At 45.2% G+C, this 62,064-nt stretch overlaps 2 protein-coding genes across 2 annotated transcripts; both read right to left on the bottom strand.

The window, feature by feature from the left end:
• Positions 1-8,841: 8,841 nt before the first annotated feature.
• LOC144488316 (alpha-2-HS-glycoprotein-like) lies at positions 8,842-25,505 on the bottom strand. The gene is made up of 7 exons (XM_078206366.1): positions 25,134-25,505; positions 21,094-21,204; positions 17,071-17,158; positions 16,766-16,932; positions 14,281-14,391; positions 9,887-9,973; positions 8,842-9,329 (listed from the first exon to the last, which is right to left on the bottom strand). The coding sequence occupies exons 1-7, from the start codon at positions 25,398-25,400 to the stop codon at positions 9,036-9,038; spliced, it is 1,125 nt and encodes a 374-aa protein (XP_078062492.1). The 5' UTR covers positions 25,401-25,505; the 3' UTR covers positions 8,842-9,035.
• A 6,810-nt stretch (positions 25,506-32,315) lies between these two features.
• Positions 32,316-58,646, bottom strand: LOC144488334 (alpha-2-HS-glycoprotein-like). The gene is made up of 7 exons (XM_078206387.1): positions 58,314-58,646; positions 54,265-54,375; positions 52,632-52,719; positions 47,395-47,561; positions 40,105-40,200; positions 37,050-37,136; positions 32,316-33,005 (listed from the first exon to the last, which is right to left on the bottom strand). Exons 1-7 carry the CDS (start codon positions 58,515-58,517, stop codon positions 32,628-32,630), a joined length of 1,131 nt encoding a protein of 376 aa, XP_078062513.1. The 5' UTR covers positions 58,518-58,646; the 3' UTR covers positions 32,316-32,627.
• Positions 58,647-62,064: the final 3,418 nt, after the last annotated feature.

The following is a 62,064-nucleotide window of genomic DNA, read 5'->3' as shown; positions in this document are numbered from 1 at the left end:
TTACATCCAACTTTCAGTGGTAATTGTGGAGCATCTAAATACGGTTATTGCCTAAGCATTTACGCACAATTTATCCGTTTGCATGTCTTGATTTTAATTGGATAGTGCGATTTAAGCCATTTAATGAAATATTACACTTAATCATGCAAATGAAACAATTTAACTGGGTGTAAGCTACTCGACCATTGCTCACAACTTAGATTTTCCACAAGAGATCCCAGTTCCTCCAACAGAAAAGTTGGTGAGAGGGGAGGCACGGGTGGCACCGTGGTTAGCACTGCTGCCTCACAGCGCCAGGGACCTGGGTTTGATTCCCGGCTTGGGTCACTGTCTATGTGGAGTTTGCATGTTCTCCCCATGTCTGCGTGGGTTTCCTCCGGGTGCTCCAGTTTCCTCCTACAGTCTGAAAGACATGCTGGTTCGGTACATTGACCCGAACAGGTGCCGGAATGTGGCGACTAGGGGAACTTCACAGTAACTTCATTGCAGTGTTAATGTAAGGCTTCTTGTGACTAATAAATAAACAAACTTTAAAGGAAGGCAGTCAGATTTTGTACTTTTTGGGTTGCAGAAACAATCCGCTTGTGGGGGAAGATGGAATGATTTAGTTTTGATGGCAGAGTGTTGCCCAGATGCAGAAGAGCTGCAGAAGTCACTTAAAGATGCCTTTACACTGCAGTTACCACACTGAGACACAAAGGTATGATTTGGATCTCAGCAGAACAGTACCATGTTTATACTGCGTGACTGATACTTGAATGGTTTGAAAGAAGAGAACAGAAATGATGACATCCATGCACAGCATTCCTTTCCCAAATGTTAAATGTGAAATATTTAGACACTTTATACAGCAACAAAAGTGTTGTTCTGGCAAGGAGCATGTGCAATGCAACAGGAAACACAAGGGTAGACCTCGACTTTGTGCAATAATGTAAAAGTCTGTGGAAGTCAGCTGCCCATTTTACATCTTCCCTGATTTTTATTTCCACTATTTCTGTCCTATCTTGGGAAAACTAAAGCCACTGTTCTCAGACACTGCTAGCCACCAATTCAAAGCCTATTCCATAGCAACAGTCTGAGATTAAGCCAATCTGTTTGCAACCTTCATATCATGTTTGATTCTGAGATGATCTTCCAACCTCATTCTTGGACCTTCACTAAGATCCCATATTTTCACCTCCGTAACATCTTCTGATTTTGCCCTGTCTCAACTCATCTGCTGATGAAACATTTATTCATATCTTAGTTAGCTCTAGAATTGATTTCTCCAATGTACTCTTGGCAGGTCTAACACCCTCCACAAACTTGAAGTCACCCAAAGCACTGCCGTCTGTGTCTTATTTTGCAGCTTGATGCGCGATAAATCACACGGGAGGCTGGATGTACCCGGGAAATAAAGGCTTTTATTACCAACAATAATGGAGCTACTATATACAATATACAATCCCAGACTAAAGGGTCACCAGGCAGAGCAGTGACCTTTATACCTCTCCCGGAAGGCGGAGCCAACTGGAGTGTACCATAGGACTATATTACCAGGTAGAACAGCCCAACCCTAACCCCAACAGTAACATATCTACAGACTCATAGTGCTGGCCAGACCATGGCTCAGCACTCCTGGTGGTAACCAACAATGGTTCACCACACAGCTGTCCCGTTTCTTTATCATCCTTGTGCTCACTGACCTACCTTGGCTCCCATTCAAACAACATCTTGATTTTAAAGTTCATATCCTGCTTTTCAAAACCCTCAATGGCCTTGCCCCTCCCAATTGCCGCAATCTCTTCCACCTCCATAACCCTTTGAGATATCTGTGCGCCTCTAATTCTGGCCTCTAGCGCATCCTCGATTTGAGTCACTTCATCATGAGTGGCTGCGCCTTCTGCTGCCTAGGCCCTAAACTCTGGACTTGCCTTCCCTCACCTCTTTGCCTCTCTATCTCGCTTTCCTCATTTAAAACACTCCTTAAAACCTACCTCTTGACCAAGCTTTCAGTCATCTGACCGGCTTAGTGTCTTACTTGGTTTTATAATGCTACTGTGAAGCATCTTGGGACATTTCATTATGTTTACAAGGCTGTATGAATGTGAGGTACTGTTGTTGTTAATAGTTCAGGTGATGAAGGAGCTCAGTAACATGGACAGTTGGAGGAGTTTATGTTCTCTCCAGAGATGGGAAGGTTGAGAGGAGATTTGATGCAGGTGTTCAAATTATGAATGATCTGGACAGAGTAGATCATACTGAGGAACTGTTTCCTTTGGTGAAAGGTTGATGAAAGAACCAATGCGACATGAGGAAAATATATTTTATGCAGCAAGTAATTAGGATGTGGAAAGCATTGCCTGAGAAGGTGGTGAAGGCAGAGCCAATCATGGTTTTCAAAAGTGATTGGATAGTGGTTAGCACTGCTGCCTCACAGCGCCAGGGACCTGGGTTCGATTCCCGCCTTGAGTCACTGTCTGTATGGAGTCTGCACGATCTCCCTGTGTCTGCGTGGGCTTTCTTCAGGTGCTCCGGTTTCCTCCCACAGTCCAAAGATGTGCGGGTTAGGTTGATTGGCCATGCTAAATTGCTCCTTAGTGTCCCAAGATGTGTAGGTCAAGGGAATTAGCGGGGTAAATATATGGGGTCTCGAGGATGGGGCCTTGGTAAGATGCTCTATTTGCAAGTTGGGGCAGGCTTGATGGGCCAAATGCCCTCCTTCTGCACTGTATGTATTCTCTGAATCTATGATAAGCACCTTAAAGGAAACCTACAGGGCTACAGGAAGCAGGCAGGTGACTGTGACCAGGTGAGCTTCTCTTGCAGAGAACCATCATGGGCTCAATAGACTAAGTCGTATCCCTTGTGCTCGAATCATTCTATAATTCTAGCTTTTTATTCTAGATTTAATTCATTAAATTTAATCTTGCCATGGTGGGATCTGAACACTTTGTTTCTGTGTTATTGGTCTAAGCCTCTGGATTACTAGTCCAGCTACGCAATCACAATGCTACTGTACCTGTACTTTATCTATACTTTACCATGTCAAAATCCAGATGTGAAACGGAATAGCAGCTGAGAAAGAAATGGGGTTATGATTCAGGATCTAACAGTCAAATTGTTGTTGATGAAATTTTATTTATAATCTTATTAATCTGAAAAATTAATGCCTCCATGTCAAAAAGACAAGCAAATGGGGGGAAAGCTAACTTCTGTATTTTTTTAAGCAAATTTCATCTTCTTTTCCTTCAAATTTGCTGACACCCTGCTCTTAACCTGGACTGTCAGTTCCAGGCCAGGTCTGAGACATATCCATTATCCATTATGGTCAATATTGGCTTTAGATACTGATGGTTGCTGACCTGATATTTTGCACGATGGAACAACATAGATAACTTTGTCAATATTTTAAAACACTTTTGCCCCCAAACACAGCGCACAGAGTTCTGTTAATGTTTGATTGATGAATGAAGAAGTATTTTTTGCATCATCGTCATCATTTAAGTGCTGTGCCAAGTGGCTTGGGAGACCATGGTGGGTCTTCCAAATTTCCTGATCATAGCAACAGTGGATGGTTTCATTGTTGGAGTTCTTGTTCATAGTCATAGGTTGGAATTCTCCAACTTCACCCGTGGCCTGGATTCTCCGGTCCCACTGCTGTGAATGGTAGCAGTGGCGGGGAAAACAAGATTGGAGAATCCCGGCCACAGTCATAGAATCATAGAGTCCCTACAATGCAGAAAGAGGCCAGTCAGCCCACTGGTGGCCTATCCCCGTAACCCCATGTATTTGCCCCCTGCTAATCTCCCTGACACCAAGGGACAATTGAGTATAGCAAATCCACCTAACCCGCACTCTTTGGAGACTTTGAGTCATAGGGTGGAATTTTCTGGCCGCCCTCACACCAAGACCAGAAAATCCCACCCGAGGTCAACGGACCTCTGCATGGCCGATGTCCCACCCGCTACAATTTATGTGGCGGGTGGGATGGGAATATTCCACCCATAGAGTTTTTCAGCACAAAATGAGACCCTTCGGCCCATTGTTAAACTGGCCCTTAATGTTGTGCATCTCCATCTTTTACTGTTAGCCTCTTGTTCTTCCTCCATTAATTTTCTGGTGGTGATTAAGCATTCCAACCATTCTGCATGGATAACATGTCTGAAGAGCTCCCTTTGTCTTCATTTGATATTATTTAAAAATACTTTTATTATCAAATAATTTATTATTTATTACAAAGATTGGAGGTGTAGTGGACAGTGAGGAAGGTTTTCAAAGCTTGCCGAGGGATTTGGACCAACTAGAAAAATGGGCTGAAAAATGGCAAATGGAATTTAACGCAGACAAGTGTGAGATATTGCACTTTGGAAGGACAAACCAAAGTAGAACGTACAGGGTAAATGGTAGGACTCTGAAGAGTGCAGTTGAACAGAGGGATCTGGGAATACAGGTACAGAATTCCCTAAAAGTGACGTCACAGGTGGATAGGGTCGTAAAGAGTGCCTTTGGTACATTGGCCTTTATAAATCGGAGTATCGAGTATAAAAGTTGGAGTGTTATGGTAAGGTTATATAAGGCATTGGTGAGGCCGAATTTGGAGTATTGTGTACAGTTTTGGTCACCTAGTTACAGGAAGGATGTAAATAAGGTTGAAAGAGTGCAGAGAAGGTTCACAAGGATGTTGCCGGGACTTGAGAAGCTGAGTTACAGAGAGAGATTGAATAGGTTGGGACTTTATTCCCTGGAGCGTAGAAGATTGAGGGGAGATTTGATAGAGGTGTATAAGATTTTGATGGGTATAGATAGAGTGAATGCAAGCAGGCTTTTTCCAATGAGGCTAGGGGAGAAAAAAACCAGAGGGCATGGGTTAAGGGTGAAAGGAGAAAAGTTTAAAGGGAATATTAGGGGGGGCTTCTTCACGCAGAGAGTGGTGGGAGTGTGGAATGAGCTGCCGGATAAAGTGGTAAATGACTTGTCAGCTCGACTGTTCCACAGACCTTATTCACCTTTTAAGCCCACGCATGCTGACTCTAAGCCATCCCAAAAGAGTACCCGGGACTTTTAACATTTAAGAAAAACTTGGACGGGTTCATGGATGAGAGGGGTGTGGAGGAATATGGTCCAAGTGCAGGTCAGTGGGACTAGGCAAAAAATGGTTTGGCACAGACAAGAAGGGCCAAAAGGCCTGTTTCTGAGCTGTAATTTTCTATGGTTCTATGGTTCTATCTCTAGAATTGACTAATCCGATCCACTTTTGGCTGGTCTAACATAATCTACCTTCTGCAAATTTCCTAAAGTCTGCTGTCCATGACTCACAGCAAATCCCATTATCTTATCATCTCTGTGCTCACTGGTCTACCTTAGCCACAGTCTGTTATGGGGGTCTTCATAAAGTTGTTTCTTGAAGTCCATAGAACATCTGTAGACTTTAGTCAGCTCTTCAAAATGTTCAATCAGATTAATCGGGCATGACCTATCCATTCCAAATCCATGCTGAAATTTTTCCCGGTGTTCAGTCATCCTGGCCCAAATTTTCATGAGATGAAGAGCTCTGCGCCTTAACCAGGATGGTGGTGGGAACCCCCAGTCTGGAAGTCTTGCCCCAATATCCGATACCCATAATTCTTGCCAGAGGGGAATGCTGGTGAATGGACAGGACGCATTTCACAGACCCGTCCATATTCATGGAAGCAGTGGCACATTTTAAAGTACAGCTGCCTTCACTCAAAAGCAATTTTTCTCACCCAACTTTCTGAAACATAACTCATGGACTTCATGAACTTGAGGAAAAAGGTCTAAACTTACTAGAATTCTTTAGAGCGGTCAGGTTCCCTTCTGGAGCATTCGGGTACTCTTTTGGGATGGCTTAGAGTCAGCATGCGTGGGCTTAAAAGGTGAATAAGGTCTGTGGGACAGTCGAGCTGACAAGTCATTTAAATCCCATGCTCTTTAAATTTTGAAAAGACAACAACTTGCTATATCTGTCAGCTGAAAACATTAGTTCTTACAATGTCAATAAATGTTTGTTAACATAAGCTTGAGGACTATCTTTACAGCATTAGTACTTCTCCCACAACCTATCATTATCACAGTAAGAAGTCTGTAAGTTAACCATTTGATTGATAGCTCCAACTGATTATAAACGGATGACCAATTTTGATATTGGGCTATGAATACAAATATTTCTTTTTATAAAAAATTAAGTATTGAAGGGATTTAGATTTATTTAAATGGATTTTACTTGTGCTTTTAGTATAGCAATGTCTGTAATAGATACTTCAAACTTTATTTTATTTCATCTCAGCACGGTTCCTGAGGTCAGAGTCTGGTGAATACTGGATGAGTTGGCATAGAGGTACAGAAGAAAAGGTGGTGTGTTGGAGCAGGAGGTGGCTTGAGTTAGTATTAAGTTGGCATGGAGGCTATAAAGGGCCGTGAGAATGAGTGGGACTCATGAGTTGGCATATAGGGTATGAGGGGCTATGTAGGGGTGGGTAAGGGTATGAAGTGGTAATGAGTTGCCATTTTGTGGCAAGGGGAATGTGTGATGAATGAGGGGGTGCAAAAGGTGAGATGTAGGGGACCTTACTGCTTTTATTATAACCGAGGGACTTCTGTTAAACAGCCGACCCTGACCCTCAGTGGCCCACCTGACTGCCTTTTCACTATTTCTAGGAATGACAGGTCTTACTCTAGTTAGCACCCACTCTCTCAGAATGAAAATCCAACCATTCAGGGAAGTTACTCTTGAGATGTGTTTAGAGAGTCAGGAAATTTCCCAACTCCGTGCATTTGGTTCAGGAGCAAAAACTGGTGTCAGTATAATTACTTATAGACTACCAAACAACAGATGTTCGGGTAACTGGTCTATAATCGCCCAATCCCCCTCTGCCACCTTTATTAAATAGCAGAGTGACCAATCTCAAGGAAAAGTTTCCCAAATTGAGAGAACTTTGGAAGAGTTTTGGAAGGACTGTGGAAGTGAAGTACTGCCAATGGATAAGGCCATATGAGAAACTGGATTTTATGGCCAAGCATGGAAGTTGAACTGTAATGGTGAATCTAGATAAGATAACAGGGTGAGTACGATGTGTAGCTTTGCATTCCACATTGCAGGAAGGAGATTGAGCCAATAGGGAGGGTACATTGCAAATGCATTGGGATATTTATGAGGAAATACAAAGAAAGACTTGGAAATTATGGGCAGCCATCATTCAAATAGAAAAAAATTCTTGATTGGTTTGATAGCGAGGCTTTAAATTATCATTGGGTAGATAAGCACAGATTGTTACCACATGTGAACCATCTAAAAACAAGGAGACATGGAAATAAGGGCTAGGATGTTTGGCCCCTAATGGGATGAGCATGGAGGCATTCCACTTTGCCAGCACCATCCCACTCTTGGGTTAATTTCCCCAGCGATGGCACGAGAGGTGGCAGGATCGCCACCTGTTTGTAGCAGGTGACCAACTTATAGGACTTAATAGCCACTTACGGTCGATTGTCAGAGGCCAAATTTTCTTGTCATCCCCCCACACCACTGCACAACATCCCTCCCCTCCATCCTAGCCCACCCCTCTGCCCACCACTCCCAATACTCTAAGGCATCAGGCCTCCCAATGGCAGACCAGGATGCTAATGTTTGTACCAGGCTTTGAGCCTGGCTAAAGCTGCAGCCATAGGCTGCCCTGTGGAGGGCCTTGATCACACACCACAATGGCAGCCTGGCTGCTAAGGACATCTTCACTTATTATTTTACAAGGTTGGCGAGGAGGCACTTCCAGCTTGATCTCTTGCTTACCTGAACAGCAGGCGACATCTTCATGAGAGCTCGCCTACTGCCCTTAATTGGATGGAGAGCCTGCTTCTGGCTACTAATTGGCAATGGGTTGGGGGGCGGGGGGGGGGGGGGGGCGGGGGGGGCAATGCTCGGCTCCTGACAAAAACCTCAAAATGCTGCCCTAAATTTCATAAGGTTTGTGTAGCACACTGGATTTTAAGAAAGGATATGTACAGATTGAGGAGCAAAATTAGCACCCCAAGGTTAAAGCTTTGTCATAGAACCACAGAAATGGAACGGTGCAGAAGATGGCCATTTGGCCCATCCCATCTGTGATGGCTCTCCAAACGGGCATTATGACTTGGTGTCATTCACCAGCCTTTTCCCCTGCACATTGTTTCTATTCAGATAATCATCCAATGCTCTCTGAAATGTCTCAATTGAACCTGCCACCACCACACTTCCAGGCAGTGGCATTCCAGACCCAAACCACTCTTCGCGTTTTAAAGTTTTTTTCTCGCAACACATTTGTTTCTTTTGCAAATCACTTTAAATCTGTACCCTCTCAATCTTGATCCTTTTACGAGCAGATATACAGTTTCTCTCTGTCTACTCTGTCCAGCCCCCTCACAATTTTGAACATCTCTATCAAATCCCCTCTTAGCCTTCTTCTCTCCAAGGAGAATAATCCCAGCATGTTCAATCTCTCCTCAGAACCGAAGTTTCTCACCCCGAGGAACCATTCTTGGAAAACCTCTTCAGCACTCTCTCCAATGTGTTCATTGATGCTTTAGGATGCTCTGATGTGGCAACATATTTTGGCAACAAGAAAATAGCTGAGGCACAAGGAATACACTCTGCATTTGTAATCTAAAAGCTAAGGTGTTTTCATTTTGCACTGAATGGAATGGAACACAAAAGTGCAAGAACAACCTGATAGTCCTTTAGTACAGAGAGCCTGAGAATGAGGGTAAATTGAATGATGGAAATAATCTATCTGAAAGGATTATAACAAGAGTGGGGATATTGGATAACATTATAACTGAATCTGGGAATGGAGTACATTTGAAATAATGAAATTATTGGAGACTGTTGTTTTATTTTGAATACACATAATTTCTGGTCTTTTTGGAATGTGGGATCCCAAAGAGGCAATTTTCACTTTCAGGTCTGTGCCTTTTATTGTCAGTTTTAATTACTTACTAATTTTCAAAATACAGGATGGGTATTCTGTCTGCTGCCAATCTCTTGCTGGATTTATTTCAGAGACAGTTCAGATTCGACGAACCATTCCTCCAAAGTGCCTGGCCCTCCCTGGGCACATATTTCGAGGCACTGGCAGCACTGGGAAGTTAGTCCCACCGCCTGTGCCAATAACGAAACCCAGAGCGCCCCGCACTTCCTCCGAGGATTCGATTCTCCTGGGGGTTCCACCTTGAGGATTCAGCTGTTTAACGCGACGCAAAGGTTTGGTTTGTCTCTTATTTCGTTGTCCTTGTCCTTTCCTGTTGCCGTGTCTTTGCTTGATAGCACCTGCACCCGCAATTTTAGCTGAACTGACCGCCACCTTTAACAATACAAAGATTATGTCAGCTGTATCATAGAGTTCCTACAAATCTAACCACACAACTTAAAGACTGTCACTGACTTGAATCAATATTCAGCCGAGAGCTTTGGCGTTAACAATGCGGCAGAACAAAATGGGAATAGTCTTTTGCAGAGATTGCTCTCGTGGTGGGTTGAAGTTAGCCTTTGGCAGCAGGGGTCCCACCCACTGGTTGGAGAACATGTGGGAGTCCCACGTTTCCTACACTGGGGAAGGCCCGATTAACTGGCCAATGTCGTGCCTTCGCTGGGAATCCGGAACTCGGGGACAGATATCCCGTCCAACAAGAGCTCCCTCTGGCAAAATGCCCAGGAAGAGATCTTGGATTATGGTGGGACACAGGCCATGAGTGATTGATGGCAGAATGGGGGACATGGTGAGGGGTTCACTTGCTGGAAGGGTGGGGCATTCACTGTCATTTTGACAGCGCATCCATGGAAATTCAATCCCAAAATCTTTGACAACCACTTTGAGATCCATGTTATGAATGTTAATCTGATTCCTCAGTGATTGGTTACCTTTGGTCCGTAAAGCTCACAATTCACTTCAACTTCTTCTTTCCCAGAAATGGGTTTATAGACTGACGCGGTGCAGAAGCCCTTGCTCTACAAAAGAAGCAAAGGCAACAGGAAACACTAAGCAAACAAAAGACAGCAAAGTCCTCTTAAAGCGATTATCTAATTTAAATGTCTTCATTCGGGTTATACATCTAGAAATTAAATACAGAGAACAGAATGTATTCTTCCACAATCCTACGCTGGAAATTGAGCAGAATTTTTCTTTTATTCGTTTACGGGATGTGGGCATTGCTGGTTAGGGCTGCATCTGTTGCCCATCCCTAGTTATCCTTGGGAAGGTGGTGGTGAGCTGCTTTCTTAAACCACTGCAGTCCCTGAGGTGTAGGTACACCCACAGTGCTGTTAAGGAGGGAGTTCCAGGATTTTGACCCAGTGACAGTGAAGGAACAGCAATATATTTCCATGTCAGGATAGTGAGTGACTAGGAGGGGAATCTCCAGGTGGTGGTGTTACCACTTATCAGTTGCTCTTGTCCTTCTAGAAGAGAGCAGTCATGGGTTTGGAAACTGCTGACTAAGGAACCTTGGTGAGTTCCTGCAGTGCATCTTGTGGATTGATGGAAGAGGTACCAACATCAAGCAGACTGCTTTGTCCTGGATGGTGTCAAGCTTCTGAGTGTTGCTGGAGCTGCACTCATCCACGCAAGTGGAGAGTATTCCATAACACTTCTGACTTGTGTCTTGTAGATGATGGACAGGCTTTGGGAAGTCAGGAAGTGAATTACTCACTACAGGATTCCTAGTTTCTAACCCCCTCTTGTAGCCACAGTATTTCTGGCTAGTCCAGTTCAGCTGCTGGTCAATGGTAACCCCCAGGAGGTTGATAGAAGGGAATTCAGCAATGGTAATACCATTGAATGTCAAGGAGCGATGGTTAGATCCTCTCTTGGAGATGATCATTGACTGGCACTTGTATGGTGTAAATGTTACTTGCTACTTGTCAGCCCAAGTCTGGATATTGTCCAGCTCTTGCTGCCTTTGGACATGGACTACTTCAGTATCTGAGGAATCACGAATAATGCTGAACAATTTACAGTCATCAACGAACATCCCCACTTCTGACCCTATGATGGAAGGATGAAGTAGCTGAAGATGGTTGGGCAGAGGACACTACCCTGAGGAACTACTTCAGTGATGTCCTGGAACTAAGATGATTGAGCTCCAACCACAACAATCATCTTCCATTGTGCCAGGTATGAGTCCAACCAGCAAGGATTACCCCCCTGAATTGCATTGAATTCAGTTTTGCTAGGGCTCCTTGATGCCACACTTAGTCAAATGCTGCCTTGATGTCAAGGGCTGTCACTCTCACTTCACCTCTGGATTTCAGCTCTTTTGTCCATGTTTGAACCAAGGGTGTAATGAAGTCAGGAGCTGAGTGACCCTGGTGGAACCCAAATTAAGCCTCCATGAGTAGGTTATTGCTGAGTGAGTGTCGCTTGTAGCACTGTAGATGACCCCTTCCATCACTTTACTGATGATCGAGAGCAGACTGATGGGGAGGTAATTGGCCGGGTTAGATTTGTCCTGTTTCTTGTGTAAAGGACATAGTCAGTGTTGTAGCTGTACAGGAATGGCTTGGCTAGGGGTATGGTAAGTTCTTTACCACAGTTATTAGTGCGAGTGCTGGATAATTGTCTGGGCCCACAGCCTTTGCATTTTCCAGTGCCTTCAGCCATTTCTTTATATCACGTGGAGTGAATCGACTTGGCTGAAGACTGACATCTGATGTGCTGGCCTCTGGCATCATTGAGGATGGGGATATGTGTGGAGCCTCTTCTTGCGGTGAGTTGTTTAATTATCCACAATCATCCATGGATGGATGTAACTGCATTCTTAGATCTGATCATAGAAACATTTAAAATACATAAAATAGGAGCAGGAGTTGGCCATTCGGCCCTTCAAGCCTGTAGCACCATTCATTATGATCATGGTTGATCTTCTAATTCAATTGCCTGATCCCACCGTACCCCCATATCTTTGGATCCCCTTCACCTCAAGTGCGATATCTAACTCCTTCTTGAAAATATTCAATGATTTGACTTCAACTGCTTTCTGTTGTAGCGAATACCCAGAGGCTTACCACTCTCTGGGTGAAGAAATTTCTCCTCATCTCAGTCCTAAAAGGTTTACCCCATATCCTTAGACTATGACCCCTGGTTCTGGACACCCACACCATCAGGAACTGGTCGACAGACAAGAAACAAAGAGTAGAAATAAATGGGTCTTTTTTCTGAATGGCAGGCAGCGACTAGTGGGGTATCACATGGATCAGTGCTAGAACACCAGCTATTCACAATGTATGTTAATAATCAAGATGAAGGAACTACGATATCTCCAAATTTGCAGATAACACAAACTATGGCAGGAGGGTGAGCTGTGAGGAGGATGCAGAGTTGCTTCAATGTGTTTTAGACAAGTTGAGTGTGTGGGCAAATGCATGGCAGATGCAGCATAATGTGGATAAATGTGAGGTTATCCACTTTGGTGGCAAAAATAGGAAGGCAGATTATTATCTGAATGGCCATAAATTAAGAGAGAGGAATGTGCAACAAGACCTGGGTGTCCTCATATAACAGTCACTGAAGGTAAGCATGCAAGTGCAGCAGGCAGTATGAGGATTCGAGTACAGGAGCAGGAATATCTTGCTGCAATTCTACAGGGCCTTGGTGAGACCACACCTGATATACTGTGTCCAGTTTTGGTCTCCTTATCTGGGGAAGGATGTTCTTGCTATAGAGAGAGTGCAGTGAAGCTTTATCAGGTTTTTGAAGGGGTAACCAAGAAGGTAGATGAGGGCAGTGCAGTTGATGTTGTCTACATGGACTTTAGCAAAGCCTTTGACAAGGTACCAGATGGTAGGTTGTTGCATAAGGTTAAATCTCACGAGATCCAGGGTGAGGTAACTAAATGGATACAAAATTGGCTTGATGACAGAAGACAGAGGATGGTTGTAGAGGGTTGTTTTTCAAACTGGAGGCCTGTGATCAATGGTGTGATTCAGGGATCGGTGCTGGGTCCACTGTTATTTGTCATTTATATTAATGATTTGGATGAAAATATAGGAGGCATGTTAGTAAGTTTGCAGGTGACATCAAGATTGGTGGCATAGTGGACAGCGAAGAAGGTTATCTCAGATTGCAATGGGATCTTGATCAATTGGGCCAGTAGGCTGATGAATGACAGATGGTGTTTAATTTAGATAAATGTGAGATTGGTAGATTGAACCAGGGCAGGACTTACTCAGTTAATGGTAGAGTGTTGGGGAGAGTTATAGAACAAAGAGATCTGGGGGTACATGTTCATAGTTCCTTGAAAGTGGAGTCACAGGTGGACAGAGTGGTGAAGAAGGCGTTCAGCACGCTTGGTTTCATTGGTCAGAATATCGAATACAGGAGTTGGGACGTCTTGTTGAAGTTATACAAGACATTGGTAGGGCCACACTTGGAATACTGTGTACAGTTCTGGTCACTCTATTATAGAAAGGATATTATTAAACTAGAAAGAGTGCAGAAAAGATTTACTAAGATGCTACCGAGATTTGATGTTTTGAGTTATAAGGAGCGGCTGGATAAATTGGATTTTTTTTCTCTGGAGCGTAGAAGGCTGAGGGGTGATCTTATAGAGGTCTATAAAATAATGAGGGGCATAGATCAGCTAGATAGTCAATATATTTTCCCAAAGGTAGGGGAGTCTAAAACTAGAGGGCATAGGTTTAAGGTGAGAGGGGAGAAATACAAAAGTTTCCAGAGGGGCAATTTTTTCACACAGAGGATGATGAGTGTCTGGAACAAACTGCCAGAGGTAGTAGTAGAGGTGGGTACAATTTTGTCTTTTAAAAAGCATTTAGACAGTTACATGGGTCAGATGGGTATAGAGGGATATGGGCCAAATGTGGGCAATTGGGACTAGCTTTGGGGTTTTAAAAAAAGGGCAGCGTGGACAAGTTGGGTCGCCAGAGAGTTGGTTTCCATGCTGTAAACCTCTATGATTCTATGAATCCTGGAATGGTGGGACTGACGTATGAGGAGAGATTGAATCAGTTAGGATTATATTCCTTGGAGTTTAGAAGAATGAGAGGGGATCTCATAGAAACCTATGAAGTTCTAAGAGGACTGGACTGTGTAGGTATAGGAAGAATGCTTCCGATTGTGGGGGAGTCCAGAACCAGGGGTCAGAGGCTAAGGATAAGGATATGAACATTGCCCTGGGTCTCTGGATCGCTAGTCCAGTGACAATACTTATATCATCGTGTCGTCACCCCCCTGTTCTGGCAGAATGTACAATGATATAAGTATGTATTGGGCCAGGAGGCTGTTTTGCAACAATACTTACACCAGAAGCAAATTCCCCTCTATCCCTTGGGCAATTTTGAAGGTTGGAAGCTTTTGTACATGCAGTTTCTCGGATTGCAAATTCAACAAATACTTTCTTCCCCGCCAAAGCCTGAAATAAAACCACATAAAAATGTATTTTAGCAGCAAATAACCTACCAGAATAATTGCAGTAGATGATTATCAACCTTTTCATATAAGATATTTGTAATTGTAAAAGAAATATATATTTGTAATTTGTGGAATGTTTAAATGCATGTACCAGTTTGTACTTTTCCGTAAGTTGTATATAAGACCGTAAAAAATAGGAGCAGGAGTAGGCCACTTGACCCCTCGAGCCTGCTCTGCTATTCAGTAAGATCATAAGACCATAAGATATAGGAGCAGAATTAGGCCACTCGGCCCATCGAATCTGCTCTGCCATTCAATCATGGCTGATATTTTTCTCATCCCCATTCTATAAGATCATAGTTAATCCGACATTCCTAGTTCTACCTTTGTTTAATTGCTTAAGGCACAGTTCTTGCCTTGAAGCACGTAGGGTTGTATTAGGTTTGATCTTGAACTTTGCCTCCAGTCCAGTCATAGATTATAAAGTACTCTCGAACACCTTCCTGTACTTCTCCAGAAGTTTATGGACCATGTTCTTGCTGTTAACCAATTGGATAACTGCTCCCCAGTTGAGTTTGATTTTGTTTAACCATGTCAAAGATATAGAGGTTAGGTGGATGAGCCATGCTAAATTGCCCCTTAGAGCCCCCAGATGTTTGGTTAGGAGGATTAGAAGGGTAAATACTTAGGGTCATTGGGATAGGGCCTGTTTAAGGTCCTCTGTCAGAGAGTTGGTGCAGATGGGCTGAATGGCCTCCACTGTAAAGATTTTATAATTCTATGATCTTCCAAAGAGTGCAGGAAAATTTCTCTTTACTATGTGCCAGGCTATTCTCTTGATTTTTTTAATTCATTCATGGGACATGGACGTCATTGGCTGGCCAGCATTTATTGCTCTTCCCTAGATGCCCTTGAGAGTCAACCATATTGTTGAGGCTCTGAAGTCACATGTAGGCCAGACCGGGTAAGGATGGCAGATTTCCTTCCTTAAGGGACATTAGTGAACCAGATGGGTTTTTCTGACAATCGACAATGGTTTCATGGTCATCAGTAGATTCTTAATTCCAGTTAATTTTCATCAAATTCAAATTCCATCAGCTGCTGTGGTGGGATTTGAACCGGGTCCCGAGGCGCCTTTATGGCGCAGCCTTTGCTTGCCATTGCTGATTGACAATTAACTTCTACTTGGATTGTGATATATCCCTTCAGTGGAACTACCTTCTCAATATAAGTTTACAGAATTAGATTTGAAGGTTTTAGAGGTATGTTTTTAAGCCTCTGATGGTATGTGATTCCTGAGAGAAGTGATACAGCAGCCCTCATGTCTACTTCTATCTTTACTTCTTGTCCGTCTAACTTTGGATAAACCCAGAACCTTTGGGTATCCCCTTTCATGAATAGGACACTAGTTTAAGTTTTTTGAACTTTTCTAGTCCAGTATCACCCTAGGAAATTTTGTCCTCATCAGCTATTTTGTAGATCTTTTTAGATCTTGACGTGGTCTTGCACTTGCACATCTTAGGAGTTTGAGAAATCTGCCATGTCCAATAAACCTTAGTTGTGAGTTCTTTCTTGCCACAGCTTCTACATTTATTTTCTCTGCTCCAACATTCATGTGGAGAGTGCCCCACCTGAGCACACCTATGGCATCCCCGTGCATTTTAATAGATTTCTTCCTCTCCATTTCCATCTTTTGTATTTGGCTCCAGCTCCAATTTGGGAAGGTTTTTTCACGGCCAAGCTGTGAGCTGCTGAATTTCCTTCCTCCTTCACAGTATAAAACAAAGTTGAGAATCTGGTCAATTTTGGCTTTAAAATCAATCTCGTCACCAGTTTTTCCTTGTTGTGTATGTGTAATTGTTTCTGACTGATTTGACAATAAGGATAAAGTATTTCTGATGTGCCATACTGTGTGTTACTTAAACAAACCATTGTAGCTTTATTCACTGAAAATCCCCTTGTGGCTGAAGTCCAACATGGAAGCGAGATGCCTCTGGTGATATCACAACATGTCCTGGTGGCACAGTGGTTAGCACTGCTGCCTCTAGGGACCCAGGTTCTATTCTGGCCCCTATTCTGTGTGGAGTTCCCACATTCTCCCCGTGTCTGCGTGTGTTTCCTCCGGGTGCTCCAGTCTCCTCCCACAGTCTAAAAGACGTGCTGGTTAGATGCATGAGCCATGCTAAATTCACCCTCAGTGTACCCGAACAGACGCTGGAGTGCGGTGACGAGAGGATTTTCACAGTAATTTCATTGCGGTATTAATGTAAGCCAACTTGTGACACTAACAAATAAACTAAATCACACAGAGATGCATTGCTTTACAATACTTAACAGTTGAGTTCTACTAAAAACAAAATGCCTACGATCTTTACCTGAGAGGCAGCTCTTGTTATCTTCTGGACTGCAAAATAGTTTGTTCTGCTGCTATTTCTGTTGTATTTTTGTAGTGCCCTCATGACGGATTGATTGACGTCAGTGTGGTTTATTGGTATGCGATGTGGACAACTTGGGCATCGATTCAAAACCATGTCATCCGAATCTTCAAATAAGACAGAAAAAGTGAGTTATCTTCTTATTGAGCCTGCCCGTACCGAGCAGTCACACCTTTGTGACTGAATACAATTGCCAACTCTATCCAGTGTACAATAAAGATCCCATTCCCAGAAATCTATCCTACCTGGTGATATCAAACACCGATACTTTTGGACCTGGAGGCGTTGTGTTGTTGGGTCAATTTGTAACTGGGCTTTACAGTCACCAGAAATCTAATTGAATGCAAAGAAATATCCCTTGTTAGTTATTTACGGTTTGTCACCTCCATAGCACATTTTCTCAAAATAGAAGAAGAATGAGGGGCCATTGTACAGTGACAGGGTGTGATAAAAGTTCTGCTTCTCCTTTATGTTTTGTAAAAATTACCGGCCTCCAACCAACATACAGCTGACAATTGGCTGTAGCAGGTTGCCTCTTATTCATATCAAATTTTCATCTTACCCAATTCATCAAGGATTAGACATTTTGCCGATTTTTTTAACTTAATTTTAGGATTGGAATAAGACAAACAATCAGTTTCATGATCTCAGACAGACAAATATAATTTCTTGTGTAATCCCTGATTATAAAGAGGAAAATCAATTGGAGTTCTAGCTCATGAGCATTATTCATGATGTGGAGATGCCAGTGTTGGACTGGGGTGGACAAGATGAGAGGTCACACGACGCTAGGTTATACTCCAACAGGTTTATTTGGAATCACAAGCTTTTGAAGCACTGCTCCTCCACCTGACGAAGGAGCAGCGCTCCAAAAAGCTTGTGATTTCAAATAAACCTGTTGGACAATAAGCTGGTGTCGTGCGACCTCTCATAGCCATAGAGTTATAGAGGTTTACAGCATGGAAACAGGCCCTTCGGCCCAACTTGTCCATGACGCCCCTTATTTTAACCCCTAAGCTATTCCCAATTGCCCGCATTGGCCCATATCCCTCTATACCCATCTTACCCATGTAACTATTTAAATGCTTTTTAAAAGACAAAATTGTACCCGCATCTCCTACTACTTCTGGCAGCTTGTTCAGACACTCACCACCCTCTCAGTGAAAAAATTGCCCCTCTGGACCCTTTTGTATCTCTTCCCTCTCACCTTAAATCTATGCCCTCTAATTTTAGATTCCCCTACCTTTGGGAAAAGATATTGGCTATCTTGCTGATCTATGTCCCTCATTATTTTATAGACCTCTATAAGATCACCCCTAAGTCTCCTACACTCCAGAGAAAAAAGTCCCAGCCTATCAAGCCTCTCCTTATAACTATCAAGTCCCAGTAGCATCCTAGTAAATGTTTTCTGCACTCTTTCTAGTTTAATAATATCCTTTCTATAATAGAGTGACCAGAACTGTACACAGTATTCCAAGTGTGGCCTTACCAATGTCTTGTACAACTTCAACAAGACGTCCCAACTCCTGTATTCAATGTTCTGACCAATGAAACCAAGCATGCCGAATGCCTTCTTCACCACTCTGTCCACCTGTGACTCCACTTTCAAGGAGCTATGAACCTGTACCGCTAGATCTCTTTGTTCTATAACTCTCCCCAATGCCCTACCATTAACTGAGTAAGTCCTGCCCTGGTTCGATCGACCAAAATGCATCACCTCACATTTGTCTAAATTAAGCTCCATCTGCCATTCGTCAGCCCACTGGTCCTATTGATCAAGATTCCATTGCAATCCTAGATAACCTTCTTCACTGTCCACTATGCCATCAATATTGGTGTCACCTGCGAACTTACTAACCATACCCACTAAATTCTCATCCAAATCATTAATATAAATGACAAATAACAGTGGACCCAGCACCGATCCCTGAGGCACACAGCTCGTCACAGGCCTCCAGTTTGAAAAACAACCCTCTACAACCATCCTCTGTCTTCTGTCATCAAGCCAATTTTGTATCCATTTGGCTATCTCACCCTGGAGCTCGTGAGATTTAATGATCTCATCCGATCGTTATTCAGTGTACTGTATTGAGCATCAAGTTAAAAAACAGAGGATCAGAATGAGACGTGCTGCCTCAGTCAAACAGTTAGTCAACATCCACTGTCACAATGCACATGTGGCTAATAACCATCTGATTAAGGTGCTGGAGAATGATTGATATTAGTGAGATCATCCTTCAGTAAAGTGTCAATTCCTAAAAGAAAAATTGGGGAGAAAATTGATGAGAAACCCCCCATCCCCCTCTTCTATACTACCAGTTGTTCACTGGTATGAAGATTCACTAGGAACATAAAAGGATGCAAGAAATGATTACTAATTGTATTAGACTTTAGGCTTTTTTAATGATTGGAAAATACACTGAATTTGGTCAATATTTGGTCCATTTGGTCCATTGGTCCAATAATTTGGTCCATTTGTCATTTTTCAGCTGGGCTGAAAAATGGCAAATGGAGTTTAACCCTGATAAATGTGAGGTGATTCATTTTGGTAGGACTAATTTAAATGTGGATTACAGGGTCAAAGGTAGGGTTCTGAAGACTGTGGAGGAACAGAGAGATCTTGGGGTCCATATCCACAGATCTCTAAAGGTTGCCACTCAAGTGGATAGAGCTGTGAAGAAGGCCTATAGAGTGTTAGCTTTTATTAACAGGGCGTTGGAGTTTAAGAACCGTGGGGTTATGCTGCAACTGTACAGGACCTTGGTGAGACCACATTTGGAATATTGTGTGCAGTTCTGGTCACCTCACTATAAGAAGGATCTGGAAGTGCTGGAAGGACTGCAGAGGAGATTTACCAGGATGCTGCCTGGTTTGGAGGGTAGGTCTTATGAGGAAAGGTTGAGGGAGCTAGGGCTGTTCTCTCTGGAGCGGAGGAGGCTGAGGGGAGACTTAATAGAGGTTTATAAAATGATGAAGGGGATAGATAGAGTGAACGTTCAAAGACTATTTCCTCGGGTGGATGGAGCTATTACAAGGGGGCATAACTATAGGGTTCATGGTGGGAGATATAGGAAGGATATCAGAGGTAGGTTCTTTACGCAGAGAGTGGTTGGGGTGTGGAATGGACTGCCTGCAGTGATAGTGGAGTCAGACACTTTGGGAACATTTAAGCGGTTATTGGATAGGCACATGGAGTACACCAGGATGATAGGGAGTGGGATAGCTTGATCTTGGTTTCAGATAAAGCTCGGCACAACATCGTGGGCCGAAGGGCCTGTTCTGTCCTGTACTGTTCTATTTTCTATGTTCTAATATTTTGGGGCACATAGCCTGAGGAACTACTTTGCAGAAGAGCAGGTGAGTAATCTCTAGTGTCCTGGCCATATGTATCCCTTGATCAACATCAAAAAAAATCTGATTGCTGTTTGGGGAGCTTACAACATGCAACGTTATAATGTTTTCGACATCATAACAATGACCATACTTCAAGTATATAGGCTGTAAAGTGTTTTGGGATGTCCTGTGATTATGAAAGGTGTATACATCTCTAAGTAATTCTTTCACACCCAGGAATCAAATAATGGGAATGGCTAATGTACTTCACTGAGACTGAGGCCAGTACACTTCTAATGATTCAGTTTAGACGATGTTCACTATGCCTTTGTGTTGAATGAACTTACCTGTTGGGTTGAGAAATCAATGTTACATCAATCTTCCTCAGACACCACAACAGTGCAGGTAATGAGTGAGCAAGTGACAATATTGGAGTGGATGTTGATTCTGTTGTCTACCAAGATTAGACAGGGTGGATTCAGAAAGAATGTTCCTGATGGTGGGGGAGTGCAGAACTAGGGGTCATAGTTTGAAGATAAGGGTTTTAGGATTGAGGTGAAGAGAAATTTCTTCACCCAGAGGGTGGTGAATGTGTGGAATTCACTACCAGAGAAAGTAGTTGAAGCCAAAACATTGTGTGATTTCAAGAATAAATTAGATATAGCTCTTGGGGCTAAAGGGCTCAAAGGCATATGGGAGGAATTGGGTTCAGGATATTGAATTTGATGACTGACCATGATCAAAATGTATGGCATAGCAGGGTCGAAGGGCCAAATGGCCCACTCCTGCTTCTAGTTTCTATGTTTCTATGTTATGTAAGTCCTTTTGTAGGGATAGATGCAGAATTGTACCTCCATATACGTTACCAAGGGAAGAAAAGTGCCTTTAAATGTGAATTTTTCAGCCAATGTAAAACATTCAAAAGAGAGTCTTACAGCTTCGGGACCTGATCGTATTCCACATTCTGCCGCAGGTTTTGGATTCAGTGAGTGGCATCTGGTCTCCAATACCTCAAACTCTAAATTAACAGAGGACGCACCTTGTTTCTGAAAGAAAAAAATAGATTAATCACTAAACAAAAACAGTCTGGTCACACCTGAGGGACCATTAATAAATGGACAATATCAAAGCCCTTTGAAATCAAATTGAAACTCCCAAAAAATAGAAGTTAAGTGAGCAAGCAAAAAATTGGCAGGGTATAATGTTGGAAAATGTGAGGGTTTTGGGAGGAAGAATATAGAAGCAGAATATTATTTAGATGGAGAGAGACTGCAGAATGCTGCAGTGCAAAGGGATTTGGAACTCCTCATTCACAAATCACTAAACGTTAGCCTGCAGGTACAGCAAGCAATTAGGAAGGCAAATGGAATGTCGGCCTTCATTGCAAGGGGGATGGAATATAAAAGTTGGGAAGTTTTGTTATAACTGTACAGGGCACCGCTGGGAGAACATCTGGAGCACTGTGTACATGGGCGGCACGGTGGCACAGTGGTTAGCACTGCTGCCTCACAGTGCCAGGGTCTCAGGTTCAATTCCTGGCTTGGGTCACTGTCTGTGCAAAGTCCGCATGTTGTCTGCGTGGGTTTCCTCTGGGTGATCCTGTTTCTTCCCACAGTCCAAAAGACGTACTGGTTAGGTGCCTTGGCCATGCTAAATTCTCCCTCAGTGTAACCGAACAGGCACCGGAGTGTGGCAACTAGGGGATTTTCACAGTAACTTCAATGCAGTGTTAATGTAAGCCTACATGTGACACTAATAAATAAACTTTAAACTTTTGGTTTCTTTAATTAAGGAGGGATACACTTACATTGGAAGAAGTTCAGAGAAAGTTCACTAGGCTAGTTCCTGGGATGAAGGGATTGATGTTAGGAAAGGTTCAGCAGGTTGGGACTCATTGCAGTTTAGAAGAATGAGAGGTAATCTTTGCTGAAGTATAAAAAAATCTGAGGGGGCTTGAGAGGTTAGATACTGAGAGGATATTTCCCCTAATGGGGGAATCTAAAACTAGGGGGCACAGTTTGTGAAGAAGGGGTTTCTCATTTAAAATGGAGATCAGGCAGAGTTTATTTTCTCTCAGGGTGGTTAGAGTTTGGAATTCTCTTCCACAGAGGGCAGTGGAAGCTGGGTAATTGAATATATTCCAAGCTGGATTAGGCAGGTTTTTGACCTGGAAGGGGATCAGACATTTTGGACAGGATTTTCCAGCCGTGCTACCCCAAGAAGGGTAAATCCTGCCCAAGGTCAATGGACCTTTGCCTGGTCCATGTCCCACCCACTACAGAATGGTCAGGACGGAAAAATTCCATCCTTTGGTTGGAATGCAGGAGAGTGGAGATAAGGCCAGTCGGATCAGCCACAATTTTATTGATAGCAGAGAAGGACTGATGGGCCAAACGGCCTACACCTCTTTCTATTTCTCCTGATCTTAAGTGTTACGCTGCAATTGAATTCCTGACTGCATCTGTTCTATTTTTATAGCACATTTACATAAAGGTAGCATTGTCAGTATATACATGTCAGCCAGTATGGTATCAGCCTCACCGCAAATGTTGCCCAGCAAACAATGGACTGATGTCTCAATTACCCAGCTTCCACTGCCCTCTGTGGAAGAGAATTCCAAACTCTAACCACCCTGAGAGAAAATAAACTCTGCCTGATCTCCATTTTAAATGAGAAACCCCTTCTTTACAAACTGTGCCCCCTAGTTTTAGATTCCCCCATTAGGGGAAATATCCTCTCAGTATCTAACCTCTCAAGCCCCCTCAGATTTTTTTATACTTCAGCAAAGATTACCTCTCATTCTTCTAAACTGCAATGAGTCCCAACCTGCTGAACCTTTCCTAACATCAATCCCTTCATCCCAGGAACTAGCCTAGATGGGATTCAACCCCCCCTCCCCCCCCACCCCAACCCCCCAATGCAGCGTGTTTCGCAGGAGCGGAGGCAGCCCTCCATTGGCCAGCGGCAGGATCCTCCAGTCCCGCTGCTGTCAACAGGGTTTCCTGTTGTTCGCACCTTCGCTGTGATGGGGGGTTGACGTCAGCAGGACTGGAAGATTCCGCTGGCCGGGACAGCTGGAACATGATAGTATATCACAGCAATTGCTTCCCATAGGAAAAGTCAAGCATGAAAAAATTGCTGCTATGAAGAAGTTCCTGCTTTATGCCCACTTTCTCCTTTATAATTTGATAACTGAACTTAATTTCATGACCATAATGATAAATAATCTTGAACTCTGATGACTGCACAGAGGGGAATTTAACTGTAAATGTCCTGTAGAGACTGGACATACAGAACCACAATATTATTAGAGTGCAGAAGAGACCATTTGACCCATCATGACTGCACCAGCTCTCCAAACGAGCATTGTGACTCAGTGCCATTCCTCTGTCTGTACCCCGTACCCCTGCGCATTGTTTCTGTCCAAATAATCATCAAATTCCCTCTTGAATGCCTCAATTGAACCTGCCTCCACCGCACTTTCAGACAGTGCGTTCCAGACCTGAACCACTCGCTGTGTGATAAAGTTTTCTTCCCCACATCACATTTGCTTCTTTGCAAATCACTTTAAATCTGTGCCCTCTTGATCTTGATCCTTTTATGAGTGGGAACAGTTTCTTCCTATCTGTTGTGTCCAGTCCCCTCCAGATTTTGAACATTTCTATAAAATCTCCTCTTTGCCTTCTTCTCTCCAAGGAGAACAGTCCCAACATCTCCAATAAATGTAGTTCTTCATTTTTGGAATCATTCTTGTACCTTTTTTGCACTCTCCATTCCATTCACATTCTTCCAATAGTGTGTCGCCCAGAACTGTACACAACACTCCAGCTGCGGTCTAACTATTGTCTTGTATAATTTCAGTATAAGCTCTACGCCCTTGTATTGTCTGCCCCTCTTAGTAAAGCCCAGAATACTGTGTGCTTTATTAAAGTTTAAAATTTATTTATTGGTGTCACAAGTAGGCGTATATTAACATAAGAACATAAGAAATAGGAGCAGGAGTAGGCCATCTAGCCCCTCGAGCCTGCCCCGCCATTCAACAAGATCATGGCTGATCTGAAGCGAATCAGTTCCACTTACCCGCCTGCTCCCCATATCCCTTAATTCCCTTATCGATCAGAAATCTATCTACCCGTGATTTAAACATATTCAACGAGGAAGCCTCCACCACTTCAATGAGCAGAGAATTCCAAAGATTCACTCTCCTCTGAGAGAAGAAGTTCCCCCTCAACTCTGTTCTGAACCGGCCCCCGCTTATTTTGAGGCTGTGCCCTCTAGTTCTGGTTTCCCTTCTAAGTGGAATATTAACACTGCAATGAAGTTACTGTGAAAGTCCCCTAGTCGTCACATTCCGGCACCTGTTCAGGTATATTGAGGGAGAACTTAGCATGGCCAATGCACCTAACCAGCACGTCTTTCAGACTGTGGGAGGGAACCGAAGCACCCAGAGGAAACCCACGCAGTCACAGGGAGAACGTGCAGACTCAGCACAGACAATGACCCAAGCCAGGAATCGAATCCGGGTCCCTGGCGCTGTGAGGCAGCAGTGCTGTTGTACCCTGCCACCATTAACTGCTCTCTCCAACTGTCCTGCCACTTTCAATGATCTATGCACATAGACCCCCCAGGTCCCTCTGCTCCTGCACCCCCTCAAAAATTGTACTCCTTATTTTCTACTGCCTCTCCATGTTCTTCCCACCAAAATGCATCACCTCACACTTCATCTCACAGCAGGTCTGCCAGTATTTGTAAAGTGAAAAGGCAGGTGACATTTTCGAATGGACTCTTTGTCAGACCTGGTAAAAATGTCATTCACTGGGGCTACCTCAATGTTGCAGTACTGTAAACAGCCAAACACGGGATCATTTAAATCCTGCTGTACATAATGTTAGTTTTCAAAGTTCTTTGTTTCTCTTCCAACTCTGGTTCCATGGCAAATTAAATAATTTCAGTTTTACATCCCTTTTGTACTCACCCCTCTGTCTTCCTGAGCATTTTCGATTTTGTTCAGCACGTACTTATATCCTCCTGGCTGATCGGCATTGATGTGTTCCACAGCTCGTTCTGCTGCATTTACCACCCGCGGCTCCCTGCAGGAAAGGGCTCGGTAAGGGGCTGCAAGTGAGGGCTGGAAGAGCTGAGTGCTGACTACCAGAACAACCAACAGCTTCATACTGTCTGAGAGCTGCAATAAAGGGATTGGGCTGTGTTTGAGAGACAACACAAATGGTATCTTGAACATTGGGAAGCTCACACCAGCAGTGGGAAAGGGGTCTTCACTGCAACAGGGGAGATGCCATTTGTTCAGTTTCTTGTCTAAATGCTGTTTGATTTCAGACCACACGTTTGACCATGGGAAAAATAAACATGTCAAAGCAAAGATAAAAATTGATGAAATCAAAGAGAAATCAATGACACAGCAACTTCTAAAACAAAGTTCATTTGAATCACACATACAGTAGTGCAGTACTGTAGTTAGTACTGCAGTTAGTACTGTTGTTAGTACTGTTGTTAATATTGCAGTTAGTACTGCAGTTAGTACTGTTGTTAGTACTGTTGTTAATATTGCAGTTAGTACTGTTGTTAGTACTGTTGTTAATATTGCAGTTAGTACTGCAGTTAGTACTGTTGTTAGTACTGTTGTTAATATTGCAGTTAGTACTGTAGTTAGTACTGCAGTTAGTGCTGTGGTTAATACTGTAACTAGAGCTGTAATTAGTTCTGTAGTTAGTACTGTAGTTAGTACTGCAGTTAGTACTGTAATTAGTACTGAAGTTAGTAAAGTAGTTAGTACTGTTGTTAGTACTGCGGGTAGTACTGTAGTTAGTTCTGCAGTTAGTACTGAAGTTAGTACTGAAGTTAGTACTGTGGTTAGTACTGTAGCTAGTACTACAGTTAGTACTGTAATTAGTACTGAAGTTAGTACTGTAGTTAGTACTGTAGTTAGTACTGCGGTTAGTACAGGTCTGGGATGCGCTCTCATGACATTCAAAGAAAGCACTACCAGGGCATTCTGCACTGAGGAGTTTTGATATCGACTTTGTGTCCTGGCAGAAGCTCACTCAGCACCCGGAACAAGCAAATAAAAACAGTATCGCCTCCTTTGAAAGCAAGCACATATCAGAGGCAGAGAGAAAACACAAGGGGGGCATTTTCCCATCCCACCCTCCACGGGAATCGTAGCAGGCAGGACACGGATCATGCAAAGGTCTGTTCACCTCGGGTGGGATTTTCCGGTTTTGGGGGGAATGCATCTGGAAAATCCCACCCTACGAGAGGGATTCCAAGGCAGTAACTCATCCAAAATTTGGAAATCTGTGGTATCCTGTTCTATTTGCAGTAGAATCTTCTGGGCCAAGATTAGCCTTTACAGTCACCTACCTACCCACCAGAACCCTACCAAACACAGATGAAAATGATCATGTTCGACTCAAGGGACAAACAGGAAAAGAAGCAGTACAAGTATTAGTACCAATTATTGAGGAGCTTACCAGCTTAACAAGAGTGTAGATCAATTAAAACCGCTGCAAATATTAAAAAACTACAATAAAAAATAGATAAAATGAATAAAGAAATGCTGAGAATGTGTGAGAATTTGATGTAATTATCAGATAAGGCTTTGTGTTAACATTAGAGATTAGTTAGAACAATGGAAGCAGCAACGAGCAGACATGTTGGCTACATCCCATGTGAGATATGTGTATCAGGTATTAACCAGAACAATGGAAGCAGCCAAGCAGTCACTATCCGTGATTGTCTTGATCGTCCTGTTCCTTTTGTAAGATGACGTCCACATTATTAGAACTAAAATTAGTAGAACTAAAAGCTGACAGGTCCATAAGACCATAAGACATAGGAACAGAATTAGCCACTCGGCCCATCGAGTCTGCTCCGCCATTCAATCATGGCTGATATTTTTCTCATCCCCATTCTCCTGCCTTTTCCCCATAACCCCTGATCCCCTTATTAATCAAGAACCTACCTCTGTCTTAAAGACACTCAATAGTCCTCAGGTCCTGATGGACTTCATCATAGAATCTTAAAAGAAGTGGCAGCTGAGATAGGAGATGCATTGGTTTTAATTTTCCAAAGTTCCCTATATTCTGGAAAGGTCCCATCAGATTGGAAAATAGCAAACGTAACTCCCCCATTCAAGAAAGAAGGGAGATAGCAAACAAGAAACTACAGATGAGTTAGATTAGCATCTGCCATTGGGAAATTGCTGGAGTTATTAACGAGGTTGTAGCGCAGAAAATCTCATTACAATCAGGCACAGTCAACATGGTTCAGCTAAAGAGAAATCAAGTTTTACTAATTTATTGACGTTCTTTGGGAGAGTAACAAGAAACATGAATAAAACTGAACCTGTGAACGTATTGTACTTAGATTTCCGGAAGGCACTTGACAATGGGATGGCACAGTGGTTAGCACTGCTGCCTCACAGCACCAGGGATCCGGGATCAATTCCAGCCTCAGGTGACTGTCTGGGTGGAATTTGCATATTCTTCCCATGTCTGCATGGGCTTCCTCCGGGTGCTCTGGTTTCCTCCCACAGTCCAAAGATGTGCAGGTTAGGTTGATTGACCATGCTAAACTCCCCATTCATGTCAGGGTAAATACATGGGGTTACAGGGATAGGGCCTGGGTGGGATTGTTGTTGGTGCAGGCTCAATTGAGCCTGGAATCCCTCCTGTAGGCATTGTCGGGATTCTATGACAAGGTGCCACATCAAACGTTACGACACAAAATAAAAGCTCATGGTGTCGTGGTAACATATCAGGAAACAGAGAGTAGACATAAATGGGTAATTTTCTGGATGGCAAGATGTGATGAATGGAATGCCATAAGGCTCATTCTGGGGCCTCAAGTATTTATAATTTGTATCAATTGGATGAATGGACTGAACGTATGGTTACTAAATTTACTGATGAGACAAAGATAGGTAAGAAACTGAGTTTCAAAGGGGACATAGACAGGTTAAAGTGAATGGACAAAAAATTGGCAGATGGAGTATAATGTGGGAAAATATGAACTTGTTCACTTTGGCAAGAAGAATAAAAAGCAGAATATTACTTAAATAAGGAGGGATTACAGAACAAGCTGCCAGAGGTAGTAGTAGAGGCGGGTACAATTTTGTCTTTTAAAAAGCATCTAAACACTTACATGGGTATGCTGGGTATAGAGGGATCTGGGCCAAATGCGGGCAATTGGGAGTAGCTTAGGGGTTTAAAAAAAAAGGGCGGCATGGACAAATTGGGCCGAAGGGCCTGTTTCCATACTGTAAACCTCTATGAATCTATGACTCTATAACCCTGAGGTACAGAGGGATCTGGGTGTCCTGGTATATGAATCACAAAAGGTTAGTGTGCAGATACCGCAAGTGATTGGGAAGGCAAATGGAATGTTGTCATTTATTGCAAAGGGATTGGAATATAGAAGAAGGAAGTTTTGCTGCAGTTGTACAGTGTGTTGATGAGACCACACCTTGAGTACTGTGTACAGTTTTAATCTCCTTATTTAAGAAAGGATCGAAATGGGTTAGAAGCAGTTCAGAAAACACTCGACTGATATAAAAGCAAAATACTGCAGACGCTGGAAATCTGAAATAAAAACAGAATGTGCTGGAAAATCTCAGCAAGACAGACTTGCTGAGTCTTTCCAACATTTTCTGCTTCTAGTTGACTTGACTGATCCCTGGGATAGGGTTTGTAATAATTCCAGTTTACCACTTAGGTAAATAACAACTGTAATGTTTACTATACATAGCTATAATGCAGAGGCTTGCAGCCTCACGGCTGTGATTCAGCTTCCAAAAAGGTGCTGGAACAGAACCCCAAGCTCACCGGGGTGATACCTCACACTGATCCCCAATTAGCTCACTGAGTCATAGAATAGAATGCCTACAGTGCAGAAGGAGGCCATTCAGTCCATCAAGCCTGTAATGACAACAATCCCACCCAAGCCCTTTCCCCGTCACCCCACATATTTACTCTGCTAGTCCCCTGACACTAAGGGGCAATTTAACACGGCCAATCCACCAAACCTGCACATCTTTGGAGTCATGTGACCCTTACTCTGTAGATGGGTCCTTAAAGGGACAATCACCACATCCCTCCCCGCTAAGTCCTTTTATACAAATGTCAATACTCAATTTACACAGTCCAAGATAATTAAACATTTAATACATGAATTTAGTCAATTATAAATTAAATTTTTCGAATCCTTGTGGAGGGGCGTAGCTCCTCTTTCTGGGGCACTTCCACAGGATTGTTGTCATCTGAAACCACAATGACAGGTTCCTCTTCAGGCACAGGCAGTTCGGTTTCTGTTGGACATTTCCATGGAGATGTCGGCTGTGCCTGTCAGAAGATGAGCAGGTACTTCATTGCTTGGATAATCAACAACATTCCTAGATGGCAATATAGCTCCTGATGGCAGTACTGGCTGCTGGGGCAACTCACCCTCTCTCAAATGGTCTACGGACAATCCTTCCTTCTACGTCCACTTGATCAGACAGGGGTTCAGTTTAGGATACAAGAACTCCAGGGACCCAATTCGACCCACACCCAAAATTCCTCACACAAACAGCTTCATCCACTGAAAACAACTGTATTGACTTGCCTGGATCATGGTTTGTCATCTGACTGCTATGGCTGGCCGCTACCCTCCTGGCAAATTTGGAAGCACAAAGCACACAGCTCAGTCTTGTTCTGAGATGACGGTTCATTAACAACTCTTCTAGTGGGACTCCCATTGTTACACCTGCAGAGGTCCAAAGGCCCAGCAGGAATCATGAGATTCTGGTCTCCAGGGTCCTTCCTGACTGCTCTTTCATGCCACCCAAAGTCTAACCCAGCAAGGTATAGAAAGGACAGGAGTGGAAGGAAAGAAAAGCGAGGGCATGAAAATATACTAACAAGGCCAAAGCAGAGGTAAAATGTGTCTCTGTTATGCTTTGGCGATTTGGGATTGTGTTCATAGGAAGTACTGCCAGGGGACCCCAAGGGTACTCGCTTCCCCAGGGATGAACTGCAATGTCAGAGTGGGGGTGAGGATGATGTGGTTGGTGGCTGTAAAGATAACTGCAACCCTGAATGTCTTTGGGTGGTATTTTACCATTTTTAGTCTAAGTGCTGGGCATGTGGGGCACTGCGGGGCACTGGGAGTGTTCCAGGTCCATTTTTTGGGTGTGTTTTTAGGCCCCGCCCCCATACGCACTCTGGCTGCAAAATTCGAGAGAGCCTGGTGCTCGATGCAGAAACCTGTGGGTGGGGCTTAACATGCCCGAAAGCCTACAGAGGGAGGTTGTGCATGTGCGCAGACATCTAATGCTGCACATTCGCATTAGCAGTAGCAGAGGTCTGACAGAAAAGAGAGAGCCCCGCCCCCACTGGCACCTCCCCATTAGCCCCACTATCCCACTGGCACTTCCCTCATCAGCCCCACCCCAACAGGCCCCATCCCCACTGGCCCCTCCCCCATTAGCCCCTGGAACTGCCTGGTGGGCATTGCCCAGGTGCCCGATGAGCATTACCCAGGTGCGAAACTGGCATTGTCCAGGTAACAGGATGGCACTGCCAGTCTGGCAGTGCCCAAGTGGTACCCCTACTCTCAGCCTCCCCGGGGGGCCTCCAGTTCCACCAGCACTTGTAAAATGGCGCCAGTCGCGAAAACCGGCGCTAACCGCTTTACAACTGCGTCGCACCCGAAAGAGGGGGCAACACAATGGTAAAATTCTGGCCTTTATGTCAGGATTCTTCCAAGTTAGAGCAGGCAACATATGTAAAATCTGCCAGTTTGTCATCCACTGGTGCATCAGTAATGTGGCATGGGTTCTTTATGCCAAAAGAGGGAAGTTCAATAGATCCTCTCTGAGTAGGTTGTATGTGCAGGTGGCGCACACCTGCCACCCCCACCACGGACCTCTCCAAAGAAAGCCCTATGACCCCAGCATTGTCTAGGGGGCACTGTCAGGGTACTGCCCAAGCATGACCTTCTCCCCCCTGGGGGCTATATGACAGGAACCCCATTATGTCAATGGTGGGAGAGCAGGGACAATCAAACGGGGAAATCGCACCAGCTTAAAGCCAGTTTAGGACAACCCCTCAATTCCACCCCCCCGCCTTCCAGCTTACCCGCCCACCCAAAACGGGGGCAGAAAATCTTGACCCAGGACAGTGGGTACTCACCAGCATCATCTAATGAACTGAATGTCAACTGCACTTTCAGTGAGTGGTAACGTTTGAGATGACAGAGTACTGACTCTCAGCACTGAGGTGTGGTACCTGCAAAGCCACATGTATGGAGTCGATGCCACCCTACACTCTTTCCTGGCAAAGCCACCTGGAAACCGTGGCAGGGGGTCGCTGTCAGTGAGACCAGACTGTCCCATCGGCAGGAATTGCCAGTAAAATCCAACCCACTTGTGAGAGGTGGCAGTGGGGGAAGAGTTCCTTCCTGCTTTTGGACACATGTCAGCTATGCTTATTTAAGAGAGTGCATTAGCTGGAACGGCGAGGGGAAAAACGTGATGCTCTGGTATTAAATCAGCATTGCACACTGAGTGGTGTCAGGCTCCAAAGAAGGTCCACAATGGACTCGAAATGTTGGCCCTGATTTTACCGGCAGGGGGTCACAGAATGGCATTCTCCATTGGCCTCGGGCGCGATCTTACGAGCCTCGGGCGGGCGTGCCGGTAAAATTGCGGCCGTTAACTCCATTTCTCTCTCCACAGATGCTGCCGGACCTGCTGAGGTTTTCCAGCATTTCCTGTTTTTATTTCAGGATTTGCCAACCCTGCATAACTCTGGCACAAACTCCTAACCCCTCACCAAGATGGTGTTGAAGAACAACAGGGGGGCTCTTCCACCTGTCCTGATCACTATTTATACATTAACCAGCGTCAATGAAACTCAGATCCTGGCCATTGTCATTCTGCTGTTTCTGGGATTTTTCTGTGTGCAAACTGATTGCCTCGTTTCTTGTATCCTTCCCACAGTGACTCCACTTTTAAAGTATTGGATTGGCTGAAAAGCTTGGAACATCCTGAAGTCGTGAAATGAATGAATGCAAGCCTTTCTTTCTGTCTTTACACATATTCATCAGAATAATGGGGTCTTTGCTTAGCAACACTGAATAAAAGAACATTCCTGCCTGTGTGTGCTAATTCCAAACACATTTTATTGCACATAAAGAGTAGCAGTGTCACACTACAACAATACAGGATTTACAAAATCACACTGGCTCGGTGTCTCCTTCTAACAAGTTGCTGTTACATTAGGACACTTTCTTCAACCGTGCAATTCCCATGTACATTTTACAATTACAATTTATTACTGCAAGTCTCCCGAAGGGAGGGAACACGGGAAATTTTGCATTGCATGTTCCTTGTTCTGATGTGATTAACCATCTGTAAAAAAATTGCACCATGTTGTAAGGAATGGTTTCACCTTATCTTTGGAACGACAGCTCACTGATCATCAGGATATTTGTGTTTCATTGGGCAGGTTGCTGCATCTGCAGGTAGGTCAGGAAAGTGGATAACCTGTTTCCCAGCGGTGGAAATGATTTCTTCAGAGGATTCCGAAGAGTCCTCTACAGATCGTTTGCGTTTAGGAGTAGTGTTAGAATCTTCTACGTCTGGAGTACCGGTTTCGGTGTCTGGTGCCTCAGAGGGGGCACTGTGGTCTTCTGTTCCTGCAGCATCAGCTTCAGCTATTGCCACGGGCGTGGCACCTTCTTCCAATTCTACTACCACTGTTGGTGCGGCACCTCCTTCTCCTTCTGGTGCCGCCGCATGTTCCTCTTCCCCAACTGGTGCCACATCAGGTCCAGAACCCTGTACTACCTGCAATGCCACAACATTTACATCATATCGTAACTTTCAATTATTTATTCTCACCACCCGTACTTCCTCTATTTGCAGACGAAGGAACTGAGAAACTTAGCAATTCGTGTTTTTGAAATGTTGACCTGATTTTTGTGATCATCCTTCAGTTCATGTAAGAAATGTTTGAATATATGTAATCTACATTCGAGTTTATTTTTTCTTGCATTAGAATGGTGTCCTTAGCAATGTATTAAAGTTTAGAGTTTATGGTTTATTAGTGTCACAAGTAGGCTGACATTAACATTACATTAGCAATGAAGTTACTGTGAAAATCCCCTAGTCGCCACACTCCAGCGCCTGTTCGGGGACACTGAGGGAGAATTTAGCATGGCCAATGCACCTCACCAGCATGTCTTTCAGACTGTGGGAGGAAAACGGAGGACATTTCCAGAGAACTGTTTTCATGTTGCACTATGCTACTGCCAACTGATAAACATGTAGGGATAACAGTATATGTATGGGGGAGTATATGGACCAGAATTGCAAAGATTATAGTTTCTGAGTGGTTCCCACTTCTCTGTATTCTCGGAAGTGGTGGTTCGGGAATTTGACTGATATTGTTCTACATGGGGCCCGATTTTACCAAAGCTTCGCGCCCATTTTCAGGCGCGAAATCGCGGTAAAGTTGGGCGTCAGGCCTATACCGCGATCTGCACCCGATTCCGAGCAGATCGCGGCTTTACCGACACCCGATTCAGGCGCGGGTCCGGCCCGCGCCCGAATCGGGCGGCCCGACGAATGAAATGCATTTGCATGCATTTAAATCGACTTAATGAACCGGGCGCCCAACTCTACCGCCAAATCCCACTTTACCGTCTTCTGGTCCGATGCGGATCCGCGCTCTAATCGACCTGCAAAATAAAAGTCTGAAGTCGTCGCTGCAGCGTCCGAAGAGCGGGGTCAGAGCTGCAACAGCTCTCTGACACAGCTGCACCTCTGGGGGTGGGAGGAGGAGGGGGGGGCGGGATCCAGATCATCCTCTGGTCAGGGGGGAGGTCCGCTGTCAGTCTGCGGGCGATCCCTCCTCCCGGTGTGGACGCGTGGACATGCCATCCCATAAAACCTTCAGGATGAAGCGATTCCTCGCTAAGAAGATGAAGCAGAACTGGCTGATTCCACAGTGGATCCGCATGAAAACCGGCTACAAGATCAGTACAAGTCCAAGAGGAGACACTGGAGAAGGACCAAGCTGGGCCTGTAAAGGGATACACCATCACTGGTACACTACCAGCCACAACCATCTCTCCCGCTCTCTTGCCCCTGCAGGGAAGAGTAATCTGTGGCTGGTAGTGTACCAGTGATGGTGTATCCCTTTACAGGCCCAGCTTGGTCCTTCTCCAGTGTCTTCTCTTGGACTTGTACTGATCTTGTAGCCGGTTTTCATGCGGAACCACTGTGGAATCGGCCGGTTCTGCTTCATCTTCTTAGCGAGGAATCGCTTCATCCAGAAGGTTTTGTGGGATGGCATGGCCGCATGTCCACTCCGGGAGGAGGGATCGGCCGCAGACTGGCAGCGGAACCCCCCCCTGACCAGAGGATGATCTGGGTCCTGCCCCCTCTCCTCCTCCTCCCCCCTCCCCCCCCCCCCCCCCCCCCCCCCCCCCCCCCCCCCCCCCCCCCGACCAGAGGATGATCATCAGAGAGCCGCTCTCTCCGCTTTCTGCTTTTTTTTTCTTTCGCGCCCGGGCGTGCTCTGTCAGATTTTTTTCAAACTGCGCATGCGCAGTTCAGAGCTCCGATTGGTCCGCCAGCGCTAAGCCACGCCCACAGCGCAAATCGGACCGGAGCCGGCAAAACGTGTATGGGCGCGCTGGAAAGAGGATTCCAGGCGCAGATCTATTTGACGCCTAGATTCGGCACTTAGACTCAAAATGGTAAAATCAGGCCCATAATTTTGGTCAAATGCAAGAGTCTGGATCTAATGCATGATTCTATGCAGTTCTACATGAGAAGACAACTGGACTGCTGGCACAGTAACCCAAGCTCTACTCCAACAGGAAGCGTGCCATTGCCCCAATCAAAAACTCTCCATCTCACTCTTGAAAATTTCAATAGATGCAGAGGGGGCGATCCTGAGCCCACACTCGCTATTCGTGCGAATATCGGCGGGTGCTCAAGATCTGAAGGTTACAGTTCTTGCCGGCGAGCTCGCAATTTTGGCTCTTCCTCGCCCCTCGGTGGGGATATCATCAGCTTTACATGTGTTTGGATGGACAATGCCGACCTGTGCTAAGGGGCGAGCATCAGTGGGAGCCTCATGGGTGGGGTGGGGGGGGCCTGAATTCATTTAGATGTGGTGATGGTTGCGGGTAGACAAAGGAGCTGGTGATGCCGGCGATGGCTGTGGGGGGGGAGAGGGGACGCATGTATGTGTAGTGGGGCATTTAATGAAGGAGGGAAGAAGTAGGGGAGACGCGAGCGTTGATTGGGGACGGCAGGGTGGGAAGAGATGCCGCCGTTGATTAGGGAGGGGGACTGGGGAGAGACACCAGCGATGATCAGAAGGGGTGGGGGGGGGGGAGCTGGGGGGCATTGGGAAAGATGTTTGAGGTGGGGAGCCCCTGAGATGTCCAGGGTGGGGTGGAGAGGGGAGATAATTTTTTCCTCTGATCAGGATGCCCCCATCTCAGTGCAGCCGGCTTTACCTGCACATTTAGGCCCCGTCCCTCAAAATGACGGCATGAAACGCACCCCCCTGTTTTGTTTTGACAAAATGTCATAAGATCTGGAGAGAAACACACCGGTTTTCAGTCAGCTCCTGACACTTTGGGTGGAATGTTCTGGCCATTCACGCCAGCGGGATTTTCTGAGCACCAAATTCTCCGTCCTTGCTTGCAAGATGTGAATGGCCCCTTGCCTTTTTTTGGTATTATTCTGCCCGATGTTTATGCCGTTCATGTGTGGAAGTGCCTCCTAATTTGTTTCTAATTCATTCATGGGTTATGGGCATCACTGAATAGGCCAACCTTTATTGCCTATCCCTAATTGCCCTGAACTGAGTGTCTTGCTAGGCCATTTCAGAGTCAATCACATTTGCTGTGGATCTGGAGTCACATATGGCTAGACCATGTGAGGATGGTGGATTTCCTTCCCTACAGGGCACTGGTAAGCCAGATGGGTTGTTACAACAATTGGCAGTAGCATCATGGTCATCAAATTCAAATTTCAACATCTGCCGTGGTGGGATTTGAACCTGGGTCACCAGAGCATTACCAGCCCAGTGACAATAGCACGAAGCCATTGCCTCCCCTGAATAGTTCAGCTTTGGTTTTAAGACTGTGTCCTTGATTCAGATTCCCCCTTCAGAGGAAATATCTACTCAGTATCCAATCTACCAAACATCTTAATATTTTAAACAGTGGGCAGGTGGTGGCCTAGTGGTATTGTCACTGGACCAGTAATCCAAAGACCCAGGGTAATCCTCTGGGGACCCGGGTTTGAATCCCAACATGGCAGATGGTAAAATTTTAATTCAATAAAAGTCTGGAATTAAAAGTCTAATGATGACCATGAAACCATTGTCGATTGTCGTAAAAACCCATCTGGTTCACTAATGTCCTTTAGGGAAGGAAATCTGCCATCCTTACCAGGTTTGGCCTACACGTGACTCCAGAGCCACAGCAATGTGGTTGACTCTTAAGTTCCCCTGTGAAATGGAGGGCAGTTAAGCATGGGCAATAAATGTTGAGCCAGCCAGCGATGTCCATATCCCATGAGCGAATAAAAACAAAGTTCAGTTAAATTAAACCATTACTCGGCAGAATGTATGGCATGTGTGTGCAAGCTGACCTCATAATCTGCATGGTACCCCCTCCGAGGTCAATATATTCACCCTGAGCTGTGGTGACATGAGCTTTATGAATAATGTTGAGCAGGCAGTAAACTTTATTCACAGAATATCTGTTGCTGACAATGCGGTGTGTGTTTAAGCGTAAGTCTGTAGCTGGAGCCCTGTATCAACATTAGTCTCTATTTGTAGCACACTGAAGACTAAGGTATTACCTTTGCAATGAAAAACTCACAAACCCGGTCAATCGTCTCTGTAGTAGCATTCACAGGAGTGACAGTGGACACACAGAATGCTCGATCCTACAATAAGGGAAAACACAGAAACAAATATAATGATGAAATGTGTGTGACGGTGCTAAGTTGCTTTACAAAAGCTTCTTCTATCAGGTTTGTGATTTTTTAACACTGCAATGAAGTTACTGTGAAAATAGTTGCCACACCCCAGTGCCTGTTCGGGTACACTAAGGGAGAATTTAGAATGGTCAGTGCACCTAATAAGCACGTCTTTTGGACTGTGGGATGAGATTGGAGCACCTGGAGGAGACCCATGCAGACACGGGGAGACTCCGCACAGACAGTAGCCCAAGGCGGGAATTGAACCCGGGTCTTTGGTGCTGTGAGGTAGCAGTGCTAACCACTGTGCCACCCTGGTACAGTTCCCATTCTATTTACTTGTCGATCTAGCAGAATGAAAAACAAATTGGATGTTGGAATTTGGGGGATCGTTCCAAGCTCCATGCTGCAAGTGGGGAGCAAGGTTTCGAATTTGCAGCTGACAATGTTTTAGTCCTGTATCTCTCGCTCCCTCTGAACGCTGTCCAACAGGACAACATGATCACAACCTTACCCTGTTATTCCTAAACTGCAATTTTTCACATATCTCACAATCTAACCCTCTGTGAAGCAGTTCCAATGTCTTCTGAAATGACCACTGAAAACCTATTCCTCCAATGATTACTTGTATCAACTAAGTCTGAAATAATCTTCATGAAGGAATTTGTAAGTAACCCATATTTTTGCATTAATAGCATTTGGATCCATTCGGAATCAAAAACTGCCACAGTGCCCAAGCCCACTGCTTGTAGCTGTTACTAACCTATCGAGTCATCCAGTCAAGTGCAACTAAACACAGAGTTCAATGCATCTGTAATATACAGGAACATGGAAACATTGGAACAGGGCTAGGCCATTCAGCCCCTCAAGCCAAGATCTGAGGGGGCGGCACGGTGGTTAGCACTGCTGCCTCAGCGCCAGAGTCCCAGCTTGGGTCACTGTCTGTGTGGAGTTTGCACATTCGCCCCGTGTCTGCGTAGGTTTCCTCCAGGTGCTCCGGTTTCCTCCCACAGTCCAAAGATGTGTGGATTAGGTGGATTGGCCATGCTAAATTGCCCCTTAGTGTCGGGGGACTAGCTAGGGTAAATGCGTTGGGTTATATGGATAGGGCCTGGGTGGGATTGTAATTGGTGCAGACTCAATGGGCCGAATGGCCTTCTTCTGCACTGTGGGATTCTATGATTCTATGATCAGTGTGCCAGTTCAGGTTGGATCTCAGGGGGAGCGGGGGAATCCGATCATGGCTGATCTGTACCTCAATTCCATTTGTCCACCAATATTCCATTCACTTAAAAACTTTACAAAATGAGCAATCTATCAATCTCAACTTTAGAATTTTAAACTGACCCAGCATTCATCGTCTTTTTGGGAACCAAATTCCGACTCGCAGTATGTTTCTGATTTCCCTCTTAAGTGGCCTAGCTCTAATTTTAACATTATTAACAGGATTTTCACATTGTATTGACACCACTGGTTACAAACGTGGAACAAAGCTTATAGATTAGAGTTGCCAAATCAAAACTCACTGAAACCAATACAAGGCAATGCAAAAATAACCTGAATTAATGCTACTGTCTGTACCTACCTACCAGCATGGATCTGATTCCTTATTTTGACAGATGATTCATCAGTAACACAAGCTAACAGCCACATAATACAAAGCATATGTAACAGCCACATGATATAAAGCATATGTAAGAAGTCTCACAACACCAGGTTAAAGACGGATAACTGGTGTTGTGAGACTTCTTACTGTGTTCACCCCAATCCAACGCCGGCATCTCCACATCATAAAGCATATGTGCCAGGGCACGGAGTTCCATGATTTAACTCTATGAGGCTAGAATAATCCGGTTCTCCCAATTAACTAAAAATGCATCAACTGGTATCAATCAACAATTAGCATTTCCACCAGTGGATTAAGTGTAACAACATTTGCCACCAACAACATGGACATCAGCTCAGCCCATTGGCAGTGAGGACCCCGCCTCTATAAATTAAAACATTTTCTACAAGGATCTAATCAAACCATCATTGAGGTGTGCAGCCAAGAAATTACATAAATACTTCTGGTAACATCAGCTTGCACAGTTCACAAAGCTTCAGTCGTGACCACAAGCCTCCTTTCGGGGTGTATCGCAGCTTGGTATGACTCCTGCTCTGACCAAGACTGCAAGAAACTATCGGGGGTTGTGAACATAGCCCAGTCCATCACGCAAACCAGCCTCCCGTCCACTGACTCTGTCTACACTTCCCGCTGCCCCACAAAAACAGCCAGTATAATCAAGGATCCCAGACACGCTGTACATATTCTCTTCCACCTTCTTCCATCAAGAAAAAGATACAAAAGTCTGAGGTCACGTACCAATCGATTCAAGAATAGCTTCCGCCCTGCTGCCATCAGACTTTTGGATGGACCGACCGTATATTAAGCTGATCTTTCCCTACAGCCTAGCTATCACTGTAACACTGTATTCTGCACTCTCTCCTTTCCATCTCCCCTACGTACTCTATGAAAGGTATGTTTTGTCTGTATAGCACACAAGAAACAATACTTTTCACTGTATCCCAATACATATGACAATAATAAATAAAATAAAATAAAATTGAAAAATACCTCCAAACGACACTCACTAAATCCCTTGCAAACACAGTTAGTAACAGTAAATCGACCTTGAGACTCAAGTATTCTCTATTTAAAGCATTTGAAGCTATTGACTTGGTTAGAGTCATCACTAGATTTTCATTGTTCTTTACCCAAACCATCTAAACTCCATTGTTACATCAAAGTTTATTCATTCCCAAGCACAAATGAAGCATCAGCTCTCAATAATTTCGCAGTCTGTAACCAAATATCCATTGTTCTATTTATAAACTGCCAAAATGTTGCGATTTAGTTACAATCTGTAACTCAGTCTGACTTCAGTGTACTCACAGGAGATATAAGTAAATTTAGAGTGCATTCAAGCCTGCCTTTGACACATGTTGTCTCCCGACTGAGGTATTCCACAACCACCGGAGTCCCAGGGCCCTGAAACATAATAATGGACACGGTAATGTTAACGGAACACACCAACGTTGGTCAACTATTGATTTTATTACGATCGCAAATCCTAACTTTTGCCAGGATTATCTGAGAGTGAAACTGGACCTTGAAACATTTCTCTGCATCTTCGCTGCAAAGTAGCATCATGACAGATTAGAGAGATTGAAAAACAAGCCTGGGTTCCATGTTCTGCCGCCGCCAGCGGGATTTTAGTCGGGGTGAGGAAGCGTGAAATGGAAGGAACAGGATTCCCTCCAAGTACCTGCCTTGCCTGACCACACAATGATTTCACACTCGGACGGGAAGCCTGCTGTTGCCCCATTTGAGGTCCTTAAGGGCCTGGACCACGTAGAGGCAAGAAAACATTAGAGAGGCACCTGTGTCGGCACAGACAGGGTGGGCCGAAGGGCCTGTTCCTGTGCTGTACTGTTCTTTGTTCTTTGGTTACACCAATAGTTACCCAGGAAAAGCGAGAAAAATTAAATTCTCTACTAATTTCTGGTTAACTCATAGAGTTATAGAGGATTACAGCATGGAAACAGGCCCTTCGGCCCAACTTGTCCATGCCGCCCTTTTTTTTAAACCCCTAAGATAATCCCAATTGCCCGCATTTGGCCCATATCCCTCTATAGCCATCATACCCATGTAACTGTCTAAATGCTTTTTAAAGGACAAAATTGTATCTGCCTCTACTACCACCTCTGGCAGCTTGTTCCAGACACTCACCACCCTCTGAGTGAAAAAATTGCCCCTCTGGACACTTTTGTATCTCTCCCCTCTCACCTTAAACCTATGCCTTCTAGTTTTAGACTCCCCTACCTTTGGGAAAAGATATTAACTATCTAGCTGATCTATGCCCCTCATTATTTTATAGACCTTTATAAGACCACCCCTCAGCCTCCTACGCTCCAGAGAAAAAAGTCCCAGTCTATCCAGCCTCCCTTATAACTCAATCCATCAAGTCCCAGTAGCATCCTAGTAAATCTTTTCCGCACTCTTTCTAGTTTAACAATATCCTTTCTATAATAGGATGACTAGAACTGTACACAGTATTCCAAGTGAGGCCTTACCAATGTCTTGTACAACTTCAACAAGACTCCCAACTCCTGTATTCAATGTTCTGACCGATGAAACCAAGCATGCCGAATGCCTTCTTCACCACTCTGTCCACCTATGATTCCACTTTCAAGGAGCTATGAACATGTACACCTAGATCCCTTTGTTCTGTAACTCTCCCCAATGCCCTATCATTAACTGAGTAAGTCCTGCCCTGGTTCAATCTACCAAAATGTATCACCTCACATTTATCTAAATTAAACTCATCTTCCATTCGTCAGCCCACTGGCCCAATTGATCAAGATCCTGTTGCAATTGGAGAAAACTTTCTTCACTGTCCATTATGCCACCAATCTTGGTGTCATCTGCAAACTTACTAACCATGCCTCCTATATTCTCATCCAAATCATTAATATAAATGACAAATAACAGTGGACACAGCACTGATCCCTGAGGCATATCGCTGGTCACAGGCCTCCAGTTTGAAAAACAACCCTCTACAACTACCCACAGAAGCCAATTTTGTATCCGCTTAGCTGCCTCACCCTGGATCCCGTGAGATTTAACCTTGTGCAACAACCTACCATGCGGTACCTTGTCAAAGGCCTTGCTAAAGTCCATGTAGACAACATCAACTGCACTGCCCTCATCTACCTTGGTTACCCCTTCAAAAAACTCAATCAAATTTGTGAAACATGATCTTCCACTCACAAAGCCATGCTGACTGTCCCTAATCTGTCCTTGCGTCTCTAAATGCCTGTAGATCCTGACTTTCAAAATACCTTCCAACAACTTGCCTAGCACAGATGTGAGGCTCACTGGCCTGTAATTCCCAGGCTTTTCCCTGCAGCCCTTTTTAAACAAAGGCACAACATTTGCCACCCTCCAATCTTCAGACACCAAACCCGTGACTATCGATGATACAAATATCTCTGCTAGGGGACCCGCAATTTCCTCCCTAGCCTCCCACAATATCCTTGGATACACTTCATCAGGTCCCGGGGATTTATCTACCTTGATGTGCTTTAAGACTTCCAGCACCTCTTTCTCTGTAATATGTACACTCCTCAAGACATCACTACTTATTTCCCCAAGTTCCCTAACACCCATGCTTTTCTCAACAGTAAATACTGATGAGAAATATTCATTTAGGATCTCACCCATCTCTTGTGGATCCACACATAGATGACCTTGTTAATCCTTAAGAGGTCCTACTCTCTCCCTTGTTACTCTTTTGCCCTTTATGTATTTGTAGAATCTCTTCAGATTCTCCTTTGCCTTCCCTGCCAAAATAATCTCGTGTCCCCTTTTTGCCCTCCTGATTTCTCTTAACTTTACTCCTACACTCTCTATACTCTTCTAGGGATTCACTTGATCCCAGCTGTCTACGCATGTTATGTACCTCCTTCTTCTTCTTGACCAGGGCCTCAATATCCCGAGTCATCCAGTGTTCCCTACTTCTGCCAGCCGAGCCTTTCACTCTAAGAGGAATGTGCTTCCCCTGAACGCTGGTTAACACACTTTTGAAAGCCTCCCACTTACCAGACGTCCCTTTGCCTTCCCACAGACTCACCCAATTAACTTTTGAAAGTTCCTGCCTGATACCATCAAAATTGGCCTTGCCCCAATTTAGAATTTTAACTTTTGGGCCAGACCTATCATTCTCCATAGCTATCTTAAAACTAATGGAATTATGGTCACTGGTCCCAAAGTGATCCCTCACTAGCACTTCTGTCACCCGCCCTTCCTTATTTCCCAAGAGGAGGTCAAGTTTTGCCCCCTCTCTAGTTGGGCCATCCACATACTGAATGAGAAATTCCTTCTGAACACACTCAACAAATTTCTCTCCATTCAACCCTCTAATACTATGGCTGTCCCAGTCAATGTTGGGAAAGTTAAAATCCCCTACTATTACCACCCTATTTTTCTTGGAGCTATCTGTAATCTCCTTACATATTTGCTTCTCAACTTCCCGCCGACTATTTGGGGGCCTATAGTACAACGCTATCAAAGTGATTTCCCCCTTTTTATTTCTCAGTTCTACTAATATAGACTCAGTGGCCGAACCCTCGGATATACCCCCTCTCAGTACTGCCATGATGTTTTCCCTAATCAAAAGTGCAACTTCCCCTCCTCTCTTACCTCCTGTTCTATCTTTCCTATAGCATCTGTACCCTGGAACATTGAGCTGCCAGTCCTATCCCTCCCTTAGCTATGTTTCAGTAATTGCTATAATATCCCAGTCCCACATAACCATCCATGCCCTGAGTTCACCTGCCTCGCCCATCAGGCCTGTTGCATTGAAATAAATGCTGTTTAATCTGGACTTCCCTTGTTCTCTGTCTTGCTTTTGCCTGATCTGTCTGGTACTAGGATTACTGACACTCCCTGAATGACTTAATGTGCTCTCTTTAACTTCTGTGCTGTCCTCAACCTTCTCTTCTCACTCCCTGCTGCTTTGGGTCCCACCCCCCTGCCAAACTAGTTTAAACCCTCCCAAGTGGCTCTAGCAAATATCCCCGCCAGGATGTTAGCCCCCCTCCAGTTCAGGTGTAACCCGTCCCTCTTGAACAGGTCATCCTTTCCCCAGAAAAGATCCTAATGATCCAAAAATCTAAATCCCTGCCCCCTGCACCAGCTCTCAAGCTCTAAATCCCTGCCACCTGCCTAATCTTCCTATTCCTATTCTCACTAGCACGTGGCACTGGTAGTAGTCCAGAAATTACTACATTCGAGGTCCTGCACTTTAGCCTTCTGCCTAACTCTATATTCATACTTCAGGCCCTCATCCCTTTTCCTACCCTATGTCGTTGGTACCAATATGTACAAAGACCTCTGGCTGCTCACCCTCCCCCTTAAGAATGTCCTGCAATTGCTCAGAGACGTCCTTGACCCTGGCACCAGGGAGGCAACACATCATCCTGGAGTCTCGATCACAGCCACAGAAACGCCTGTCTGTGCCTCTAACTAGCGAGTCCCCTATTACTACTGCTCGCTTGCTCTAGGCCTGACCCTGCTCTACAGCAGAACCAGCTGTGGTGCCACAGGCCTGGCTGCTGCTGATATCTCCCCCTGACAGGCTATCCCCCTCAACAGACTCCAAAACGGTATACCTGTTTGAAAGGGGAATAGCCACAGGAGACTCTTGCACTACCCGTCTGCCCCTTCTGACGGTCACCCATCTATCTGTCTGAACCTCCCTGTAACTAGTGTCTATCACACTCTTGACCTCCTGTATGCTCTGCAGTGCATCCACCTGCCGCTCCAACTGAACTATTGCAAAGATCCTGACCTATCCTGCCTTGGAAACTCCCCATACATCCCCAACCCTCTAGGTGACTGCCCAAACACCCCTGACCCCCAGGGGAGTCCTGACACCACTGACTAACCATCCCCCTCAGTATTCCCCACCCCTTCAAACCCCTCATGGGACTCCCCCCATCCGTACAGGACTCCTCATAACCCAACCCCTCTGGACCCACTCCAACACATCCCACACCCAAGCCAATCCCCCCACCACATAGCATGCCCAACCTGATTCCCTCACTCTCCCCCCCCCGAGATCCAATCCAATCCCCACCCTCTGACCCAGGCGGAACCTTCCTTCCACGAGCCAACTGGACCCAACCCCCTCCAACTTGACTGGAAAACCGTTCAACTCCTTGACCTCCAACTACTCCCTCGAGGCTCAGTCCTAATCCCAATGTCCAACCCCCCGACAGCCTCCCGAGATTTAATCTACCACTCCCCCCACCGAGGTCCAAATCCCCAGCCTCAGTGTCCAAATGTTCAACTCCTCAAACCCCTCAAACTCTGACACCCCACAACCCAAATCATATCCACTTACCTAAGGCATGTACCTTGGTTTGTTGATTCAATTGGACCTTGGAACTGACCTGGTTTTATGACTGTTATGACTGCAATGCGGCTCTGTTGGCTGTGACACTTCAGAGACAGCTATACTGCCTATAGATTTCACCCAGCCTGAGAGAGAAGGTTGGGCGAGACCTTGGCAGAACCATCCAAAGTTTATGATTTCAATTGGATTTTTGGATTGTTCCCAGCGCAGGGCAATTGCCCAAAGGAAGTTTCTGCTTCTTGCAATTGCCGTGTGAATGCTTACCTGTGAGGATCTGAGAGGGATTCCCTGTGTATTTTGGGGGTACCCCACCAAATCTGACAGTTGGGAGCTCAGACATTATGGCAGTCAATTAATGCCGAGTTATGGATGAAGGGGAATTTTGTGCTGAAATTCGCACATATTAGGAAATAACCTAACCATCCAGATTAATTCCATGTCAGCTCCTTGCATCAATCTGGGATGAATTCAGACATATTTCCCTTGATAAAATGGATTCTGAATACTCTACTCTTTATTCCAACTAATGTCTTACTCATTCTGATGTGCTTCAATCAGTGTCTACTTCCCTCTAGTATCTCAGCCATTCAATCATAACCAGGAACTGAGTCCCAATTCACACATTGGCACTTTCCACTGTAACCACTGAATGGAATCAGAAAGGGAAACCTTGCCTGAACCCTTTCCCTCTTATCCTGGTGACAAAGAACAATACAGCACAGGAACAGGCCCTTCGGCCCTCCAAGCCCGCGCCGCTCCCCGGTCCAGGATTGAATCCTGAATCCAGGATCCCCGCCCAATTTTCCAGCCTATCTACATACCAATATCCTATCCACCGAGCTGTCCCTCACAGCTACGATGCTTTGTTCATTACAACCTATTAACTCACCCCCACCCCCCCCCATTCCAGACCATGTGATCTCCAGGGAGAGGCGAAAACCCAGAGTGAAAAACCCCAGGGCCAATATGGGGAAAAAAAATCTGGGAAATTCCTCTCCGACCCCCTGAGGCGATCGAAACGAGTCCAGGAGATCACAATGGCCCTGATCGGAAAATGCTTCCCAACCCTAGTCATTTCCACTTCCACGAACACCATCTGAATTCCCTGCCCCCGAGACAGGTTCCCAACTATCCGCAGTCTCGCTCTGTACTGGCACCAGCAAGATGATCATAGAATGAAGCCTTGTAACGAGATAGAATGACCTGAGAGCAATTCAAGTGGCCCTGCTCCAGATCATGCTGGGACCAGACAGACTTGGGATTTAAGTCAAGACCTGCCTGCATTGCAGCTGATAGGTTTCCAACTTGCTGCCCAGATGTAAAATCACTGTTGAGGATTGGCTGCTCATTACGGAAACTGTCCAATTTTCATTTAATTTGATACACGACACCAGTTTTATTCCTGGGCAACAAGTCAAAGGCTGTTTCAGGTGTTGCATTTATTCTGAAGGGGAGTCTATTAAGATTCCCTGAAAAGGATTTAAAATTGCCTTTTTATTGCAAAGTACAAGACCTGTGCAATACGAATAGCACCACTGCTTCTGCTGAACACTAATTGTGGTGCTTACAAAACTCCCTTTTTATCTTTACAAGAGAAGATGGAATTCAATGTCAGGTAGGTTAGAGCTGCAAATGAGGTATGTTATGGCGTGCACTGTCTCAATCTTATTGTGAAGATAGGAAATATTGGAAAGTCATCAGTGTCATTCTTGTCCATCTCCAGTTGTTGGTTGAAGGTCAGCATTCATAGAAACTGAAACTGGAAGCAGGAATAGGCCATTCAGCCCTTCGAGCCTGCTCCACCATTCAATATGATCATGGCTGATCATCAAATTCAATATCCTGATCTGCCGTCTGCTCCCCCCCCCTCCCCCCTTCCTCCCATATCCCTTTAGCCCAAAAAGCTCTATCTATAGAACATACCAATTCATTGGTAAGTGGCAAATGCTCATTTGCCCACCTGCCCTCCCTTGTGAGGAACTTTGTATTTTGCAAGATGCCATTTCAGACAGCCTAAGAGCCAAGTGCTTGGTTTGTGACGGATACAATTCCCATCCTATTTACCTCTCAATCTAATCTGTGCCAACCCCATCCTTATGACAGTTCAGGGAAATTCGACTGAACAGGAATGAAGCAGGATCTCCTTGTGGTTATCTATTGGAGACATTGACATTGGTCTAATAGGCCTTGCGCTTAGCTTTTTACCAGCAGAGATGTGAAGGCAATGAAAAGTTATAGAAAACGTTTACACCTTTGTGACTAACCTTTGTGGAAGCTCTTGTAATTTCTTCAATTGCAAAGAGGTGTTGATGGTTGCTTACTTTGTTGAAGTCATCAAGTGAGACCTGTGCAGCATGTTGAGCTTCAGTGCTATTTAAAAGTATAAGGTGTGGGCAGTCAGCGCACTTCTCAGCAACATCGTCGGCTGAATCTGCAAAATATTGAACGATAACAGTCATTAAAAAGAATGGAAAACATTTCTCTCTGTCTGCGACAGACACTAATGAGTGCAGTGTTATTATTTCATAGCGTGATTGTTCCCTACCTCTCTCAAAACAATCATACGGATCAGCCATGATCATATTGAATGGTGGAGCAGGCTCGAAGGGCCGAATGGCCTACTGCTACACCAATTTTCTATGTTTCATTTTTAAAACCCTCACAAAAGCCAATAGTTTGTAGGGCAAACAAATAATTGTCACTCACAGATGCTCAGAATTGGCATTTTCACTGACTGGGTGCAAATTCCAACCAGAACCTCGCTGCACACAAACCGGGGGGGATTTTATGGAGACTGAAAGAGTGGGAAATGCAACAAGGGGGGTGGCTTCATTATGCAGGAGCCCAACATTTTGTTATCACAACTGCAGGTTGAGATGTCAGGTGTAGTCAGCGGTGAGCTTGCTGTGGGTCACGCCTCACCCCCCCTCCGATGGCGGGTTGGTACTTGCAATAAATACATTTGCGTACCATGAATGCTCATTAACCCTTCTACCTTAAAAATAAAACCAGCACATGGGAATCACACGGCACCAGCTTTACTTTTGTGCCCCCGTCAGGTTTATACAGTTGTGTGTAAGGTCAGCAGTTTTCTTTGCTGAACTCTGCAGCAGAAAAGAGAAGAGTTGAAGAATGAGTGATCGCACGGAGATTCGGGACCAGCAATGGTCAGTCAGGGGTGGGGGGGTGAGGGGGAGGGTGGGGGGGGTTGGTGGGATTGGGATCAGGTACATCAAGGAGTGGAAGAGGAAAGAGCCCAGCATCCTGAGGATGGTGGGTGGAGTTTTGGTTTTGGACAATGGAAGGAGTTGGAATTCTCACTTCTCATCAGTTCATACATGATCTCATCCCACTGTCTGCCTTCTTCGCACAGTTCGAATGGTGGAATATCACTGGAACCCAACATCCCAGGAGCAGGAAGAGGATATGACAAATGAAGGCTATAGCCAGTCAACAACTGAGGCTACAACGCCAGCGGCAGGCAGCGCCAGAGGGGGTGGCAGGTCAGGATGCAGCCAATGGGCACTGGCATTTGGCAGCTAAGTTGTAGCCGCGACGCACAGCCTCCAGTTTTGTCCAGGAGACTGACTGTCTTATAGCCCACCAGTAACTGCAACATTCTCAGCTAATGTAGGGCTCCATTCATGAAAGGTTTTCCCCACCGCGGAATCACACGTGTTTCCGTGCACACTGCCAGCGCTAAGATATTTATTTAGGAAAGCTTGGAAAACAGGAAAGCAGAAGAGGGCAGAAGAAGTGCACCATGACTGTTATGCCATCAGGAATGCTACAGAGAAAATACCACCCAAAATGTGGCAATGTACATGACTTGATCCAGTGTAGCAGACAGAGCCAAGTCACCTTCCATAACCCTAACTGAGCCCAGTTAATACCAACCTAACTGACATCAATAACTCAACCTATTGAAATATCTTGTAAACATTTCTTCGTGTTTCAGTAACTTAACCTTTCTACTCCTCCAGCATTCTCTTCATAATCATTTTTTTTTCTGGCAGGTTAGATTGCAATTTATTCATCAACTTTTTATCAAACACCAACACTTCTGAGCTGTTGCCTGGAGAGAGGGTGCCTGTGACTCTGTTGTGGAGAGATATATGCTCAATGATGTTATTTGAACAATTTCAGATTCACCTTCAGACACCACCTGTTCCTTGAATGATTTTAAAAGTTGTTTGTAACTTGGGGCAATCATGGGCAACCACCAAAAACTCACAAGCAGTTTGTGGTGGCGAAAGGAGTTTTAAAGAGCTTGCCACCCCAACCACCCAACCCACAGACAATGTAATGGAAATCAGGGGTTTCTATAGAGGCCACGCGAGCGCCTCCTCCAAGTTACAGCCATGGTGGTGAAATCAAAAATCGATCCCATTGCATATTCTTTTCAGCAGCCAGGTCTGGATTTTGATCATAGAACAATTAAAGTAAAAGACAGTTTCGATTTTCTGGTGATTCACAGCTATTAGGGAATTGGAGATTTAAGATTCTTGAACCACTATTCCTGAAAAAGAGAATGGGGGATTAGGGTTATGAACACATCATCCCTCTTCATGCGTGAGTCTGGGCAGTGAGTAAGGCAGTTCATTTATTCCTGGGAGGAAGAACAATGAAATCCAATTCTGTCCTTTTCAACGCAATTCCCAACATAGCATTGCAGAATAATTATGAGTTAGAGCTCTGACCAAGACGAATTGCTTATTCCAGGAAATGATAAAGAATGCCTTCCAATGAATGCTTATAGCTACATCAAATCAACTGTACCTCAGTCACCTTCCTATATCTTTCCGGTCAAGTTTCTCAAATACCATCTAATCTCATCATTTGTTGCGTTCATCCATTATTGCAAACAATTACAAATGAGTACATGATAATGTTCAAATCAGTGCAACATACTGTTTAATCCACCATGCAGTGCAGTGAATGCTGCTGGCATGATTTAAGTGTTCCTCTTCTGTGCTTGTGCAATGTGATTGCTGTGTAGCACCTAACTAACCATTGCCACCATAGAGGTGTATGGGATATGGTGCAGGGTGAGGATTCTGAAGGTTGTATACCTCCTTGTGATTTACATTGTGATGATTGTGATTTGAATCAGCTATGTTCAATGTTGTTACAGCTGCCTGAATGGCCCACTGCACATCCACTATCAGCATTGATATTTGATGGACTGGATGTGTGACCGGCCTGGTCCATTCTTACTCCAGGTGTTCCCCTGCTGCTGGAACACTTCCTCAGCTTGTCCACTGGTCTATCTGAGAACAGAACTTTGGGCCACTGTGAGGTCTGTGAATTCCTGTCTCAAGGTTACTTCTCCTGACAAGTTGAAGCTGGTCAAGTCAGGGCCTTTACGATTGAAGACAGGGTTTCTAAAGTAACTTTGACAAATGTTAGATGTAGCTGTTATACCTGTGACTGGAGCTCAGGGTCCCGCAGCACATGCCACAACATTGTGATATGCTGCCAGATAAATTCCAGTGCAGTCAACTATTCTATGAAAATCTAGGTAGCAGACACCTCCATCTTGTGCCCCAGATTCTTATGGTGCATTTGGAATCAACATAAATGGCTTATATTGATCCTGCACAAACCTCCTTTCTAAGCAGGCTGGACAAGGTTAGAAATCCCTAGGCAATGTAACTGGGCCATTGGCCAGCAGGGGAATTAGCCTTCAACAGCTTTTACCACTTGCTCCTCCTCACCAGCACCATGACTCAACCGCATTACCTCTCCCTCTCGCTATCGAGATCCTCTATGGTTTGGTGCAGCTGAGCTGGTGATTAGCAGAGGTGGTAATGGTGCCATTAGACGCTGGCTTGCTCAGAGATACTGGCAGTGGCAGCAGTTTGACACTCCATCTAAGAAAGGAGAAGAGAACAAGATGTCAAAATGTTGTTCCAAACAATTATCTTTAAGCTCTACTTTCAAATATAACACTCTTCCAATTGAATTTGTTTGCAGGATAACATGACATGACATGAATTTTATGATGTCTGCCCTGAAATCAAGGAAAGCCTCTTGATGCACTGTGGGTGAATTCCACGCACCCCCGACCCCCGCACCTGCCACGGGAATCGTAGCAGGCGGGACAGGACCATGCAAAGGTCCGTTCACCTCAGGCTGGATTTTCCGGTCTTGAGCAAGCACGACCGGAAAATCCCGCCCTGTGTCTCCTCAATGCGCTCTCAGGCAATGATGTCAAGAGTGGAATCAATGGCTTAAATTACTTGATTACCTCTTGTTCATGCCTTTACTTGCCAATTGAAAGCAGGGCAGAGAGATTGATTTGATTTATTATTGTCACGTGTATTAGTATACAGTGAAAAGTATTGTTTCTTGCGTGTTATACAGACAAAGCACACCATTCATAGAGTACATAGAGAAGAAGGAAAAGAGAATGTGCAGAATGCAGTGATACAATCATAGCTAAGGTGCAGAGAAAAATCAACTTAATGTAAGATAGGTCCATTCAAAAGTCTGATGGCAGCAGGGAAGAAGCGGTTCTTGAGTCAGTTAGCATATATTCTCAGACTTTTGTATCTTTTTCCCAATGAAAGAAGGTGGAAGAAGACTGGAAGTACAGGGAGCAAATTAAAATGTTGTCATGCTATACAGCTTTAAGGGGATATGTGCTACAAATTGAGGAGACATATTTCTGGTGTGAAGTCCTTTAAGAATTGTTGCGATGCACACAGGTTGCCATATGCATTTCCTAATTGAAATTACAGCATACATCCTAAGGATCATCATTCAAACAAAACATGCCTTGGCTTTCTTGGATGTTTAAGGCAGGGATACCTAGCATCATCTAACACCATGGCACCAAATTGTTAGCCCACAGATGACTTCCTTGCATATGTAGTTGGGGCAGCTTTTGCCATTTAGGACAGTATTGTTGCCTTACCTTATCAGATTTCTTAAGGTCAGACCAATTTTCCTGATGTCTTTCCAGGTCTTGCAGGGCTGGACACTGCGCTCATTGACTGTTACACATCAGCCCAATTCTGCTGCATCAGATGTGCTTGAGGGAGTGCAGTGGCCATTAATCTCATACAGAAGGGCATCCTCCTCTCTCTGACTGCTTCCAGAAGGGCATCCAGCTCCTGGCCAATAAACCTGGTTTTCCTCACTGTGCTGTACTCCATTCCTCAGTAATATCGTTCAGTTATCAGATGTCCTGGCCTTGCCTACACTATTTCAGCTGTTTAAATGGCTCTCAATTCCAGTTCAAAGCTGATTATCAGGGCTTTTCTTCTTTCAAATCACTAGGATGCTCATCCCATGGGAATTAAAGTGGACATTTTAGAGCACCTACTAAAATCAGTAAAATCACGCGTTAAGCAGTTTTCTTTCCAACCGTTGACAAACCCAAAGCAAGATTCAGTTAACAGAACTTGTAGCCTATGATATTGCATGTTCAACTGTAACTTTTCACTGTTAAAACTTATACTTCTGCTAATGTATCAATTTAACAAAAAATAAATACCTGGAGATGTTTCACACTTGTAGCCTGTCACATGACCTGGAGCTCCAGCTTTGGTTTCGACCAATGCCTTACAATCTCCGTCTACTTTCTAAGATGACGAAGAGACAAAAATAATTTTAAATAGGTGTAGAATATGCAATACTGTACAGTCACTTGCTGAGCTGTACTATGATCATAAATATCGGGTATGTGCATGACTTGAAAGTTCAGGAATCTAATTACTATGCACTTGAATGTCATTAGTGGGCCTTCCTGCTGTATTATCTGCCCAGATAAGAAATCCACCCCCCCCATCCCCCCAACCCCTCAACAGCCCCACTGACGTGACACCACACTGATGGGTTTTACAACACTTCCTGACATAACGAGCCCTGGCCATCAGTCCCTGCTGGGTACGCACAGGTAAACTTTCACCCATGGTCTCCATGAGTGAGACAAGTTTTATTTTCCGTTTCCTGAACTTAAGTTCCCACCAGCTATGATATTGGGATTTGAACCCTTGTCCCCAGCACCTTGGATTACACCACCATCTCCCCCAGACAGTTTGTCACATTGCAAATATTTTAGACAGCAGAAAGAGTGACGTTTTCCACTGACCCAGAATGTTGTTGTTTTATTTGGCAATGTTTCAACCTGACAATTAACAGGTTAAACCATCTTGTTGTTGCCATCACATCAGGAATAATCCAAAAAAAAATTCTGGGTGGAATTTTACAGGAAAAATTCTAAGTGACGAACAAGTGTGAAAATGGGAGAGAATCACACCGACTTTTTGGGGAGCTCCCAGTCGCAGTTGTATGGCACTTAGTTAAAACAAAGAGCCAGGAGGCAATCCTCATCACTAAGAGGAGGGACGGATCCTAATCTCAGCGGTGAAGCCGGCTGCTGAGCTCTTGTGGCGCCATTGCGCAGGCGCCCCGTCTCCCAGTGTACTTTGCACACTTTTCAGGTTTTCAGAATCATTACAAGATGGGTGATATTTTGGCTGTTTTAGACTGGGCTCAGACAGGGAGCAATGTAATCAGCAGCAATAACCTGCTGTTCAGCCTCCTGGATATTGCCCCCTACTTGATGATGGCGTCATTAGTTCTTCAGGTTCTTTTCAGGTTAACAATCAATTTTTGTCACCAAGAAAATAAGAACTTAATTGAACTTCACTCCCCATACACACTCTTCATTTTGCCTCATTTTAGTTTGCATAAGGTAGCAATTCTACAGCTTTTTTTTACTTGCGCATAATACTTTCCCAAGCTGGCGCTTATATTCTGAACATTATAAACTTGATATTTTTTTGATCGGCAGAACGTTAACATCAGCATTAAACCATTGATCTTAATTTGGATACAGGGCAGTCAGCTAATAAAAGCCGAGGGAACCGAAAGAGATTTGAGTCAATGCATTCGCCAAGTTTTATTTTCTGTGCTTTAACACAGATTTACCCAATAGGAGTTTTACTTTTGGGGCTTCCCATAAAGTCACAGTGAAGGGACACCCATGGGTGCCACGTGATACCCATGCTTGGAATCCTATAACCAGTTTCCCACTGCAACCCACAGAATAGAAAAGTAATATAATTCCAACATTTTAATGTGACTTCAATGCATTTATTGGTGTTTAAGGGAAGAATACTCACAGTGTCCCTGAATGATCGGATTTCACAATCCTTGACGGCTGTATGACTCAGAACATGGCACTTTGTCTCTCGGATATCAAAATCCAGAAAATGGACAGTAGTTTCATTTGCCTATAAGGAAATAGTTGTTAAGAACTCAACATGGAAGAAGAATATTAAAATGTTCTCTGAATGTATTGGCACTGTGGTAGAATTGTCTGACTCTGTGCGAGTATAGGTACATGCACAGTACATTTAGCTGCATTCTAATAGTTTTTAGTTAGTTTAATCAATAATATTATAACTCAGGTATCCAATTGACATTGCATTATTTTCTGAGTGGCGTTATTCACTCTTTCCCTCATTCTTGCTGTTTTGTTTTCACTTCTGGCTGAGGGGCCATCCCCCTTTGACATATATCTTGGCACAGGACAAGCTCACACTACCCTCCTATTAGCCGGAAGTCTTAGGGATAGGTGTGAACCTGTCTGCCAGCGGATTGTCTCCGAGGATTGCCAGAGAAGCAGGTAGGAAGCAGTAGTAGTCTTTCAGCGCAGACACAGAGCGGCTGACAGTGACAGCAAGACCATTCCACACTCCTGCAACAGCACAGCATTCGTCACGGGTGAATCGCAAGGATCACGGAACAGCAGCAAGGTGTCGCCACATTTTCATCGCCAAGTGAAGAAGCAGGAAATTAGAAAGTAGATAGCACAACACAACACTGTCACCAAGGGCAACCTGGTAGAAGCAAATGTTTATGCAGGGAGATATGAACGATTTGAGTGTTCTGTGAAATGTTTCAATGTGATGATTTTTGCACAAAGGACAAGTGGGTCTTTGTACTGAAACGAATGTATAGGAAGGAGCAGTAATGAAGGCAGTGTGATTCAGGCCCATATGTTGGATTATAGTTGGAGTGTGTAGCTGAAGTGTCATCTGCTCCCACTGCATTCTGACTACTTGTTTGGAGGGCTAGCTGTGAGCGTGTGGATGTCCTTTGCCACCTCCCCCATCAAGCTCTTCAGTGCGTGGTTAGCACTGCCAACATTGCAATGAACAGACCTAGAATAATCACTCATTCTGATCCTTCCCTTTTTAGGGGACTATCCAATTTAGCTTCCACCATCTCCCCTCTTTCTCCCCAGCATTATTTCTGGGTGGGGAACCTCATCAGTGGGAATTTTATTCCTGTGGTAGGCTTTATCTGTGGGACCCAGAGCCATGTTTTGCAGATGTCGGGCAGCTAAATGGTTACCATCAGGGCTGCTGTTCTGATTAAGAATGGCCACTTGCCCCCAGGAGCTTCCAGCCAATTGGAGGCAGTAGTCACTGCTGGGACTTACCTCGAAAAAGAGCATGTAAGGAGGTCACCATCCAGACCAGCTACGTGTACTCTGGGGGCCTTGGGCATGTCCCAGTGATGGTGGAGACTGTTGGTGAGGGCAGGCAGCGCTATTGCTATCACCCTGAGCCCACTGGGAGGACACCAGGGTGCACCTGAGGGGTCTCCCCACACAGCAAAAGGCCCACCCGCCAATGGTTAAGTCCAGCAATGGCAGGATGAGGCTACTTGAGCAGCTCAATTGGCCTCTGGGGGGAAATGGAGGTCATGGTGTTGGAAGGTGATAGTCCTCCCATCCCTTGCCCTGCCAGCCTGTGGAGCCCCACCCCCTTCCTTCCAGCCCATCCCAGAGGGCAGTTAGATCAGTAATGTGACACAATCCCATATCCTGTGACACAGAGGGACTGGCAAAAGTGTACGCAGTCACAGTCAGAAAATAGTGTGGGAGAAGTGACCACACTGTGTCCCCCATGGCTTTCTCCAGACCTCCAAGTCGATGGCTCAAGCAGCCATCTGCAGAGGGCTCACTGCTAATATATATAATAGAATCAGGATTCCATTGTGCCGATAGGGCCCTCCCTGGTGACATTTCGAGATTGAACTGGGCGTGACATGCGCTGTGCATCAGCTGGTCAAAGAGGAGTGAATGGATAGGTTTCTGCGGGATGGTGGATCAGCAGCATTCCCTCAGGCTTTGGAAAATCAGTCTGTCTTACTCCAGCATCCTTGTTCTTCCACCCATATAGAATATACAATAGTACAGCACAGAAACAGGCCCTTCGGCCCACGATGTTGTGCTGAACATGACACCAAATTAAACTAATCTCTTCTGCCTGCCTTTGGTCCATATCCCTCTATTCCTTGCATATCCATGTGCTTATCTAAAACCACTTAATCGCCCCTATCGTATCTGCCTGCACCACCACCCCCGGCAGCGCGTTCCAGACACGTGCCATTCTCTGTGTAAAAAACTTGCCCCTCACAACTCCTTCGAACTTTCCTCCTCTCACCTTAAGTGCATGCCCCATAAATTTAGACATTTCAAGGGCGATTCTCCCAGAAGTGCTGAATTGGTGGGAAAACTGTTCTAAATCCCGACTGTTCTGACAGGTCAGCTTCTCACCCGAATCTCCCCACTCTGCGCATTGCAGAGGTCCCAGTCATGAATCTCATTAAAATTCCAGGGGGATTCGCGCCAGAGTCTGACAGTTCTGGAACTCTGCGCATGTGCATTGGCCCCGATTTGTCAGACACCCCGTTTGCTGGCCAGCCCGGGACTCCCGCAGTGCTGCTCCTCCAGTCACACCCCCGCCCTCCCCCCGCCCGCCCCCCCCATGGCCCAATCGCGGCCCTCACAGCAATTCCCGGGCCAGCCCTGACCCCCCCCCCCCCCAGCCCGGAGCACCCCGGTGCCCAGGCCCCACACCCCAGAAGTGATGATCCCCCCACCCCCTCACCCCGCAGCAAACCCCCCCCCCCCCCCCCCCCCGCTGACCACCCACCCCGGGTCAGACCCTCCCCCCGGAGGCAGGCCCCCTCTCCCCCCAGCAGACCCCCCCCCCGCCAGCCCACCCCAATTGCTGCCCTCCATCCATCCCAGACCGATTCCAATGCCGAGTGGCAGTGGGACCTCTCCACCCCCACCAATCACACCTAGGCCCTGCCCACAGTGGGCTCTGACTCCTTGGCACTACCTGATGCCTGCAGGGCAGTGCCAAGGTGCCCCCTGGGCATGGGCACTTGTACCTTGGGCAGTGCCAGGGGGCACAGGCCGGCACTGCCAGGGTGCCAATGCCCAGGTGGCACCATCCTCTGCTGCCTGACCCCCTGGGAGGCCCTGATTGCCCCCCCCCCTTCATTCTGGCGGGGTCTCCCGCTAGTTCCCCGAATGTGGGGAGCTACTCTAAATCCCACCGGAATGAAGTACTCTTGGCAGGATGGGAGATTCAATCGGGACCTGAAAGATCTCGATAATGAACAAATATACATACTTAAAATACATGCAGAAAAGATTTAAATGACTTACCCGCCTTCCCGCCGGTTTCCAGCATGGTCTGACCGGCGACTGTTCGCCGGCTCTGGAAGATGCGCATGCGTTCCTGGCGCATGTGCAAATCCCTGTTCAAGGCTGCAGACCCGCGTCTCCCACCGCGACCCGCCAGAAGAGTTGCGGGTTGCAATGGGAGCATCACGGCCTTCAACTCTGGGAAAAATATTCTGACTGTCAACCCTATCTATGCCTCCCATAATTTTATAGACTTCCATAAGGTTTGTCCAGCCTCTCCTTATAGCTCATATTCTGTTTTCCAGACGGCATCCTAGTAAACATCTTTTGCACCCTCTCCAAAGCCTCCATGTCCTTCCTGTAATGCAGCGACTAGAATTGAACGTAATACTCTAAATGCAACCTAACCAAAGATTTATAATGCTGCAGCATGACATCTTGACTCTTGTCCTCAATGCCCCACCCAATAAAGGCAAGCATGCCATACACCCTACCTAATTGAACGGCCATGTTCAGGGAGCTATGGACTTGAACCCCAAGATCCCTCTGTACATCAATGCTGTTCAGGGTCTTGCCATTAACTTATCCTTAACATTTGATCTCCAAAGTGTATTCCATCCCAGTGTGTCAGAGGACCAACATTTTTGCCCACTATAACAGTTTGTAACATTAGCAGCCGGGGGGATAAAACCAGTTAGGCATGCCTGCTTGCATACATACCTCCTTCTTTTCCTGGGCATTTTCTATTCTGTCCAGGCTTAACTTGTATCCATGTTTTCGGTCTTTATTGATTTGATCAACTGCCAGTTCTGCCAGAGCCAGCACTTCTGGCCCGTTGCAGGCTACAGCAACATAGGGATTTACTGGCACAGCCCAAGATGTAAACAGTTGCAGAGAGACCACTAGTGCAAGAAATAACTTCATGTTGCTCTGGAAACTGCACTGGCAAGAAATAAAAGAAATAAAAGTTCGGACTGTTTAAACCTCTGACTTAACTGAACGCAGTCTAATGTAGCATAGGTGACTGGCCAGAAAGAAATGGAATTGACAGAAATGGCAGTGAAAGCTCAGCATTAAATGCTCTGGGGTTGGGAAGAAATCAATGAAAATATCACATGTCCCAGAATAAACAATTGCAAAATGACAGCACTGATTATGAAATCAAAGATAGGATTAGTCTTGCTGGAGTCAAAACATGAAGGTCACTGAGCATAGGAAAATTACAAACCAATTGCAAGTCCCTCCACACAGTTTATTGATTCAACAGGAATTAGCTTTCTTAGTGATTTTCCAGTTATTTTCTTAATTCTTCACTCTTCCCATCCTCCGCTGATTAAGTGTTATTTTTCAATTGCCTCGTGACAAAACATCCCGAGCCCATCGTGGCCCAGGGATTTCAATCAGGCCAAGCTCAAGAGCATCCTACCAAGGTACCACCAACATGTCCCCTGTTTCACCAGAGGCCCAAACATCCCAGACCACTGCTACACAAATATCAAACACTCTATCGCCCGCCCACACTTTGGCAAATCAGACCACTAGGCTGTGCTCCTGCTCTCGGCTTACAAGCAAAAACTGAAATGGGAGAATCCATCAAAGAAAGTCATGCAATGTTGGTCTGAGGAATTGGATGATCTCCTACGGGTCTACTTAGAGTGAGTAGACTGGTCAATATTTAAAAACTCTGTGACCAGCCTGAACGAGTACGCCACTACAGTAACTGACTTCATTAGCAAGTGTGTAGAAGACTGTGTACCAAAGAAGCAAATCTGCGTGTTTCCCAACCAGAAACCATGGATGAACCGGGATATCCACTGCTTGCTGAAGTCCAGGTCTGAGATGTGCAAGTCAGATGACCCTGACCTATACAGGAAAGCCTGATATGATCTAAGGAGATCCACCAAAGATGCCAAAAGACAACCAAACCAAGCTAGAGTCCCAGGCTAGCCACACGGACCCCTGCCAACTATGGCAAGGTCTGCAAGACATAACAGACTACAAGATAAAGCTACAAGATACAAGCTACAAGATGAAGGCATGTAAAATCGTCTGCACCCTTCCCTGATGAGCTCAACGTATTCTAAGCCTTTTTCGAGCAAGATGTCAGTGAGAGCACACCCTCCACTCCGGAAGCCTCGGATGAACCTGTACCTGAGGTCACCACTATAGACATCAGAGCAGCCTTCTCGAAGGTCAACCCATGATGGCAAGCAACTGGCCCAGATGGGGTACACGGATGAGCACTCAGATCCTGCATGGACCAGCTTGCGGGGGTATTCACAGACATCTTCAACCACTCTTTACAACAATCTGAGGTCCCTATCTGCTTCAAGAAAATGACCATCAGCCCAGTACCAAAGAAAAGCCAGGCAGCATGCCTTAATGACTATTGTCCAGTGGCTCTAACATCCATCATTATGAAGTGCTTCGAAAGGTTAGTCATGGCACAAATCAATTCCAGTCTCCCAGATTGCCTGAATCCACGACAGTTTGCCTATCGTCGCAACAGGTCCACAGCAGACGCCATCTCCCTGGCCCTGCACTCGACCTAGAACATCTAGATAACAAAGACACCTATGTCAGACTCCTATTTATTGACTACAGCTCAGCCTCCAACACCATTATTCCCAATGAAACTCATCTCCAAACTCCGTACCCCAGGGCCTTGGCTCCTCCCTCTGCAACTGGATCCTGAACTTCCTAACCCACAGACCGCAATCAGGAAGGATAGGCAACAACACTTCCTCCACGGTCACCCTCAACACCGGTGCCCCACAAGGTTGTGTCTTCAACCCCTTACTATATTCCTTATACACCAATGACTGTGAGGCCAAATTCCTCTCCAACTCGATTTTCAAGTTTGCTGATGACGCCACCATAGTGGGTTGGATCGCAAACAATAATGAGAGGGAGTACAGGAAAGAGATAGAGAGTCTGATGAACTGGTGCGACAACCATAACCTCTCCCTCAAACTCAACAGAACGAAGGAGATTGTCATCAACTTCAGGAAGTGTAGTGGAGGACATGCCCCTGTCTACATCAATGGGGTGAAGTAGAAATAGTAGAGAGCTTCAGGTTTTCAGGTGTTCAGATCAATCTGTCCTGGTCCCTCCATGCCAACACTTTAGTTAAGAAAGCTCATCAATGCCTCTAGCTCCTCAGAAGACTAAGGAACTTTGGCATGTCCACTACAACTCTCACCAACCTTTACAGATACACCATAGAAAGCATTCTTTCTGGTTGTATCACAGCTTGGTATGGCTCCTGCTCTGCCCAAGGCCACAAGAAACTACAAAGGGTCGTGAACAAAGCCCAATCCATCACTCAAACCAGCCTCCCATCTATTGACACTGTCTAGACTTCCCACTGCCTTGGAAAAGCAGCCAGTGTAATTAACAATCCCATGCACCCCGGACATTCTCTCTTCCACCTTCTTCCATCGGGAAAAAGATACAAAGGCCTGAGGATATGTACCAACCGACTCAAGATCACTTTCTTCATCTTTTTCCCTGCTGCCATCAGTCTTTTGAATGGACCTATCTCGCATTAAGTTGATCTTTTGCTACACTCTAGCTATGACTGAAACATTACATTCTGCATTCTCTCCTTCTCTATGTACGGTATGCTTTATCTGTATAGCGCGCAAGAAACAATACTTTTCCCTGTATGTTAATACATGTGATAATAATAAATCAAATCAGGTGAATTTTGCAGACAGAGGTGATCATAGAATCCCTACAGTGGAGAAGGAGGACATTCAGCCCTTTGAGCCTGCACTGGCAACACCCAGGCCCTCTCCCCTTAACCCCATATATTTACACTGCTAATCCCCCTGACACTAAGGGGCAATTTAGCATGACCAATCCACCTAACCCACACATCTTTGGGCTGTGGGAGGAAACCAACACGGGGAGAACATGCAAACGCCATACGGACAGTCACCTGACAGAATTGAACCCGGGTCCCTGGTGCTGTGAGGCAGCAGTGCTAACCACTTGCCACCGTGCCGTTAACCTCAAGGGGCGGCATGGTGGCACAGTGGTTAGCAGTGCTGCCTCACAGCGCCAGGGACCCGGGTTCAATTCGGGCCTTGGGTTTGTGTGGCGTTTGCATGTTCTCCCTGTGTCTGCGTGGGTTTCCTCCGGCTGCTCCGGTTTCCTCCCACTGTCCAAAGATGTACGGGTTAGGTTGATTGGGCATGCAAAATAACCCTAGTTTCAGAGGAATTAGCAGGCTAAATTTGAGGGGTTAGGGGAATAGGGCCTGGGTGTGCTTGTGATCGGTGCAGACTCAATGGGCCAAATGGCCTCCTTCTGCAGTGTAGGGATTCTATAGAAGCTGCCCATAAGAATCTAGCAATGTTGGCAGATTGAATTTCCACATTCCTGGTGTTAATTTGAATCTAGTGTCAAAATCCCCAGGTATCTAACAACATTACAGACAGCAAACCAGGAAGTAATGATTATCCTT

Source organism: Mustelus asterias, chromosome 3 (assembly GCF_964213995.1).
Source record: "Mustelus asterias chromosome 3, sMusAst1.hap1.1, whole genome shotgun sequence".
Taxonomy (NCBI): domain Eukaryota; kingdom Metazoa; phylum Chordata; class Chondrichthyes; order Carcharhiniformes; family Triakidae; genus Mustelus; species Mustelus asterias.
The sequence above is the reverse complement of the archived record's forward strand: the minus strand, read 5'-3'. Positions and strand labels throughout refer to the sequence as shown.

What these genes read in the sequence shown, in the direction of transcription:
- LOC144488316 (XM_078206366.1), bottom strand. Translation starts at nt 25,400, where the DNA reads ATGTTCAAGATACCATTTGTGTTGTCTCTCAAACACAGCCCAATCCCT. An exon ending in TACGATCAGGTCCCGAAGCT is followed by an intron (nt 17,159 to 21,093) that starts GTAAGACTCTCT and finishes GCATTCAATTAG; the next exon opens with ATTTCTGGTGACTGTAAAGC. An exon ending in TAACAAGAGCTGCCTCTCAG is followed by an intron (nt 14,392 to 16,765) that starts GTAAAGATCGTA and finishes GTTTTATTTCAG; the next exon opens with GCTTTGGCGGGGAAGAAAGT.
- LOC144488334 (XM_078206387.1), bottom strand. Translation starts at nt 58,517, where the DNA reads ATGAAGTTATTTCTTGCACTAGTGGTCTCTCTGCAACTGTTTACATCT. An exon ending in CAAGTGTGAAACATCTCCAG is followed by an intron (nt 47,562 to 52,631) that starts GTATTTATTTTT and finishes AATATTTTGCAG; the next exon opens with ATTCAGCCGACGATGTTGCT. An exon ending in TTACAAGAGCTTCCACAAAG is followed by an intron (nt 40,201 to 47,394) that starts GTTAGTCACAAA and finishes ATTATGTTTCAG; the next exon opens with GGCCCTGGGACTCCGGTGGT.